At 36.4% G+C, this 72,089-nt stretch overlaps 5 protein-coding genes across 12 annotated transcripts in view; 4 read left to right on the forward strand and 1 right to left on the reverse strand.

Moving 5' to 3' along the window:
- Nucleotides 1-8,464: 8,464 nt before the first annotated feature.
- LOC112757742 (uncharacterized) lies at nucleotides 8,465-10,176 on the forward strand. The gene is made up of 2 exons (XM_025806300.1): nucleotides 8,465-8,968; nucleotides 10,171-10,176. Exons 1-2 carry the CDS (start codon nucleotides 8,465-8,467, stop codon nucleotides 10,174-10,176), a joined length of 510 nt encoding a protein of 169 aa, XP_025662085.1.
- Nucleotides 10,177-17,760: 7,584 nt separating this feature from the next.
- On the forward strand, nucleotides 17,761-18,186 carry LOC140180297 (uncharacterized). Its single transcript, XM_072220761.1, has one exon. The coding sequence runs from the start codon at nucleotides 17,761-17,763 to the stop codon at nucleotides 18,184-18,186; it is 426 nt and encodes a 141-aa protein (XP_072076862.1).
- A 4,771-nt stretch (nucleotides 18,187-22,957) lies between these two features.
- Nucleotides 22,958-23,557, forward strand: LOC112757744 (uncharacterized). The gene has a single exon (XM_025806302.1). It carries the CDS (start codon nucleotides 22,958-22,960, stop codon nucleotides 23,555-23,557), a length of 600 nt encoding a protein of 199 aa, XP_025662087.1.
- Nucleotides 23,558-27,166: 3,609 nt separating this feature from the next.
- Nucleotides 27,167-41,234, reverse strand: LOC112755471 (uncharacterized). Of its 8 annotated transcripts, none has more exons than XM_072221400.1 (9): nucleotides 40,991-41,234; nucleotides 40,596-40,746; nucleotides 39,301-40,068; nucleotides 31,536-39,116; nucleotides 29,677-30,481; nucleotides 28,805-29,490; nucleotides 28,082-28,223; nucleotides 27,902-27,983; nucleotides 27,167-27,819 (listed from the first exon to the last, which is right to left on the reverse strand). In XM_072221400.1, exons 2-9 carry the CDS (start codon nucleotides 40,644-40,646, stop codon nucleotides 27,717-27,719), a joined length of 10,218 nt encoding a protein of 3,405 aa, XP_072077501.1. In that variant the 5' UTR covers nucleotides 40,647-40,746; nucleotides 40,991-41,234; the 3' UTR covers nucleotides 27,167-27,716. The 8 variants fall into 8 exon arrangements, with proteins under 8 accessions (XP_072077501.1, XP_025659371.1, XP_072077502.1 ...); XM_025803586.3 differs by having other exon boundaries at nucleotides 29,677-30,484; XM_072221401.1 differs by having other exon boundaries at nucleotides 31,536-39,127.
- Nucleotides 41,235-70,979: 29,745 nt separating this feature from the next.
- Nucleotides 70,980-72,089, forward strand: part of LOC112755473 (exocyst complex component EXO70A1) — a 3,246-nt gene continuing 2,136 nt past the window's right edge. Inside the window, exon 1 of the mRNA XM_025803589.3 lies at nucleotides 70,980-72,089. This exon is cut by the window's right edge and continues 2,136 nt beyond it. Coding sequence (XP_025659374.1) covers nucleotides 71,869-72,089 — 221 coding nt within the window. The 5' untranslated portion in view covers nucleotides 70,980-71,868.

Here is a 72,089-nt window from a genome sequence, read left to right on the forward strand (position 1 = left end):
GTGCATTTGATGTAGCAAAGAATGCGAAGAACTACCGCATAGTAAGTAGTACGAGGAGCTGATAAGAACTGGCTAAGAACATGAACTGAATAGGCGATGTCTGGTCGAGTAACAGTCAAGTAGACGAGACCTCCAACTAACTGTCGATAAAGAGTAGAATTATCCAAAACAATGCCATCCATAGGTGTAAATCGAATATTAGGCTCAAGGGAAGTAGACTCAATGCGACTATCTGTAATCCCGATGCGAGCAAGAAGATCTAAAGCATACTTAGCTTGAGAGAGATAGATACCATCATTTATGAATATGACCTCGAGACCAAGAAAATAACTGAGAGAACCAAGATCTTTCATCTCAAAAGTATGGTGAAGGGAGGTTTTGAGATAAGAGATACCATCAACATCATCTCCCATAATGATCATGTCATCAACATACAAAAGCAGAAGAACAACTCCACGTTCACTTTTACAAATAAAGAGAGCATTCTCATGAGGACTGCAAGTGAAACTGAGATTGCATATAGTGGTGCTAAACTTGTCAAACCATTTACAAGGAGCTTGCTTAAGACCATAAAGGGCCTTGCGAAGGAGACATACTTTACTAGAAGGACAAGGATAACCCGGAGGTAGTTTCATATAGACCTTCTTTTTTAAATTCCCATTAAAAAATGCATCTTTACGTCCATCTGATTAAGAGACCATTTTTTTTACTGCAGCAATGGCAAGGAGAGCTCGAACAGATGTGAGACGAGTAACAAGAGCAAAAGTCTCTTCATAGTCAATGCCATACTCTTGCGTACAACCTTGAGCAACCAATCGTGTCTTATAATAGTCAATAGAACTATCAAAGCGAGTCTTTATCTTGTATACCCATCTACTACCCATAACTTCCTTATCAGAAGGAGGATCAACTAAATTCCAAGTGTGTACTTTTTCAGGTGTCTGGATTTCTTCCAGCATTGTTTGCTGCCAGTTTGGATTTGTGGAGGCTTCTCTGAATGACTTAAGTTCATATTGATGAAGAATAGTAGAAAAATAATGATAATCAAGAAGATGAGGAGGTAGATTTCTTGCCTTAGAGGAACGAGTAGAAGGAGGAGGCATGACGGCAGGAGTTGGAGTATCGTCCAGTCTGGAATCATTGAGAGATGGAGAAGACGGAAGAGTAGGAGGTTGTAGAGGTTGACTCAAGGTAAAACATGTAGAACCATCACTAGAAAAAAGATCAATATTGGGATTATTGAAAAAGGATGACTGAGTAGGAAGAATGGACTCAAAGGAGGAAAACCGAGAAAACATGTGATGCTCCCAAAATACAACATGAAGAGATATACAAATAAGTCTAGAGAGAGGATCCCAACAACGATAACCCTTTTTTTCAACGTCATAACCAAGGAAACAACATATGCGAGCTCGAGGTTCAAGTTTATTATATTCATGAGGTTGAAGAATGACAAAACAGACACAACCAAAAACTCAAAGAGAACTGTAATCTCGAGAGGTATGATAAAGATGCCCAAAGAGAGTAATGTTATCAAGGATAGAAGAAGAAAGTCTATTGATAACATGAACAGCAGTAAGAATAGCTTCACCACAAGTACGCTCAGAACTAAGGGTGTTCGCGGTGCAGTTTGGTTCGATTTTTTAGAGAAAAGTAATCCGATCCAATCGTTTAATTAAACTGCAGTTCGGTTTGGTTTGGTTTGTTAACTAAAACCATCTGAACCAAACCAATTAAAATCAGTTTGGTTTGGTTCGGTTTGTTCAGTTTTTCAGTCATTAGAAAAATGTAAAATTATAGCCATCCTTGCCTAACAAAATTAAGCCATAATACGAGAGCCATATGAATAATTGTATGCAAAACTTAAGCTGGTAAAGAAATTGACTAAATCATAGCAATAAGAATAAGGGTGGTGGAAAGCAACAACTATTATCAATCAATCACTACTTCTATATGTTGTACATGTATGAGGTGATTTAAAACTGTCTTTCAAAAAAATATTATAAAAATATGAATACTAAAGCAACATGGTATATGCTGATTATGTTTTACAGCTCAATCATTATTATCTCTAATGACTAAATTCAGCAAAGAAAGGGAACCATGACTAGATAATAATATATATACAAGAAAAATTAAATAAATAATTAGAAACATATCAAAATTACAACAACACTAAAATTAAAATAACATAAATTAGAACAGCAAATCATAAAATTCAAATTAGATAATTAAAACAAGAACACTCAGAACAATTTTTCAAAAAGAAATTATCTAATAGCCACAAATTTTTAAATTAGAGAACTACAAATTATCAAAGCTACAAGAACAAATTAGAAAGAATAGGACCAAGAATCCTAAACTAAAAGTCATAATAGCAAAATAAAATTAGAACTAAGAACAAATAACCAAATCCAAAAAAATTAGAACAAATAATTTACTTGAGAGGCATCCCTATTCTAGATGCAGAAAAATGCTACTGTAGCGCAAAAGACGATGGACGATGTCTTTGAAGTGTGACTGACGAGCGATGAGTGACGATGACGGCGGCTTCACCTGCGATGGAAGGAAAGGGAGAGGCTGCGACTGCGAGGGAGCGAGGGACGGAAAGGGAGAATTTGCGATGCGAGGGAGGGAAACAGCGACTGTGAACTGCGAAAGGAGGAAGGGAAAGAGAGAGGACCACGCCGAGGTGCTGTCTGCGAGGTGCTATTCGGTGAGTTGTTGACGGTGCTGTGGACGGTGAAAGAAGACTGTGATGGGAGGAAGGGGCTCGGCGGCTGGGGCTTGGGGATTGATGTTCCTTCGTTAGAGAAAGACTGTGAGAGACTAAGAGTGGTGCTCCTAGGTTTAGGCTATCTAGTGTTTGGGCCTTTTAGGGTTTTTTAAGTGACTGGTTCAGTTAGGGGCTTTAGAGTCAAAATCGAAAACCAAACTGAACCGCAAGAAAAATAGCAAAACATGATTTTTTCGATTTTTTGTTTTTGGTTTGTTTGGTTTTCGATTTTTCTGGTTTGGTTGATCAGTTTTGTTCGGCCTGTATCGGTTTTCAACACCCCCTACTCAGGACACGAAGAAGAAAGAAGCATTGCACGAACAGAGTCAAGAATGTGATAGTGTTTGCGTTCACCTCGTCCATTTTGTTGAGACGTACCAAGGCAAAAAAAAAACTCAGGAAAAGTACCCTGTCGTTCTACAAGAAAGGTTAAAAGTTTGGAATCACGGTATTCCATAGTATTATCACGTTGAAAAACCTTAATGACCTTGGAAAACTGAGTTTTAATCATAGTGGCAAAATTAATATAAACTTGAGGTAGCTCATGGCGATTAGTCATCAAATAAACTCAAGTAAAGCGTGAATAATCATTAATGAAAACGAAAAAGAAGTAAGAGAGGAATTATTCTGAAAAGACAAAGCAAGTTGTTTGGCAGTTTGACAAGAAATGCAATCAAAATACTCTTTTTTAACCTGACCCAAAATACCATGAGACACAAGAGGACGCAATTTTTCTAAGGAGCTGTGGGCAGGATGGTGATGCCACAAGTGAATGGTAGATGGAGAAGAAGCATCACAGAGATTTGGCACAAGAGGAATATGAAGATTCTCGAGTTCAAACAATCTTCTAACCTTACATCCAGTCCCGATGATTTGTCCCATCCGACAATCTTGAACACGACAATCGGAAATGAAAAAATTGACATCAAAATTGAGATCAACAAGTTGACCAACAGAAATAAGATTGAAGTTAAATTTTGGAATATAATAAGTATCATGGAGATTAAGAGTTGACTGGGAGATAGAACCCTTGTGTATTGCACGCAAGAGGGAACCATTAGCAGTATAGGCAGAAAGTACATTTGTAGTGGTTGACAAAGACGAGAAAAGATGATGCAAAGGAGACATGTGATTAAAGCAACCGGAGTCAAATTACCATTTAGAATTACCTAGAGGAGTCAAAAAAGCAACAGGACTATTACCAGAAAGGGAGAGAAGATGCTTAAGAAGAGATGCAATATCAGATAAAGAGACAGAAGACAGGTTGAGAGGAGCAGAGGTGGTAGATTCAGTAGTAGCAGCAACAGCAAGAGCAGACACATTCTTGGAGAAGTTGGGATGAGAATGATACTTGAGGTGATCAGGATGTGGTGGGCAAGTAGGACAGATAGTAATAAAATGTCCCGAGAGCTTTCAGTAATGGCAGAACAGTTGTGGACAATTGTAGCTAATGTGACATTTTTGTTGGCATTTACGATATTCAACAGAAGGACAGTTTGAGAAGAGGTGCCCAGAATGGTTACAGTTTTGATAAAATTTACCCTTTCTGTCTGTGACAGCAAAATCATTTGAGTTTTCCATAATAGTAGAGACAAAGATCAAAGAGAGGAGAGAAAACTGCAAATCTGAGGCTGAAAATGAGCAAATAGATGGCAAAATTGGAAAGAGCTCACCAAAAAATCTTAGGGAGGGTTTCACTGTCTGCCACGTTAGATGCCACGTAAGCAGCCACGTCAACAGGAAAAGGCGACATGTGGCAACACGTGATAGGAGAAGGGAAACGCGTCAGCGCTGAGGCGGACAGGGAGGTGGCACGCGGGTCGGAGAGGCGAGCCGGGTCGGGTTCGACGCGGGCTGGAGCAGATCCGCAGGTGTTTGCTAGCTTTGACATGTGGCGCTATCTGATGCCATTAATCCTGGGCGTTGATCCAACGGTGCTGGATGGCGTCTGGAGAGAGTCACCTAAAACAGACAGCGATATTCAAGTGGCGCGTGAGAGCATGTTCGGCGGTGGCAGGCGACGAGTCTGGAGGCGTTAGAATCTTGACGACGAGGCAAACACACTGGTGGCGGTGGTGACAAACCAAAGCGTCAGAAAAAGGTAAAAAAAAAACGAGGGTAAAAAGCATTGTCGAAAGAGAAAAACAAAAGGGCTATGAACGAATTTTCATGGGAAAAAAAGAAACTTATTCTCTTGATACCATGTTAGAAATAAGAGACTAAACTGGAGAAAGGATAATATATTATTGAGTATGTCACAAAGGTACAATACATATGGGTATATATAGGTGCTAGAAGAATCAAAGTAAGAAAAGCATACAATCCTACAATTAATATACAAATATTCTATATAAATATAAATGATACTAATTAATCTAAATTGTTAGTATGTATTTTTTTTAATTTTTATTCTCACAAAGATAATTTCAATATCTATAATAATTCTTTGTAGAAAATGACACTTTTTTTTATTAGATGTCTAAATAATATTTTTTTATTTCTGAAATATACACTTCTCTAATCTCCTTAGCAAAAGTTAAATGACATACATTTTAATTTATTTAACTAAAATACTCTTTCATAATTATTTTTGTATATAAATTAGTGATAAGTATTTGGCTATTCAAGAAAATAAATAATATATATTATAAATATAAACTTATTATTATTGTAATAGATATTAATTTTTAGTATTTTAATTTGTTACAAAAATATTTAATTTAAAATTTTTATATATTTAATGATTAAAAGTAAATAAATTAATTATACTAATAGTAATATATATATATATATTTATATTATTATTAACATTATTATAGTAGTAAAAATAATAATATAAAACATATTTTTTATTATTATAATATATTTTATTTATTTTGATATGTTATCATTAATCATGAAATTTATAAAGATTTTTAAATTGAATAGTTTTTTAAAAAAGGTAAAATATTTTATATTATGTAATAATAATAATAATAATAATAATAATAATAATAATATGAAATATATATTTATTGTTAAAGTAATAAAATTTATTTATTTTTAATATTTTATCATTAATCATAAAATATTAAAAATTTTTAAATTAAATATTTTTATAATAAGTTAAAATATTAAAAATAAATTAAATTTATTACATTAATAATATATTATTGAAGATTATTTTATTCAAATAGATTAAAAAATATATTATTTAATTCTTATAAAAAATTATATATTTTAAAAATAATAAAAAAATGTCATTTAAACATGCATAAGAAAGTGTCATGTTTTCTCCTTTATAAGCATTTTTGTTATCCCTCACTTTGAGCCTGTTCAAAATGGTATACAAGAACCTTTATACTTGTTAGATAAATATTCAAAATTTATTATTTTTTGTCATTACTTAATCGTTAATTTAATTTCTATAGTTTAATAATCTAACAATATACTTTATCCTATACTTTTAAATATTAGTAACTAGTTGATAACAAAAAATAATAAATTCTGATAGTCTTCTAACATTCTTTACTTGCCTATATATATATATGGTGAATTCTACCCAACCCCCTTTAAAATAACATGTAAGTTACCCTTCATTATGTGTCACATTGTAATTGGTCCTTATCTTAACCATAGTTGGGATACGAAGCGCCAACGTCATCGCCATCTACTGCCCTCCCACACAACCTCTTTTTTCAGTATAACCAGCGCCTCTTTTTGCCATGGATCACTTCTTACCCACATAATTAATGATTAATTTGGTTATTAAATTTTTTTATTAAAAAAATATATCTTTATTTAATTACGTGATGGAACATATATTTATATGTAAACTATAATATAATAAAATAAATCTATTCAAAGTATTTAAAAGTATAATTAAAATCATGAACATACAAATATAATAATAAAATTTGTACTCCAAACAAATAAACATATTTTTTTTATCATACATATATTATTTAAAAAATAAATATATTATTAAAATTAATAACAGAAATTTAAAATGATAAAATTCAATTTTTTTACCGTAATTTTTATAGTATTTTTATTTTTTTTATTTTTAATTTATTAGTACTTTATTATCTAATTAATAATTAAACAAATTATTTTTATGAAAATTTATTTTTTGTATTATATTAGAGAAGAGACCAATATAACAGTTTAAAAAATAAATTGTATAAATATTTAAGAGATAAATATGAAATACATACCTAAGTAATGTTTAGTTTGGTTATTAAATTTTTTTATTAAAACAAATCTTTATTTAATTACACGATAGAACATATATTCATATGTAAAATATAATATAATAACTCTATCTAGAGTACTTAAAAGCATAATTAAAATAAAAAAAAAACATATTTTTTATCGTACATAAATTATTTTTTAAAAAATAAATTGTTAAAATTAATAACACAAGTTTAAAATGATAAAATCTAACTTTCTTACAAGTATTTTTTTATAGTATTTTTATTCTTTTAATTTTTAATTTATTCGTATTTTATTATTTAATTAATAATTAAATAAATTATCTTCATAAGAAATTATTTTTTGTATTATCTTAAAGAAGATACCAATATAACAGTTTAAAAATTATGTAAAAATAATTTTTAAATAAAAAATAGATAATATTAAAATTTTTAAAATAAAAATAAATTATATAGATAGATATTTAAGAGATAAATATGAAATACATGTCTAAAATAAATAAAATAGACAAAAATAATTCTCTATTTTTCAAGAGTACTCCTATTTTGTCTGTTTTATTTATTTTAGGTATGTATTTCATATATATCTCTTAAATATTTATACAATTTATTTTTTAAATTGCTATATTGGTCTCTTCTCTAATATAATACAAAAAATAATTTTTTATAAAAATAATTTGTTTAATTATTAATTAAATAATAAAATACTAATAAATTAAAAATTAAAAAAATAAAAATATTATAAAAAATACCGTAAGAAAGTTGAATTTTATTATTTTAAATTTTTGTTATTAATTTTAATAATATTTTTATTTTTTAAATAATATATGTATGATAAAAAAATATGTTTATTTGTTTGGAGTACAAATTTTATTATTATATTTGTATGTTCATGATTTTAATTATACTTTTAAATACTTTGAATAAATTTATTTTATTATATTATATTTTACATATAAATATATGTTCCATCACGTAATTAAATAAAGATATGTTTTTTTAATAAAAAAATTTAATAACCAAAATTAACCATTAATTATGTGGATAAGCAGTGATCCATGGCAAAAAGAGACGTTGACTATACTGCGACGACGAAGTTATTGGCGACGGAATTCAACGACGTGACTAAGAGATGATGCACTAAAGAAAGAGAGGTTGTGTGGGAGGGCAGTAGATAGCGATGACATTGGCGCTTCTTGTCACGAATCGACGGTGCTTGGAAGGAGTGGAATGTGTTTCAAGGAGTGGAGCTTTGATAAATCTCAAATAATAAATTATAAAATAACCCAACTATGGTTAAGACAAGGACCAATTACAATGTGACACATAATGAAGAGTAACTTACATGTTATTTTAGAAGAGGTTGGGTAGCATTCACCTATATATATATATATATATATATATATATATATATATATATATATATATATATTTCGAAGTAGAATCCGTACAATTCATTCCAACTATGAAAGGCCATTACTTAACCCAAGAAATCATGGATGTTGTGCTTGATAAAGGTGCCACCCATGATGATGATCATAGCCTCCCAAAGGTCCGGACCTTAGTCGTGAAGTCCATGATGCCGGGCAAGGAAACTCAACCACGGCTAGTTCGCAAAGTCTTGATGGCCAGTAACGACCATGATACCATGCAGCCAAGGACCATTTTTGGAGGGTGCTACAAAGTAGTGCTCTATTATAATAACGATAATGGTGAGGAGAGTGGTTGGTCTTTTTATGGTTGGATTGTGGAGTCACTGTGCATGGCCCTAGTGGACTACCCTATACTCGCTGCCAGGCTCCTGGAAAGAGACACGGGACTGCAAATTGTGTCTATTGATTCTGGCTTTCGATTATTGTCGGCACAGTGTCAATGGAGCTTGTCACAGTTTCTTGATCTGAATGAGAGAGACAATAATAATAGTAATGAGACTGAGCTTGTCTACTGGAAGGAAATTGATGAAACATCTCCTCAGTTCTCACCCTTGTGCTATGTTCAGGCAAGTACTATTATTTCTTCTACATGTACTTTACTTTGGGTTTAACGAATGGAAAATACTCACATGATGACATCTTGATATGAAGATGATATTGTGAATCCTTGATGATTAATCAATGATGATTAATCAAACATATTTAGTTAACTTTATCAACTCATCTAATAATTCACAATGCTATTTTCATGTAAAGATATCATCATGAGAGTATCCACCTTAATGAATTACTAATGCATTTATTCAAAGGAAAAGTATATGGAACCAAGAGATGATCAGCCAAAAAGTAAACAACTTAACTAATTTATAATTATATTTAATTAATTTTATTTGTTTTTAATTTATAATATTTGATATTAATTGCTTCTCACCCCAAATTAAAATTTTGAATGATACGTTGAAGAAATAGGAACAGAAATCACGGAACTTTCAATAATTTCGATTTTTAGTATATAAAAAAATTTATAAAATATATAAAACAACATCAATTTAGTATGAAAAAGAAACATTCTGATATTTAGTAGAAAAAACATCTTAATGCTTAGCATAAATATCATTTATGTAGAGATTTCGAATTCACCCAAAAACATTTGACTGATTTTTGGTACCTCTTCATTCCCTAACATGATTGTTATCCAAATGCTAACAACAATTAAAAAGCTTCATAATTTAAAGCTTCATAATTTAAGCGAATGGAATTGAAGAAATAAATAAAAATCGAATTTTACATGCTCAAAGTATAACCTCCCACGTCAATAATAAGCTTTTAAGTGGACACCCTGATATCTTTTATAGTTAGTGGGGCATAGGATTCTCAAAATGGATTAAAATTCGTTCTCTATTTAAATGGGCAAATTTTTTCTTTTAAAATTACGTCCATTTAAATTTCAAGTTAAATAAGTATGTTAGTTAGTGAACTAAATAAGTTATCCATTTATTTTTATTTTGCAAAAAAATAGCACTTTTTTATTCATATTCTTCTTATTTAATTTGAAAATTTAATCTATCGACTAAAAAAATACTGTTTGTTTAATTTTTTTTTAACAAAAAGTGATATTTTTTAATAAATATTTTTTTTAAAAAAAATAAAAACTAAACAAGTTAATCCATTTAATTCGTTGATTGGATTGGCCATAAACGATATAGATTAAAAATTTATGGTTCGTAAAAAAACTATACTTATATGAGTCAATTTGTATAATCTGCAGATTTAGATGAGTCGAGTCTAGATAAATCGTCAGCTCTAATGATGCATACAAAATATATGATAAAGACACATGGAATGTGACTACTGGATAGCCCTTCATGCATATTTGCAAAGAAAGCCATATGAAAAAGTTGCTTGTTTGAGTTGTTCAAATAATATTGTTTTTTCAGCCGAATTAATCAATTTTTTTATTTTAATTTTTCATCTTAAATCCTAAATTCTTAAAAAATAAGATAAAAAAATAATGATTAATGTCAATTATTTAAAAATTATTTTTTATATTTTTTATTATTATAATTTTGTACAAGTTTGATTTACCATTTTTTTCACAACTAGAAAATGGATTAATACAGACAGATTTACATACAGATTTAGTCTTTATTACAGACAGATTTTTGGTTATTGACGAAATTATCGATGGAATTTGTCTCTCTGTAAAAGTTTCATCGGAAATTATTTACCGACGAATTTTTTTCCGTCGGAAAATTACAGACGGATTTTTACTAGTTACCGATGGATTTTTCCTCTGTAAATTCTCCATCCATTTTTCGAAGGCGACGAACTTTCGGACGGATTTTCTGTCTGTAATTACAGACGGATTTTCAGACAGATTTTCCATCTGTAATTACAGACGGATTTTCAGACGGATTTTCCGTCTGTAATCTGTAATTACAGACGGATTTTCCGACAGATTTTCTGTCTGTAATTTGAACTTTGGAAAATCATCTCACACTCTGATTACAGACAAAAAATTCATCTGTAAATCCGTCAGTAAGGTAAAATAGAATTTTTTTTATTTTTCTAATTACAAAATGAGGAATGCTAGGGGGCCAGCAATTTTGGTGTTTTGTAACCATCAATTGGTCATCAATAGTATTTTTAATGGTATGAGATTACATCTAATGGTGGAAAATCATTCACTTTTATTTTGATGGTTAAGTGCTGGCCAGAAAACACAAAAGTTGCTGGCCCCCTAGACTTTTCCTTACAAAATAAACTTGTTTTCATACAAAATAAATATAATTTAATACAAATTTTTATCTAATTTGTATTCGAATATTTATAATATTTCAAAAAATAAACAAATTCATCGTATTATCAAACTAAAAGAAAAGTACTATAAACAAGCAAGTCAATATAATTCAAAACATAAACAAAGTGTATTGATCATCAACTATAATTTCCAGTATATTGTTCAACCATATTAAAACTATCAGCTATAGTCTTCAGTGTCAGCTTCATCCTCATCATCATCATAGTCCTCATCCGAACCATACTAAAACTATACCAAGTCCATTTTTGCCCTTGCTAGCTCCCTCTCCAATGTTTTCTTCTCCTCCAGCCTTGGACTACTGGGAGTAAGTATGGGTCTAATTGCAAGAATAGGACCATACACTTATTAGTTAGTAATATAACAATAATAAGTACAGAATAAACATGGAAGAAATTGAACGGAAAATTTTTTCACAGATCCACCTTATTATTGATGAGCACTTCCAACATATAATTGTTCCAAAGAATTTGGTAACATAAGCATTTTAGCAAGATAAAACAAAAAGACAGCAGAAATAGTCACTTTAAGCAGGAAATCTTTGCCTAGACATAGAAAATCACTCAGTGCTCCTAATTAGCAGAGTAGTTGGCTAGAATGAAATAAATTACCTGTCACCAAAGAGGAAGCAATTTAGACTCATCACCTAGGGCATTTAAACGTTGTGCACTGTAGAACATTGATATGATATCAGTAAATGCAATTTCATATTTAATTTTGACACTCAATAAAAGTTAAAAGACAGGTTATTTCAATTAATCACTTTAAGTTTTCTAAAATATGTGACTCAGAATATTAATATAACAAATAAGAATTTCACATATGACATCAAAGTATAGTCATGACTCGACCAGGTTTCCAGAATGATTTCTCTGAAGGGTTGCAGAAGAGAAGCCTTGTTCGTCATAGTCAGATTCTGTGTCCATTTTACCATCCAAAAATAGGCAGATCACGGCGCAGTCGTCCATCTTTGAAGTTGGATACTTAAGTTTTCACTCCCGGGCTGCAGCATCTACCAGAATCTTTGCAGCTGATGACCGTGTTGGTGCCGAAGATACTATCTCAACCACCTCTTCATTGCTTAAAACATCCCAGACCTAGAAAGAATCAGAATCAGTTACATTCGGAGTGGAGGAGACATGGAAAGATTCCACTGCTAAGTGCTAACAAACTATTGAGTGGTTACCTCATCAAGGCATAAGGATGAATTCTGATACAAAAATCACACATGGAACAAAGAGATAGGATGAATTCTGATGCAAATAACAAACTTTGCAAATCGGGCTTCAAATCAATGGTCAACTGAATTGCCACCATGGAGTCATTACTGTCCTTGGATCCCATCACTGCTCGAGAATCCCCGATATATCCAATGAACAAATTTGAGCCCTGGTAAGAGAAGAAACTGAGAAAACCATAATGGAATCAGAAACCATAGCTAGATTCTCTTTTTATTTCTTTTTCCAATGTGTTACCTGCTTCACTATAGTGACAACCATGCTCCCACTACAAATTAGTTTTAAATAATTACATGTAGTGGAAAGAGGACCAATATGAATATCATCTACAAGAGAAAGTAAAAAGTTTCATAAATAAAATATAGATGGTAGCAGAAGAAGAAATTAAGGACATGCCTAAATCAAGCTCGAAATCATCAAGTGGATCAACTGTGTCTGATGAAGGCTTTAAGAAGGGAGGATTTGAGAATATTTGTTCTAGATTCTCCAAAATATTAGGATGAGCTGGTTGATTTGCATTTGGATCTGCTTTTCCCGTGGTGAAGTTCTTGACAAAATTAGCAAAGATAGAAGTTATTCCCTGTGGCAAGGAAAGTTGAATTAAAAATCCTAGAAACTGTAATGAAAGAACCAAAAGCACGAAAAACCTGAAAAATTTGGACCTGTCTTTCATTTTGGCTTGGAGATTGGCTCACAATAACATCAACAGCAGCTTGGAGAACTTTATCATGAAGACAAGGAAAAGACTCCAGAATCCTAAAAGTTTATGTTTTAAAATTGAGTGTACACATTATAGAGGCTAATCACATTTAGCAAATTTACATGATGAAAGAAAGATACCAGAACTCATTTTGCCATGTCAGAAGTGATATTGAAGCAATTTCATTCCCATTGACCTATATACAAAGTTGAAAACAAGATAACCATTAGTCTGATTACAATAAAGATATAGTCAAATAAATTACTGAGCTACCCATCTTTAGCTATTGGTAAAAAAGAAATTGGGAAATAACCTCAAAAAGGACATACCATCGTCGAGTTTGGGGCCTTCATGCTTCATCAAAAGTATTTGCTATAATTTTATTATATTGCAATCAAATTCAATACAAAAGGGAACTAGGACTACATGCGATCATATTATATGCCAGATATATCAACATGTTAGGTTTGGCATGCAATCTATTTTGAAATTCAAATAATGTAGTTTGAAAGATTAACTTATGCTCCGAGGGCACAAATTATACAATAGTGAAAACAAGAGGCACACATTAAGTAGAAGTATTTATGATACCTTCACTAAATTCCAAGGACCCCAGTAACTATTGGACATTGTTCGTTGTTCTTCCACCTTTCAAACACATAAACCCAACCGGTAACAGTTTCTTCCCAGCCATCCTCTGAATCATTGACATATTCCAAGAAATCATTGCACTCATCAAATGCCCCAGAATCAACATATCTAAAACCACCTTCCAAATTCATAGTCTCATGGTTTCCATTTACCTAGATCAGGCAGATCCAATTATGGAAAGTTAATTAAAAATTTAAATAGCAGAAGGTAATAACAAGATTCTTAAAATTTTACAAATAACTCCTTAATAATTCATCGAGGTTTAATAGGAATTATTTTCTATTCCTTTCTCCAAGCTTAAGGGATTATTCCAAGTTCTAACATACAAGTTATTTTTTAAAATTAATTTTAAAATACAAGAGAAGATCAATCTACGTTTCTAGTATTTCTATAAAATATCAATCCATAGAAAAGAAATCCAGCACATTATTGCTTTACCTATCAAATTCTAATTCTATACACATTGGCAAAAGACGAGTGACTCAAATTAAAATTAAATTTTAAAACTAAGAGCTATCGGTTTCTAAAAACAGGACACATACCGTTTTTCCACCAGTCCATAAGTCTTGATCATCAGAACTCAATACACCAGCCATTTCAAGTGCAGATCTAGCCAACTTAAGATCTCCATGTAGATTTCCAACTATTAAACGAAAATTGACTCCGGTGAGATATATAAGAGACAAAAAGCATGCATTGCTGAAAAACATTATGTCTAAAACTAATTAACAAGAAAAAAACCTATAAGCATATTAATAGAATCAATCAATGGAAAGCATCCCCATCCATTGAAACTTTCACTTTGACATTGAGAATTTCATACTAGAGTTCCACCATATAAGAGAATCAAATAAAATAAAGCATGTATGCAGTTCATCATATAGTCTGAAATTTTCAATAAAAGCAATTAGTAGTAAAATAAGTGCATTGCTGATCCTATAAGAATTCCATCATGAAATACTTGACAGTAGATGCACATAAAGATGTGCTTAAGAGATCAAAGATTTACACGTCATTTTCTAAGAGATTACTTCCACTTAGCTAACTCCAATTAGGTTACTCCAGTTCAACTTTAAACAAAAGAATTATTATTCTACATTTGCTAGGAAAAAAATTCATGAGGAAGACAGGATGAATATGATTCCCATTTTGAAAATGCAAATAAATATTATTTCAAGCATTCAACCAACAAGCTTAAGGGTCTTCCTAATAAGAGCAAGCCATTTCCTTGCAGGGCCATTGTCTTCTGTTCCCAAAATGTTACCAACAATAAGAGGTACAATTTCTTGAAACCTGAGGCCAAAAAGAAAATGCAAAAAATTTCTCAGCAAGAAATGTTGCAGAACAAAAGGTGACTTCCACATTATACAACCGGCATTAATAATTTACCCAAGAACATAGATATCAGCGGGTGGAGAGGTGTGAAGGCAATCTTCAAGGTTCAAATAACTTGGAGGTGACTTCCCTGCTACATTCCAAGTGGCAACAAAGATTCTGCATGCAGAAGGAATAAAGAACTCAATAAAATAGAAAATCCTTAGTTGTTGTTGTTAGAAGAAGATAGTTTAGTACCTATAATTATAAAACCTTTTCCAACTATTTTATTTAAAACCAAGGAAAGAGAAAGTAATGTGATTGACGACAAAATTTAAAATACCTCAAAAGATATTTAGCACAGCTTATTCTAGTATCCTTTGAAATTAGATAATCAAGAAGCACTTGGTGATTATAATGTATCTGCAGATCAACAAGTTAAAGACAACATAATCAATAGATAAGATTTTTTACTTCCTTTTAACTAAATAATAAAATGGATAGAATTGGGGAACCTATCTACGTGCTATGGCTACATTAATACTTGCCTCTGAAAGAAACAGGTGGAAAAGGTGCAGGTGGAAAAGTATATATAGCTGTGAAGACTTTACCTGAATCAGTGAACAATATATTCCTCTTTTATTAATTTAAAAAAATTCTGGAGTAGAAAGTAGAAAAAATACTTTAAAGCCTTCAAGGTCTTTACCTGAATCAGTGAACAATATATTTCTCTTTCAAAGCCTTCAAGGTCTTTACCTGAATCAGAAGAAAGTAGAAACCTACCTACTACCAGGTACCAACCCCAGCAAGAAAGGAAAGTGAAAACAGAAAACCTAATCTAATCCTATTTCTCAGCTATTCAGAATCAAAACCTAATCTAATCCTATTTTAACAACCTAAAAATCCAATAATCAGAAAACAAATCTAACTAAAGTAATTACTAAAATCAAACTAACTAAACAAAATTAATTGAACTCAACAGAAATTAAAAGAATTTTAAAACCAAAACCTGGTCTCTACGGTTCGAACAGGGGGAAAGAGAGAGGTGGAACCGCGGCTGACGGAGGAATCGATTTTGGTCGCCACGGAGCTAGGGCTTGCGCGTAGGTAGCCGCGGCATTGACTGGAGGAGATGATGGCTGTAGCGCTGAGAAGATATGCGAGCTTGAGGGGCAGTGGTGGTGGAGCTTGAGGTTGCTTTGTTTTGCGAACGAGAAAGAACGAGAGAGACAGGGGCTGTGTTCTACTGGTTCAGTGCTTAAAAAAGAGGAGAAGAAGGAGAAGGTGGCTGCGGCGGTTAGGGTGACCGGCGGTGGCGCTGTGGGTGAGGAAAGGAGAAGAAGAAGCTCGTCGACGGAGAGGGGAATGCTAGGTTTAGCTCCTTTGATTTGGTGCTGTGAATGAATGGAGCTCGGGCACAAAGGATCATAAACGCTAATATCAACATTTTTGACGGAAAAATTTTAAATTACAGACGGATTTTTCGTCTGTAATAATTTAATAAAACGCAGCGTTTTTATCTATTTAATTACAGACGGATTTTCCGTCTGTAACCATTTTCCACGAAAAAAATTAATTTTTTCGATAGAATTATCGATGGATTCTCTTTTTCGTCTGTAATTTATGCTAATTCATTTTTTTTGTTCTCCGACAAAAAATCCTTCTGAAATTCTGTCTATATTTCCGTGGGATAAAATTCGTCAGAAATATTCGTTTGTAATAACTAGTTTTCTAGTAGTGTTTTCTCTTATTTTTCAGCCAAACTAAAATTCAAAGTTAATTTTTTCGGTTTGCTTTATGAATAGTGCACTTTGAGGATAAATTGCTATTAACTATTTTTGTTTTGGTAGTTATTATATATAATTTAGATTATTCTAGCATTGTTTTTTATTTGAGTTATGCTTTTTATTATAATTGGATACATAATTAGTTAAATAATTATGTAACATCTCAAATTAAAAGATAGAAAAATGGTGATCGTGCTTTGAAATAAAAATAAAAAAACTAACTAAATAAAAAGCGAAAATAAAAAATTTAGCGGCGGTTACTATTAACCGTCGTAAAATCAACTAGTTTAACGACAGATATAGCGGCAGTTATCTAACTACCGTAAGATGGGAATCAATTAGTTTCGGCCAATAGTAGCAATCCTTAACCACCGAAAATATTTTTGCCGCTAAATTTCATTTAGCAGCGATTATTCCAACCGTCAACAAAAACCGCCGCTAAAAATTTACCCGTGCCTTTTCTTGGAGGGGTCAACCAACCGCTGGTATACGTCTAGCGGCGGTTTTTTAACCGCCACAATCTGTCGTTATTGTCGTAGTGATCTCATATCATGAAATTCAAATGTTTTGAACATTTTAATGAAAGTGATATGTTTTTCCCCACTCACTGTCTTAGGTGACTAAGTTTGAATGTGGAGGGTACTCAATTGGCATTAGCTGCAGCCTCTTATTGACAGAGGTTTTGGCAGTTGACAACTTCCTCAAGAAATGGACAGAGATATACCAAGAAATGTTACCCCAAAATGGAGAAATTAAGAAATCCATATTTATCCACCCTTTGGTGAAAGATCATGAGGTTCTCCCCAGCCATGTAATCAGCCCCACATTCAGCAGAAAGCGAGCAGAAAGCATGATTTTCAAGATCACTTCCACCACTGATGTGATGATCATGAGTATCAATCAAGAAACATGGAGGGAGTTAGCCATGCTTTGTGTTAAAGACTTGGAACATAAACATAACATACAAATGGGTTCAAAATTTTCTTTTCTTGTGAAGAAACACTCGTCCTCATCATCAAGTGGGGTCATCACAATTGAAAGCTGCTCAAATAATGGTGGAAACAATGTTAAGAGTTTGGGTCTCAAATATCAAATCACCCTAGCAACGTGGAACGAGTTTGGATTGTACGATGTAGCATTTTGTGAAGGAAACAAACCTGTCCATGTTTCATGTTGGGTTGCATCATCAGTTCCTGAAGGACATGTTATGGCAATGCCACACCCAAGGGATAATTTATCTGCAGTGATTATAGTCACACCTCCAACTCCAAATTGACACGAGGATAATATCCATTTAAGCTTAGCTTGCAATAAATAAATCAAGTTAGCTTATGAGCTACTTGTACTGTGGATAGATTATTAACAAAAGCTTATGGATCGACCTTATATATAAGTATGGTTTAAATTAAGGGTTTGAACTTAATTATTTATATTAAATAAACCGAATGGAAGTGCTGTTGTATTTGATTTAATATATATAGGTTGTGATTTGAGTCGATAAATATAATAATACATTATTATATATCTAAGTTAATATACTTTTTGGCGTTCTTTGAAAAAGTTTAAAAATATTTATAGCTTATAATTTGTATTAATTTTTCTTCCGAAACTTTAGCTCCATCTATTAATAATAGTTTAATTAGGAACAACATAAATATAAGATATATTAATCTGCTGGAACCTCCAGCTAGCAAATTATATAAAAATAAAATAAAATCGAAAGATAATATTTTTTCAAAAGTTGTACATATATATCTGGTTCTATTTAATTTAATTATGTAATTTGACCTAAATTAAATAATTGAAATATATTTTTAAACTCTGTTACAAACATATATTATTTGGTGGTTGTTGTGGTGCTTTTTAAATAATATATTTTATTCCTATATATTATTTGGTGATTGTTATAGTACCTTATATAAGTATTTAACTTGTCAAAATAGATGATTAGTTAATATTTAAAAAAAAATTAGATATTCAATTTAAAAAATATTAAAAATCATTAGAATTTATTGTTTTTGGTAATCACTTAACTATTAATTCAATTTCTTTAATTTAATTTTTTTAATTTAGTAATCTAATAATATATTTTATCTTTATATTTTTAAACATTTATAATTAACTAATAACTAAAAATAATAAATTTTAATAATCATCAAACATTCTTTTTTACTTTAAAAGATAATTAAATAATTTAGATACCAAAACAAAAAGCAGCATATATAGATTCCATCGTATTATATATGTCTATGACTCATGTGTGGCATGCAGTAGTCAAAAGTAGGTTGAGTTGGGTGATGAGCTAAAAGGCTAAAGTAACATTTTAGTTGGTTGATAAAGCCACAAAATAAGTTGGTAATACAAATTGATTTTGCTCTGAAAATCCAATTTTGCAATCATATTCATGTAAACTTTCAGCTTTGTTAGTTATCAAATGAGTCATTATATATAAAAGAAATTCATAAAATAAAAAATGAAAAAAGTTGTATTTATTGCGTGACAGTTGCAAAGCTCGCTTCGCTGTCCGTGAATGGCTTCACCAGCTGCAATGGATCTTCAATGATGGTCAAGACTTGATGGATGAGATTGAATGCTGCGATTCGAAAGCAAGTTGCCAATGTTCATGGAAGCTGTACTATCATTACGAAGATAGGTAGCTTCTTCTCAAGATCTAATCCACTTATCTTCCGTTTTAAGATGGCTCAAAGAATCAAACAAGTTAAGGGGAAGTTAGATAAGATTGCTGCTGATAACCGCGTTGTGCATAGGAGGGAATGCATCCGATGTACAAAGAAAGAATCATTGAGCTTTTGATGGAAAATGGTAGCAAAAGTGTTCTTTCCATTGTGGGAAAAACTAGAGTTGCCAAACTTGTGTTCAATGATGTGAGGATAGCCCAGCTTTCACATCAAGAAATATGGGTATGTGTTGATCAGCTTCAAACATTAAGCATGTGATTAGTAAAATCATTGATTTTCTGAATTATTCAACTTCTAGTTTTGCTAATGCTCTTGGCAATCTAGACATGGAGATACTGAAGAATCAGTTGAAAGATAAACTTGCCAATAACAAGTTCCTCCTGGTCTTGGATGATGTATCGAATTCAATGGACTTGATTTGGTTAGGTGCAGCCGAAGGAACTGGTTCTACTTTCAAACTACATGGTCTTGTGCATGATTATGCAAAGTCTGTTGCAAGAACATACTCTCAAATCATAATAAGTTCTAGCTTTGGATCCCGCCAACGCTGGAATGTTCGAAATGCCTCTTTCCTAAGTAATGATGTCACCACCATATCCGCAACGGCTAGAACCATACTATTTCCCATTGCCGGAGTGGGAGCTGCTAGTATGGATTTCTTGAATGCATTGGCATCAAGGTGCAAATACTTGCAATTTTTGGATTTAAGTGACTCTACCTATGAGACCTTACCTCAATCCATTGGTAACCTGAAGCATTTAAGATATCTAAGTCTTGAAAATAACAAAAGCTTCAAGAAACTTCCTGATTCTATTTGCAGGCTACACAACTTGGAAGTTTTGATACTTAGTGGATGTGCCAAGCTTGAGGCATTGCCTAAAGGTCTAGGAAACTTGATCAGTCTTAGGCATTTGGAGATAACCACAAATCTACATTGTTTGCCAGAGGATGATATTGCAAGGTTGAGTTCACTTCAAACTCTAAGAGTTGAATCATGCAAAAATCTGAAGTCTTTGTTTGCAAAAACAAGACTTCCAAGTCTTAGAGTATTGGTTGTTTCTGGTTGTAGTAGTCTAAGGTCCCTGCCACTTGATATTGAACATTTTTCTCTGTTAGATACTTTGGTAGTTGATAATTGTGACAAGCTAGAATTATCAGAGGGACATAATGATCAAAATTCCAATTTGAGGTTAAAGGTTCTACATTTTGTATCTATGCCAAATTTGGTGATCTTGCCACAGTGGCTTCAAGGATGTACGAAGACATTACAGTATTTGTTGGTTTCAAGCTGCATCAATCTTGTGGTGCTTCCTGAGTGGCTACCAACTATGGATTGTATAAAAACATTGTACATCACAAATTGTCCTAATTTATTGTCTCTCCCAAATGCCATGCATCGCTTCGCCACCATTGAGAGATTTGTAATTGATGGTTATCCTGAATTATTCAGAAACACTCAGCTGCAAGTTGGAGAGTGTTCACACCAGCAAACAACCATTGATGAAACAGCAGAAATAGAAGAAGTGGTAGAAGTAGAATTGAAGTAAGATCATAAGTTGGAGGTAAGATTCTAACATTAACTGATATTTTTTTATTTATATATAATGTTTCTAATGCTTATTATCCACTTTTTTCATGGAAACCAAGTTATAGATTGAAAGATACAACAATATATAGTTTGTTATTGCTTTATTATTTGATTTATTTTGGAGGGTAAAATGTCAAGCAGAAATGAAATTATTGACCAAGATTGTATAACAAACTGTTGGTGTATTTGATAATGCATGCTTGTTAGATTAAATAAAAAATAATAGATACTTTTTTATTTCTTTTTTGAATATCATCTTAAACAATAAATCTTTTTCTTATGAATGTAGGTTGCAATTAAGTCATCTATTCCATATACCTTGTTGACAATTGAACACTCAATCTGGTTTGTCATCTTGGAGAGACTCAAACACAGAAGAAACTCTAGACTGTAAATCATCAAGTGGCTTGTGACATTTCAAAAGGACAAAGAAACCATGAAACATCAAATTTTTACTTTATCATTTGGATGTAACAGAACAATTGTGCCTTTATAATTTATGTTTTCAATGGTCTCTAAGTATCAAAGAATATTCTTGCTTTCTTCCACTACAAGAAAAATGTTCATAATTAATAATTTCAGGCAAATGCTTATTTTGTAATATATTCACCACTCTGGATTGCAAATAATCAAATGCTTGCTTTGTAATATATTTCAGACAATTGTGCAAAATAACATATATAATATATACAAATTCATATTGATAAAAACAGGAGGACCTGGGAGCTGGGAAAAGAATCAGGTGCTGTGTTGCAAGATGAGGATGTGGATATTATGGCAATCTTTCAAGCACAAAATGAAGAAATAGCTCGTAAAAGAAAAGTGGCAAAGCAGAAGGCGAAGATGAGACGATGCAGACCAAAAAATAACAAACAGGTGTGTAAAAACATTTTTAAATGATCTTTAGCTCTTGGAATGTTAAGGGGTTACGTGGTGATGGAAAGGTGCGAATGGTGAAGGACCTAAAGAATAAGTTTAAATTAGATATGGTTGGATTGATTGAGACTAAAAAGCAGGTAGTGACAAGGTTTGAGGTTACAAAAATATGGGGACAAGATGGTTTAGGCTGGGAATATGTAGGTTCTAATGGTGCCTCCGGAGGTCTGTTACTAATATGGAACGATTTAGTGTTTAAAATGAATAATTGCTATAAGGGGGAAAGGTGGCTGTGTGTTGAAGGAGTAATTTTAAAGCGTATGTTCAACTGTGCCTTTATCCTGGTATATGGTGCACATGACAGAGATTGTAAGAATCATATTTGGGAGGAGTTGAGCTATATAGCAGGGTTATGCCAAGTTCTGTGTTGCTTTCTGGGAGACTTTAACGAAATAGTACGGGAGGAGGAACGGAAGGGTGCTACTGGTTTATCTCGGACTGCGGAAGAATTCAAGAATTGGATTCAAGATATGAGCTTAGTGGATTTGCCGCTCACTGATCGTAAGTTTACATGGTTCTGGGGAAGTTCTTGTAGTCGTATAGATAGAGCCCTGCTTAGCTTAGAATGGGTAGAAGAATTTCCTGAGACTCGGCTTCGAGGTGGGCCGAGGGGCTTGTCAGATCATTGCCCTATCATAGTTGAGGACAGGAAGTTCAAGGATGGTCCAAGGCCGTTCAGAAGCCTAGACTCGTGGTTCACACATGAGGGTTTTCTCAGATTCGTAAAGGAGGAATGGAGAAGTCTGGGGGACAAACAGTTTACAGATAAATTGAAGGATTTGACAGTTCCGTTGGAGAGATGACATAAGGACAATTTTGGTGAGATGGACAAGAAGATTGCAAAGTTTGAGGAAGAAATCAAGAGAATTGATGATTTGGTAAGCAATGGAGTGTATGATGGTACGATGGAGGCTAGAAGAAAGGCGCTGGTTACTTGCTGTGAGAGATGGTATGTGAGAAAAGAAGTACATTGGAAACAGTTGTCCCGGTCTGGGCACACGAAGGATATGGACAAAAATACAAGGTACTTCCACAATATAGCATCAGCAAGGAGGCGGAATAATAGGATTGATACACTGATAATTAACGGCAGACGGGTCAGGAATCTAGCCAGAATAAAGATTACTATCAGAGATTTCTACAAAGATTTATATCATCAAGAACGGTCTCCTATAATGGGTTTTAGAGATGGGTTGGTGGAGAAGATAGATGAGCAAGACGCTGTGAATTTAGAAGTTCTGCCATCGGCTGAAGAGATCCAAGACGCTGTAGGGGACTGTGAGTCTTCTAAGGCACCAGGATCTGATGGGTACAATATGAATTTCATTAAGAGGTGCTGGGAGGATATTGGGACAGAATTCACGGCAGCAGTGATGGGGTTCTTCCAGACGTCCAAGCTACCGGCGGATTCAAATATCACTTAGGTGGCGCTGGCGCCTAAGTTTGTTGGTGCGGAGGAAATCAAAGACTTGCGGTCTATCAGTATGGTAGGATGTGTTTACAAGGTCATCTCCAAAGTCTTAGTAAGGAGGATGAGATCAGTGATGCCAGCGTTAGTAGGGGAGACTCAGAGTGCTTTTGTTAAGGGTAGAAAAATACATGATGGAGCACTTATCGCATGTGAAACGGTACATTAGCTTAAACTAAGGAAAAGGGAGGCAGCAATAATCAAGCTCGATTTTCAAAAAGTCTATGATAGAGTCAAATGGAACTTCCTGGACACTGTGCTACAAAAGATGGGATTCAGACAGAAATAGAGAGCTTGGGTTATGGAATGTGTGACCACTGCTTCTATGTCGCTTCTGATAAATGGGTTGCCTTCTAAGGTGTTCAAAATGGAAAGAGGATTGAGACAAGGTGACCCCCTTTCACCCTTCTTGTTTGTTTTAGTTGTGGATGTCCTGCATCGAATGATTAGAGAGGCAGTTAGGAACAGACGGATATCACCATTGTTGGATGGCAGAGACAGTATAGAACTGTCACACATTCAGTTTGCTGACGATACCATTCTATTCTGCCCACCAGAAGAGGAGACTATAAGGAATTACAAGCGGATACTGAGATGCTTTGAGTTAATGTCAGGGCTTAGCATCAACTTTGATAAGTCCAGCTTGATCCCAATCAACTGTGATGAGCAGTGGGCCCGGCGTATGTGCAAGTTGTTGGGTTGCAAGGGGGACACTCTTCCAGTCAAATACCTTGGAATCTCCTTAGGTGCAAATCCGAGGTTGGTGAAGACCTGGAAGCCTATCATAGACAGAGTAGAGGAAAAACTCAGTTTGTGGAAAGCTAAGGTGTTAAATAAAGCTGGAAAATTGGTGCTTATCAAATCAGTTTTAAATAGCTTGCCAGTGTATTATTTGAGTCTGTTCAAGATGCCAAAAGCTGTTGCTGAGAAGTTGATTTCATTACAGAGAAGATTCTTGTGGTGTAAGGAGGATGGTCGAAATGGTATGGCAGTAGTCAGATGGGAAGTGGTGCAGGCTCCTAAGAAGCTAGGCGGGTTGGGAGTTGGGGGTGCTTTGATTCGAAATACTGCTCTGTTGTTTAAGTGGTGGTGGCAGTTCTCAAAGGAAGAAGGTAGTGTGTTCCTGTCATAATCTGAACCCAACTGAGCTACTATCAACGCAAGTACTACCATCTAGAGGAGGCCCATGGAAGGATATATGCCAAGTACATATCACGAATCAACATATTAGAGATAAGATGGTTACAGGCTTGTCAATGGAGGTGGGTGATGGGCAACGGACACGATTTTGGGAGGATGTTTGGCTTCTTGGTGGAGCTTTAAAGGATCGGTTTTCGAGGCTCTTCTCTGTTTCAAACCAAGGGGGATCTGTCATACGGGACTGTGGGTTTTGGGATGGGTTAGAGTGGATTTGGAACTTCCAATGGAGACGAGAGCTCTTTCAATGGGAGTTGGAACTTCTAAGTCATTTGCATGAGGCCCTGAGACCTGTAAAACTAGTACATAACAGAGAGGATAGAGTGGTGTGGAAATATGATAGGCAAGGTATTTTTTCAACTAACTCATTTGTGCAGGTGTTGCAGGAGGAATTGCTCCCAGAGGAGGTCACTAGCTTCAGCTTTACTAGGACTATTTGGAAAGGCTTGGTTCCACCAAGAGTGGAGCTGTTTACTTGGTTTGTGCTAATAGGCCGAGTGAATACAAAGGAGAGGCTAAGCCGGTTTGGTATTATCTCTCAGGAAGATAATGTATGTGTGTTATGTAATACTGATGTGGAGCATGTACATCACTTGTTTCTAGGCTGTACTTTTACTTGGCAGGTGTGGAGTTCTTGGATTTCAGCTTTTGGCCGACAATGGTCCTGTCCGGGTTCGATGAAAGAGCACTTTCTAAGTTGGACAGAAGAACCGAGGAGTAAGGAGACTAAAAAACAGCGGTTGAGGTGCTTCTGTGCGATTCTCTGGAACATTTGGATGGAGAGGAATAGGAGGATATTCCAGAATACAAGTAAAGGCGTTGAAGAAATTATCAACATGACCTTCATTAGCGCTAACGAGTGGAGTAGTGTGAATCCCTTTTGTTGTTGATGGCTATGCCGGAGATGACTTAGGGATCGTATTCGTGTTGTAATTTTATTTAGTTTTCTCGGATTGTTGACTAGCTCTGACTGCTCCACCTTGTTGTGTTGAGCTCTTGTTTTCAAAAAAGAAAAAACAAATTCATATTGATTGATGTTAAGAGATTAACAAATATGATTGAGGCACTTTAGATCAATCGAGTTTACAACTTTACATGCTCAAAGTGATCGTTTTATTTACTTTTCTTTTTCCTTGTTTTCCATGCTTAGTAACTACTCTTTGAAATTCAAAGGAGAAAATTCATGACATAGTACTGCATTTGGTTCTGAGAACAAGACAAGGTTCTGAAAACAAGACAAGATAAAACATAAAAAACAAGATACAAAGGACAGAGACACAAAAATTAATGTTTTTGTATTTTATTTGATAATAAATTAAAATAAATTATGAAAGTTCTATTTATTCTATTTTTTTTTCATTCAAAAATTTTGAGAAGAAAAATATAATAATAAAAAATATATTTATAAAAAATTAATAAAAATAATAAAAGAAAAAATAAAAAATAAATTGTGTATTTTGTGTTTTTGTATCTTTTCTATCAAAATGGACATAAAATACACTAATTTAGTGTCTTTGAATACAATGTTTCTGTCCATATCCAAGTCTCATCTAGTATTTCTGAATTTGAATAAGCATCCATTTCGAGAAATTTAATTACATGATCATATTCTTTAAAAAAAATCACTACAGTTTATCAAATTTTAGTTTTTTGAAAATATGAAAGGATTACTCTACCTATGTCAAACTGGATTCTTGTATATATGAACCCGTCATTCTTAATTCTATTTACAACACGTGCTTAAGATTATTTTCCATTTGAAAACACTGCTTTTACCTATGAAGCAGGAAACTTTATTGAGTTGTCGTGTCTGCGTGTCGAACACATTTCAGACACGACACTCATCGATATTCGTCCGACACGCGTGTCTACCGTATCCAACCATATCTTAATAAAAAATAAAAAATTCTTCTTCGAACACATTTAAATATCATCACGTGTTAGCGTGTCCAACTTTATTTTTAACATGTATTATTAAAACAAAATATTTTAAATATTTTTATATAATTAAAAGAAGACACTAAAAACAGTTAAAAATTTATTTTATATTTTAATAGCAATAAAATATAAAAATTTATTAAAATTTATCTAAAAAATGCTTTATATTGTATATATATCATGTTTCCGTAAGATTTTAAAATTCGTGTGTCCGCGTATCCTGTGTCCCGTGTCCGTACACCATTAGCTTTTACTAAAAGAACTATTTGTATGAATTAATCCATTATTTTTAGTTTTTTACACATTCATTTGATAACCCACACAATATAAAAGAAAATTCATGAGCATGAACGCAAATTAACAGGATACAAAACAAGCTTATGCTCTTTGTATCTATTTCAAGTATGATCTAATCGTGGGTCACGTGAGATTTTTAGTAAAAGCAACTTGCTTAAGATTAGGCACGACTATTCCTCTAAATACAGAAGCAAAAGCATGTTATGGTTGACCGAGTCATCACAAAATGCAAGATATAAAAAATCAAGGTACAAAAGAATTATGTTTCTCTATAACTATCTGTTCATGTATCCTACTTTCTAAAAATGTTCAATATTTAAGGTACAGTAGCAACCCCTCCAGAAAAGTGTTGTGATCTTGCTAAAGGTAAAATGGCATCAGGATCTGGTAAAACCACCAAGGTTTTATTGTAACAGGCTCTTCAAATATTTGAGCAATCTGCTATCATTTTCTTCTAAAGCTGCATGTTCTTTCTGGCAGTAGCATCTTTCACTTTATTATTATATCAAGAATAAGGTGAAAGGAAGACACTGTACAACTAAAGTAATTTGTTTCAAACTATAATTTCAATCAATCAACCAGCCCCACTATCAGCACTTCCGGTGCTCCTCAGGATTTGGGAGTGCCACAACTAATTCTACAAAGCCAACACCTGACTCGGTGCCAAATGAAGGCCTCTCACCTCAAACTACGAAGAAGGCAAGAAGTGCGTGCACTATGGCCCAATAAATTATAATGCCGAGCCGCAATATTGGCCGTCTCATAAGAGTTCGATCACATGAAACCCTGCAAGAAACGAGCACGACATTCATTAAATTCATCAAACTAAAAAGCAAATAAAACAAGGTGAAAGAATCACGTTGCCTACCACAAGCCATCGATCAAGTCTGTCACAGGTCTAGTAAATCTCGGGACTATTTTTGAAGAACTAAGTGATTTGAAACCATGGACTGCAACAAGATAAGGGGAAACAAGAGTAAGTAAAAGAGACCATAATGTTTTGTTGAGATTGCAGAAGCCAGTTCAACGTAAGGTCACAGAAAAATACCTTTGTCGTCCTCTTCATCTTCTATCCTACTAGTACTAACAGGGTCTTCATCTACAGCAATGGCAACATAATCATTATTGCCCTTGCGCAAACTGCGGACTTGAGGTGTTACAAAAGACCCTGTTGTTCTCCACTCGTTCACCTATTCACGGAAAAAATTAAAATAAAAAGGTCAAACAAACACAACCCCTCCAAATTCAAATTGAACCGACAACTGTGTGGATGTATTTCAACCAGAAAAGAACTATAACCAGTTTCAATCACCACATCAAATAAAGTTAATTTCATAATATCAAAAACGAAATGCAAGTGTTATCATTTTCTATCAGAGTGAGATGTCAGAAGAGAGAAGGAACACATTCTACAGAATATAACTACTGTACTTTTAAAACTGCTAGCAGATATTTGCTTGCAAAAATATAATGAGCAAGCAATATCACAAGATAAACACAGAGATTTCATGTTTTATTCTAATTTAAGATCAACTTTGAAGAGGTTTTTTATTTGATCTGAATTTATGATAAGATTCTTGCGCTAGTTGCATTTGGCAGCAGAGTAAAGGATGCAAGAAAACCAAGGAAACTACAATTTTATTCATGTTGTGCTTCTTTAATTCCTAGTGTAGAGATGTCAATGAAGTACCTAAGTAAATAGTAACAATCTCCAAACACTTTCAGTTAAGAGACTAACAATGAATAAGTAGATAAATAATGAGTTCCTTACCACTGGTTCAACTTCCAAAATTTCTGAGCTCGTGCTAGCTCCCTTCCCATTTTCTTCAACACCTTCGAGCAAATTCAACTGCATTTCTTTCTCATGCAAGGACTTCTCAAGAGTTTCTGCTTTGTGGTTCAACTTTTCTACCTTACTCTTTTCTTCTTGCAACATTGCATCCTTATTTTCAGCAACAGCCTTTAGATTCTCCAATTCCGATAATACAGACATCAGTTTCTTCTGAAGTATTTCTTTGTATTCATGAACTTGACTATTGCTTTTGAGGTCGGGAAGTATATCATCCATCCCCTCTTGAGATATCATTGTGTCAACCCACATCAAAAGCTCAAAGATCTCGTCTGAACCTGCCTTGTTACTCATTTGTGTTGCAAGAAGAACATCATTCGTGCATCTTGTAACCTCTTGTCTTAAGAAAGAAATTTCACTGTCTCTTTCTTGCAATTGGGACTGAAGCCTTTCAACCTCCGAAAGGAGACTTGCAGACAGGTGGTGAAGCTCATCAAACTTACCTACAGTTACAGCAAGCTTTTTCATAACCTTACCACGAGAGGAGTCAAGACTTTCAATCTCCTGAGTCTTCTGCTGAACAACCTTCTCAAGTTCCACAATCTTATTTGTCAGCTCTTCCATTTGCATCTCTTCCTCATCAAGTGCATGCATGAGTGATTCGATTTCTACAACAAACCATCAGGTCCAAGATATTAAGTTCTCATTCATACAACAACAATAACGAAGCCTTGTCCCACTAGGTGGGGTCGGCAAGTTCTCATTCATAACCAAAAATAAATAAAATAAATAAAATACATGTTTAATAAAAAAAAACAAAAAAAAAAAAAAACAAGAAACCACATAAAGCTCACCTTGGTCTTTGGCGGCCAGCAAATCAGTCTGAGATTTGGTTTTCTCCTCCAATTCAGCTGCAATTCGTTGCTTTTCCTGCAGCTCATTTACTCTCTCTTCCAGTATCTTCCTTTCTGCCTCAATTACTTCCACCTGTTTCTTAAGATTGTGCTCTTGAATCTTAAGAGATTGAAGATCTTGAGAGTAACTGTTTGCAGAAGCTTCAGCATCCTTGATCTGCTTTACCAGCTCTGAGCAAATCCTCTCTCTTTGGACATCCTTCTCCTGAAGCTCTAGCTGTAAATTTGTTATAGTAGCCTTCATTTCATTATGATTAGCATCTGCAAAACCAGTTCTTATAGTAGCAACACTTTTTGCAGCCATCAGCAATCTATCTACGAGGGTTCTGATGCGTTCTTCAGATGTTCCATCGCCAAATGATGTCAGCATCAAGTTAATCCCTGGATCTGATTCAACCTTATTTCCAACCAGTTCAGCTTTTCCATTTTCAATTTCATTGACTGAGCTGATACATGCTTCACAAAGGTAGTCAATGCTCCCGCGTAATGCAACTAGTTCCCCATCTTGATTAGTAACTTTTTGCTTCATGGCTTCACATGACTCTCTTTGGATAGTCATTTCTTTTTCAATACTCGCCATTAGTTCAGACAGATTTTTGTCTTGCTCCAGCATCAAACTTGAGTGCATAGTTATTCTTTCCTTAAGAGAACCAATCTCTACCAATACCTCTTGCAGTTGACTCCGAAGAAGATGGAAATTTCCAACTGTGTCAAAATCAGATCGAGAATCTGAAGACAAGGAGCTCTGCTGGAGAGAAATGTCATAATATTAGGAAGAACAAATTCAACAAAATAATAACAAGAATTGCAAGTAAGCCTTATCAGAAAAATTAACTAAGAGATAAACCAGAAATATGCAAGGAATATAAATGAGTCATAAAGAGAGAAGAGAACTGAGTTTCAAGTTGCAACTGCATCAATCCATTTCTATTCTATTTACAATTATAATAAAGATAAAAATCTCTACCTCCATCACGGACTGAGATCTCAAAGGGGAAATATTTTTGTACCTGAATTTCTAACTGGTTATAGAAATTTCTGAAATCTTGAGGAAATAGGTTAACAAAACCACATGCAATAAAGAAGTTATTCAAAGTAATGCCTACAAGTTAACAATAAAATGTATGCAGCAAGCCAGTGTCTACTGAATACAAACTTCTATCCTTTTCTGGGATAGAACAAAATAATCTTTCTGGCTCTGAAAAATGTCACCAGTGCTGAGTTTATTCTAGTTTGAGAAGTCACAACTCAGAAAAAATCTAAATCAATTAAATGATAAGCATTAAAATGGTTTGAGATAACAAAAACAGAGAGAATAGAAATCTCAAACATGCAGCCAAGTTGTAATATCCCTATGCGTCGTATATCAGACCAAGAAGCTCTTTCAAATAACCATTCACAGAACAACAGAGGCTAGGAACACATCCATAGCATTACATGCTTATGGACAAAAGCATGCAGTTGGGGAGAGAGAAAAAAAGAAAAGGAAAAAAAAACATTGCATCTGAATGGTAACACATATATCAAAGTATGGAAATGAACCTAACAGCCCATTCAAATAGCATTAGATGGAATGGCAAGCAGGGAGAGGGGGAAAAAAAACAAAACAAAACATACAAAAAAAAGTACAAGAAATCAAATCTACACAGCTTCACCCATCCAATAACTGCTTTCTAATTTAAATTTCTAATTGCTTTAGCATTTAAAGAAGTTGCTTTAGAAAACCAAATGTAATCAAAACTAAGTGCTAAAAAAATATTTTCTAATGACTGGTTTGAGTACCCATATGATAATAATACCTTAGTAATAGATGAACAAGGTGACATGCCATTATGTGTTTTGGCAACAGATGAATCCAACATATTTGTAGCATTGCTTCCTTTTATGCATGACTTGAGACCAGCCTCCAGATTTTGAAAAGATTCCAAATCCATGGAGAACGCACTAACCAGTAAATGCTGTATCTCACCAAATCCTGTGCAGAGTTCATTCATGCTAGATTTTAATGCCGTCATCTCGGAAGAATGGTTCTTTTTTCCCTCCTCATGCAAGGCTGACAACTTTTGAAGATGTGAAAGAGCTTCCAGTTTGGCAGCCTCAAATGAATCCCTCTCTTTCCTGAGATCCACAAGCTCAGCATCTGCCTTTGCGAGCTCCTCCTGAAAAGCATCATTTCTTTCCTGAACCTCATTCAACTCTGCCAACAGGAGCTCTGCTGCTCTTTTAGATTTCCTGGATTCTTGTTCTAAAGAGGCAACAGTACCATGCAGATCAGAGCAAAGTTTCTCAATGCATTCCAACTTCTTGATTGGATCACTTATATAACCCTCACCACCAATCTCAATCTCACCTAACTTGTTCAAAATCAGGTTCAAAGAATATTCTTTCTCCTGCAAGTGGTGCTCAGATTCTGCCAAGTGGTTCTTCAGATGTATCATCTCAGATTCAAGAGCTTCCAATCTATTTGGGTAAGTTGACAAATGACTTAACTTCTGAGCATGCTCAGCCAGAGTATCTTCCCTATTACTGATCTCAGATTTCAACTGCGTAATCTCAGTAGTCATCTCTTCAATTGTTTGTTTAAGACTGTCTCGGTGTTGGACCAAAGACTTCCCTTTCCTGACAGCAACGTTTAATTTTTCTCTAACAGATGCTGACTTCTGCTCCTCCTGATTAAGAAGCAATTGCAACTCCTCAATTCTCTTGCTCAAAGCTTCAACTTCAGTGGATAAAGACATTTGCTTTTCCAAAGTTTTCTCTCTCTCCTCCTTTGCATGCGCCAATTCACTCAAAGCCTCCTCCAGATCTTTCTTATATCTATCAATATCTGCCTCCTCCTTATCATGCATATCTGTACTTCTTGCCTCCAGAATAGTGGCACCATCTTGTTGTGAACTGTCACTAGCAAGTTCAACCACATGCATCAGTTTGTTTGATTGAAGACTTGCTTGATTTTCTATAAGCTTTCTCAGCAGTTCTTCCAAGGAATCAATATTTGCACTTCCCGAAACCAGATTTTCTGTTTCAGATTCTGGCAATACATCACCAACTAAATCATGCAGTTTCCTGAGTTTGACATCAATGGTGAAAATTTGTTCTTCAATTGTATCTTTCTTTGATTGAAGGCTGGCTTGATTTTCTACAAGCTTCCTCAGCAATTCTTCCAAGGTATCAATATTTGCACTTCCGGAAACCAGATTTTCTGTTTCATATTCTGGCAAGACGTCAAAAACTAAGTCATGCAGTTTCCTGAGCTTGCCATCAGTGGTGAAAATTTGTTCTTCAATTGCACCTTTCTCTGATTGAATACTTGCTTGATTTTCTATAAGCTTTCTCAGCAGTTCTTCCAAGGAATCAATATTTGCACTTCTGGAAACAAGATTTTCAGTTTCGGATTCTGGCAGCGCATCACCTACTAATTCATGCAGTTTTCTGAGCTTCCCATCAATGATGAAAATTTGTTCTTCAGTTGCATCCTTCTTTGTTTGAAGACTAGCTTGATTTTCTATAAGCTTTCTCAGCAGTTCTTCCAAGGAATCAATATTTGCACTTCCAGAAACCAGATTTTCAGTTTCAGATTCTGGCAGCACATCACCAACTAAGTCATGCAGTTTTTTGAGCTTCCTATCAATGGTGAAAATTTGTTCTTCAATTGCATCTTTCTTTGATTGAAGGCTTGCTTGATTTTCTACAAGCTTTCTCAGCAATTCTTCCAAGGAATCAATATTTGCACTTCCAGAAACCAGATTTTGTGTTTCAGATTCTGGCAAGACATCACGAACTAAGTCATGCAGTTTTTGGAGCTTACCATCAATGGTGAAAATTTGTTCTTCAATTGCATCTTTCTTTGATCGAAAACTTGCTTGATTTTCTATAAGCTTTCTCAGCAGTTCTTCCAAGGAATCAATATTTGCACTTCCAGAAACCAGATTTCCAGTTTCAGATTCTGGCAGCACATCACCAACTAAGTCATGCAGTTTTTTTAGCTTCCCATCAATGGTGAAAATTTGTTCTTCAATTGCATCTTTCTTTGATTGAAGGCTTGCTTGATTTTCTACAAGCTTTCTCAGCAATTCTTCCAAGGAATCAATATTTGCACTTCCAGAAACCAGATTTTGTGTTTCAGATTCTGGCAAGACATCACGAACTAAGTCATGCAGTTTTTGGAGCTTACCATCAATGGTGAAAATTTGTTCTTCAATTGCATCTTTCTTTGATCGAAAACTTGCTTGATTTTCTATAAGCTTTCTCAGCAGTTCTTCCAAGGAATCAATATTTGCACTTCCAGAAACCAGATTTTCAGTTTCAGATTGTGGCAGCACATCACCAACTAAGTCATGCAGTTTTTTTAGCTTCCCATCAACGGTGAAAATTTGTTCTTCAATTGCATCTTTCTTTGATTGAAGGCTTGCTTGATTTTCTACAAGCTTTCTCAGCAATTCTTCCAAGGAATCAATATTTGAACTTCCAGAAACCAGATTTTGTGTTTCAGATTCTGGCAAGACATCACGAATTAAGTCATACAGTTTCCTGAGCTTGCCATCAGTGGTGAAAATTTGTTCTTCAATTGCACCTTTCTCTGATTGAATACTTGCTTGATTTTCTATAAGCTTTCTCAGCAGTTCTTCCAAGGAATCAATATTTGCACTTCCAGAAACAAGATTTTCAGTTTCGGATTCTGGCAGCGCATCACCAACTAAGTCATGCAGTCTCCTGAGCTTCCCATCAATGATGAAAATTTGTTCTTCAATTGCATCCTTCTTTGATTGAAGACTAGCTTGATTTTCTATAAGCCTTCTCAGCAGTTCTTCCAAGGAATCAATATTTAAACTTCCGGAAACAAGATTTTCAGTTTCGGATTCTGGCAGCGCATCACCAACTAAGTCATGCAGTTTCCTGAGCTTCCCATCAATGATGAAAATTTGTTCTTCAATTGCATCCTTCTTTGATTGAAGACCAACTTGATTTTCTATAAGCTTTCTCAGCAGTGCTTCCAAGGAATCAATACTTAAACTTCCGGAAACAAGATTTTCAGTTTCGGATTCTGGCAGCACATCACCAACTAAGTCATGCAGTTTTCTGAGCTTCCCATCAATGGTGAAAATTTGTTCTTCAATTGCATCTTTCTTTGATTTAAGACTTGCTTGATTTTCTACAAGCCTTCTCAGCAATTCTTCCAAGGAATCAATATTTGCACTTCCAGAAACCAGATTTTGTGTTTCAGATTCTGGCAAGACGTCACAAACTAAGTCATGCAGTTTTTGGAGCTTACTATCAATGGTGAAAATTTGTTCTTCAATTGCATCCTTCTTTGATTGAAGACTAGCTTGATTTTCTATAAGCTTTCTCAGCAGTTCTTCCAAGGAATCAATATTTGCAGTTACAGAAACCAGATTTTCCATTTCAGATTCTGGCAACGCATCACCAAGTAAGTCATGCAGTTTTCTGAGCTTGCTATCAATGGCAAATACTTGTTCTTCAATTGAATCTTTCTTTTCCAATATATCCTTCAAACTAGCTAGTTCAGTATGCAACTTTTCATTCTCAAGTTCTTTCTTTTCCAGTATATCCTTCAAACTAGATATTTCATTATGCATCACTTCATTCTGATATTCAGCTTGCCCAACCTCCATAGATAGTTTCTCACATTCAAACATCAGTACTTCCAGTTTTTCAGAAAGGTGCTCTCTCTCAGTTGTAAGAGATCTAAGGTCTGTCTGAAGAGCAGAGACTGTCCTTTGAGACCCTTCAAGATCAGAATTTAGCAATCCACAATAGCTTTCGTATTTTTCAATCTTAAGCTGCAGAGAATCAACATGATGATTAGCCTCAGCAAGTGCTCGTCCTACCCATTCAATTCTATCCTCCATTTCCACAGACCGTAAATGTGAAGGCATATCAATCCTGTCTACAAGCTCTTCCCATCTCTGAACTATGCTGTTTCTTTCCATCAATGACTGCTCCAGCATTTCATTTTGCTCAGCCAGACCAAAATACTTCTTGTGTAACTCCTCAAATTTCTTTCTCAGATCATCTCCATCTAGTGGGACAAGACTGGCTTGTAGCTCTTCTTGTTGCTGCCGTACATCCCCTGGATCTGATTGCAGCTGACTATCATCTTTCCGGGAATCATCCCCTGAATCTGGTGGCAGCTGACTATCATCTTCCAAGGACTCTCTGGCAACATAACCAGCATCAGCGTATGAAACTCCTCCTGCAGATTCCTTCTGCTCCCAATCATTCATAGGCAATGAGTTACTAGCAACTGACCTAGCCAACCAATCAATCTTTTCAATTATATCTCCTGAATGAAACTGCTCTGGGAGATCTAGTTCTTCCAAAACCTCTTCTATCCTCTGAAGCATTGAATCTTTAAGAAGAAATGACTCTCTCAAGGAATTAGATGAATTACGAATATATGAAAGCTCGGATTCCATAGCTTCCATGCGCTCACCAGCCTCTGCGTAGGTCTTAAGCTTTGTTTCAACCTCATGAAGTCTAGCATCTTTCAATTGCAACTCCTGCATGCATCTCTCCAGTTCACTAGATGTCTCAGCCAGAGACTGCTTGAGGCCATCCCGCTGGACAACCAAGCCTTTTCCCTTGGCAACTGCAATGCTAAGTTTCTCCCGCACGGAGGACACCTTTTGCTCTGAATATTCAAGTTCATTTGTTTTCTCATGCAATTCAGAACGAGCAGCAGTAAGAGCTTCCTCAGCTTGGTGTAAGATTTCCTTAAGAACAAGGATTTCATTTTCTTTCTCAAGACGCAGTGTGTCTAGATAATGCATTTTGTCCTCCAATTCAGCCAATTCAGTCTCGCTATATCCATAGCCTTCTTTAGTCATGTGTAACTGGATTTCAGCATCTCTGGTTTTCTGTAGAAGGCTAGACACTAATGAATCCAAGCATGAAAGAGGAGTTTTATTTCTTTCAATCTGCGAATGCTCTATATTCAGAGCGCCGGCAAGATCTTCAATTAACTTGCTAACAGAGTCTAGATCAAGACACTTGATCTTCAGTTCCTCCATTTCTGACTTCATCTCATTGTTAACAGACTCAAGCTCCCGCTTTTCAGTCAATAAATCCACAAGACATCTCATGATATTCTGATAGCTATCATAGTTAAGGAGATCAGGCAGTGCTTCGCTTTGTACATCTATCTTCTCTTCACCCATAGATCCACTATGACTGAGCAGAAGTTTCCGCAGGTCATTGTATATCTTGTGCAATACACCAACAGCCAATTCATTCCGTCCAAGCAGATCCTCACATTTCATATTCACCTCTTTAAATGATGAGCAGATTGTTTCATGTTCCGAACAAGTAGCTTCAAGTTTCTTCCGAAGATCAAAAATCATTTTAGTGGCTGCATTAACAGAAACTGCTAACAGATTATTGATATCCAAGTTATCATGAGCATCAAACGAGACGGCTGAGGATGTTTCCCCAACTGATTCATTCAGCTTGCTAACTAATTTAAATATATCAGCCATAATAGTATTCCAGCCTTGCTCGAGCACCATAGTTCTTTGAGTCAACTCCTTCTGCAAATTTTCCAGTTGATCACCAATAATAGAAGACATCTCATTTGAACTTTGTTTCACATCGCAGATTTCAGTATACAATTCACTAACTTTTGACTGAAACTGCCCAAGTTTTTCATAAAGTTCGTTATTTTTGGCTTTGAGTTGGATATCTTCTTGTTTTAAAGCTTCGCAGAGTTCCTCAAGATGACATTTCTTTTCTTGAAAGTCAGCCAGAAGTTGTTTTGCAGCTTCACATTGAACTGTAAGTTCAACATTGGATGCTTCCAAATTTGAACAATGTTGTTTCAATTCTTCGAACTGATCTTTGAGATCACGGTTCTTTGCATCACCAATTTTCCTACCATCACGCTCCCCCTTGAACAACGCATCTGCACTCTGAACATGCCCCTTCCACTCTGAAAGCAATTTTCTCATGTTTCCAGTTTCCTCTTTGGCAAACATAATAAATGATTCTGATGACGAATGAACTTCATTTGAATCCCTTACCTCCACCTCATGTTCATCTTCATGTGTTTTTGATACTGCAGCTGGAGAAACTTGTTCACCAGACCTGCCGACTGATTGAAAATGGAACTCATTAGTTGCCTGTTCAAGCTTCGCCAAAATTTTCTCCATCTCATTCAAGCAAGTCTTCAACGAAACAAAACCAAGAGAATCATCAAAAACTTCGTTTCCAACTTCTATAACTTCCATGGAACTCTTTAAGTCAGATAATTCAGTTGACAGCCTCTTACTTTCACCTAGATGAACCTCCTTCTCATTTGCAAGTCTGACTTTCTCAGAAGACACCAACTCAAGATTTTCATTCATACCCTTCTTTTCAGATTGTAAGCATGAGATCAAGCTTCTACAGTCGGACAAATCTGCTGACAGATTCAATGAATCTTCTTGGGAGACTTCACAACTAATCTGCAGCTCAACTACTCTGGCAGAAAGAGTATCAACCACACCCTTGGCAGCATTAAATTGGTTTTGCAGTTCAACACACTTTTGGGAAACATCTTGCAGTTCAGCACGGCAATTAGAAAGCTCTTCAATAAGGAGTTGATTCTTCTCATTAACTTCGAGATGAGAAGCTCGGAGCTCAGATACTTCATCAACGAACTGGGGATGTTCATTGTCAGCCTGCAGCTGTAGCTCCAAGTGTTCACTTAACTGCATGTCAGATATACTTTTCATTAAAGTTGAAAGGAACAATTCTTCTTTAAGTCTCTGAAATGCTTCTGAAAAGTCACCATCAGGTAGAGTTGAACTAGTGGCTAGAGGATCTGCATCGGAAACTTCCCTTCTTGACTTGAGCAAAAAGTAAAACTCGTCTTCATTAAGCCCCCTTATAATTTCAGCCAGCACATCTTCATTAAGATCTTTTATAATTCCAGCCAGCTTCATGAAATCAACTGTTTTTGCATCAAAACTATGAGAGACATCCACTGGCCTGGCCAAATTAACCGCGTCATCTCCCATTGACAACTCATAATTTGGATCCAGAGCTATAGATCCAACAGGAGTGCTTTGCTGATAAGGCTCCTCCTGAAGTCCTCTGCCATGTCCACTATGAACCTGTTCAACAATCTGTTCTTGAATAGGCTGAAGATGCATTTCTTCATGGGATGAACCTGATAATATTTCTCCCTCCGGATTCTTCACAGAAGGACCACCAGTTGCAATATCATCTCCCTGCCCTTGATTAGAAGTCAAATGCTTATCTGGCATAATGTCTTTAGGAGAGGAAACAACTTCAACTGACTTGCCCAGTTGTTCTGTTTTATGAAATGCCTCCTCCACATCAGTGCTTTGACCAGATTTCTTTGTATCCAAACCATCAGCATCCTGCATTGCCCCTACCCAGCAACAAATGAGAATATAAATTATAAAACAAATACACAAATCAATATTCCAGCCTGCGCAACTAATAGCTTAATGCCTAAAAGTAAACGTATAACATTGTATTAAAAGGGAGAGTGAAAGCCCACAAGAGAGAGAAAGAGAAGGAGCACAAACCTAAGTTGGTTACCTTATCTTCCCTTGTTTGCATCAAGGATGTAATGGTCGTATCTTCAGATAAAAGCAAGGATACTTCCCTGCTATCACCCTCTGCTGTGACTGGAACAGGCTCGCCGACTGCAGTTGCAACAATGGCAGGTGCAGACTCATGATCATAAGTTGGTCCACCTTCAGGACCCAGGCTATCTGTAGTTTTCAAAGATATATCATCAGCCACAGCAGCACCAACATTCTGAGCATTTTTCCCTTGATCGTGGAAAGACAACTCAGAATCTTCCTTACCGACCTCCTGAGCCTCGGCACCTGGCCTTCTATCCGATTCCAGATCTTTCTGGTCGTCTGAAGTTCGCAAAGAAACATCCTCAGCCACATCAGCACCAACATACTCAGCACGTTTCCCTTGATCTTGGGAAGACAGCTCAGAATCAACCTCATGGCCCTCCTGAACTGCAAGGGATGACTTTCTACCAGAATCCAATTCTGTTTCCTCATCTATAGTATTTATAATAGCCAGTGGTGATGAATCAGCAGATGGATCAAGATTGTCAAGAGTTAATGAGTTTGGTGAAGACTGGGACTCTAATAATTCCGCGCTAACGGCATTAGACTCATTGTCAGTTTCAACATTTCCATCTGTAACCTGAGATGATGTTGTTGACATAGAAGGACTACTTTGTCCATCAGTGTCGTCCTCAGGTATTAGATTTTTATCAGATTTTTTTGATTTCCCACGGCTACTACCACCTTTACCGTCCTTCTTCTGACGGAATTGTTGAAGCTGGAAATAAAAACACAATAATAAAATTAAGAAACTGCAACCACTCAACTCCATTCATTAATGCCACAAGGTCATGTACTATTATTCACTTTTCTTATGTTGATTGTAGGCATCTAAAGGGAATGGTGAACTTTACAGAGTAAGGTGCAGGTGGTAACTGCCAATGAGAAAATCAAGGCACTTAAATTCCTGCATATCCATGATACATTATGCAAAGAGCTCGTATATTATGAAATCTTAAACTATTGGTTTTTTCATCCACGTTTATCAATTCTGCACATTACTCTTCGAAGCAAACCCTCTTACTTTGCAGGATCACAATGTAAAATGATTTTCTACTATTATAATTCCAACTATGCAATCATCCAACACCAATTTGAACAACCTAAGTGGCCAATAACAATAAAAGCAAACAATGCAGCTCAATCTTATTCAAAACTAAACAAGCATATAAACTTATCCGAGCAAAAATTGAGATTCTTGATGATGCATATATACAAAATAAATTTAGAAATAAAAATCCGTACCCTCTTCTTTCCGGCTGCGAGTAGATCGGTACGGCTCTTACTTCTGTCCATTCTCCGATCCACTCTGCGATCCACTCCGTTATTGCTCCCCACTGTAACAGCAACAATCACCGCACCCAAGCCTTGGAAACCATTTCTATACCTTATTATCCTGCTCCCGCAATAAATAAATAAGTAAATAAACAAATAAATAAAATATTCATACAATTAAGAACCTGGAATTCTCAAACACTCGCGTTGTATTTTGAAGATTCGTTGTTTAAATGATTGTATTCTCAAAATTAATATGAATAACAATCTGATTCGAAAGAAAACGTTTCAATAAATTGGAAATTAGATAGTAGAAGAAAGAAAAAAAATAATAAAGAAATGAAATAAGGCAAAGAAGAAGGGACCTGGATTAAGGGTTGGCCAAAGGTATGAGACGACGTCGTATCGGCCAAAGGAATGTAAAGGAGTGCGTGCGTTCTTTTTTCTTCTTCGTCTTCTCTCTTTCTGTTTGCGTTTGTGAGAAGGGGGTGAGAGAGGGTTGCTGGTGGTGGGAGCGTAGCGTCTCTCTTCTGAGATCTAAAGCACAAACGTAAGCGTTATTTTCTCCATTGGTCAAGTGTCAGAATCACACAAAACACAAGCAACATCATTTTTTTTTTTTCATTGAATTAATGATAAATAGAAAAGGAAAATAATATATCATATTTACAAAGGAAAATATTTAATTGGTAAACCGTAAAATATTTATATAACTAACAAAAAAATTTTCAGAAATTATTTTTAATATGGAAAGAGAGATGGTGTTTTGGTTGAATATTGATATTTGAAGTGTATTACAGTAGTATGAAAATCATTCAACACGCCCCCCACGTGTTGGCTAAGAGGTTGCCACGTGTCCAACACGCCCCCCACGTGTTGGCCAGAATGCTGCCACGTGTCCACCACGCCCCCCACGTGTTGGCTTCCCACCCAAAAAATCCACCCATCTGTAATTACACCAAATACTCCCATTTTCAACAAAAACACCAATATTTTTTCCATATTAAAAAAAATTAGCCAAAAATTTTTGTCTATTCTTGCCCAACTCTAAATTTTAAATATTAAATTTTAAAAATACTATTTATACATTAAAATCAACTATTAAAAGCAATTATTAATGTATTTATGTATAAATATATGTGTGATTTAAGGTGAAAACTTAGGTGAAGTTGACTTCACGTAAAGTTGATATTTGAGAATTGTTAGATAAAAATTTAGTCAAGTCAGTCAAATTATCTAACGACTCTCAAATATCAACTTCACGTGAAGTCGACTGCATGAGTTTTCACCGTGATTTAATTTATTTTTATTGTATATTTTGTATTTTATATTAGTAATTGAATTTAGTAATTAATTTTATTGTATACATAACATAATTGATTAAATTTTAAATTCTAATAATATAAAAATAAAATATTAACTCAAAATATTAACTAATATTTATAAAAAGTATTAGTCGCTTAATTTTTCTCATATTATATTTATATACTGTTGTATGAATAGACATTTTGCCTATTAATCCAAATTTTTATATGTAAATATGGTAACAATAACAAATTTAAAATTAGCTAAATTGGTAAGTAATAAAGTATTTTATTTTTAAATTTTATAATTATACAATAAATAATATTTTTGAAAGAAAAAAATTTGAACATCAAACTATTAAAGTATTCATATATCCTTTTATATAGTAGAAGAAATAGATTTAATAATAATAATAAATATACAATTACTTTAAAATATAAATATTTTATTATTTATTATATATTATCTACTGTATATAATCTATTGTATATCTATTTATAATATATATAATGAGAACTTGGAAAGAGTTTGGTCTACAAATTTTATTTTTAAAATATTCTTTATTATGTATATTGAGATATCTTTTGTTATTTATAAGATTTGAACCTAAATTTTTTTGTTTAAAATAATTGGTTATCATCTTGACTAATTTTACATATATTATAATTTTATATATTTATAAATAAAATGGTGGTACGTAATACACTATTACTAATAAAGTGTATAATTCTACTGAAATGAAACAAAAATACCTTTTTATAAAGTTTTAAAATTCAGTAATGGACATGTGACACATTTTTTGTGAAACAAGGAAAATCAAATTTTATCAAATACTAAAATCACAGTTCAATTATATTTGGTTCGTTGTTTTCTCTTTAACAAATAAAATTATATTTTACTAAATAGTTACACTTTATTTTTAATATTGGGTTGAATACAATGTTCTTTTAGATTATCAACAGTTGGAGTATTAATCTTAAATGTGACACAATTTAATTTGGAATAAAGAAATCGAATCATCCGATTTAAATTGATTGAATTATGGCAAAATTATATATTTAAATTGAATAAAATTAAATATATAATAAATTATAAATGAGTTTTTTTTATCCTTTTAAATATGAATTGACATAGATATCAAACAAGTAACAATACCTAATGTTCATACCCTGGCCCAATAAATAGGGCCCAGGATCCAAGCAAAGACGCCCCACCCAAAGGGTTGGCCCTCCATCCAGTATCAGCCTTCATCCCAGAAGTCGGTACTGAATACAACCTGTTCCAAAGAAGTCGGATACGAGGGTTAGCTGGCAGATAACACTCATTCGAATGAGTAACTGCCCCTAGAAACTCTCTAACCACTTCATAGAGCCATATCTTAACCTCCCTAAGATATGGGAACGGTTATCCACCTAAAAAGGTGGCACTACTTCAGCGGTGGTTATTGGTTCACCACTATAAATACACTGACACCATTCAGGTATCACTAAGGCCCCAATATTCTCTAATTTGCTCACACTCTTGCTAACTTAGGCATCGGAGTGTCTTTGCAGGTACCACCCCCCATTCTTTCACACGTACAAGTCGGACGGAGGAACACCGAGGAACAGATCTACTCGAAAGCCACCTCCTTCATACGTTTGGGCCAACCAACGCCATCCGACCCATTAATCTCCGGTTACCCACCGTAACATTGGCGCCGTTGCCGGGGACCCGAGAGATCAACCAGTGATGGCGGAAAGATCCCCTGAAGAGGGTCATGTGGAGACAGATTCCGAACAAGAGAATTTGAACACTGGAAACAATGAGGCAGATCAGACCCTCCACCAGGAAGCCAATGATCAACATAGGGAAGGCACCTCCGGAATCAAAAATCCGAAGGTGAACTCCTCGGAGGGGCGCGAATCAGAAAAAGAAGGACCCTCCCACGCTAGTGAGCTTATGGGATTAATCCATAGCCGCCTCGAGCAGCTAGAACAGGAGCGGGAACGACAAAGGGAAGCTGAAAAGAACCTAAAAGAGGAGATGGAGCGACGAAAAGAGTTAGAAAGAAAACTCTTAAAGTTAGAATCCTCCCTCAAAGGTCGGAATTCCCACGACGATAAAGAACATTCTCCCTTAGGAGAGAAAGATCCGTTTAGCGAGGACATAATGAGGGCAAAAGTTCCGAGAAACTTTAGAAGCCCCGATATGGACCTCTACGATGGAACCACCGATCCCAAGCATCATCTGAGCAACTTTAAAAGTCGGATGTATCTGACCGACGCTTCTGACGCTACGCGATGCAAAGCTTTCCCGACAACCTTGTCAAAAGCAGCGATGAAGTGGTTCGACAGCCTCCCTCCGAGGTCAATTACCAGTTTTGAAGACCTCTCAAGAAAATTCTTGATGAGGTTCTCCATCCAGGAGGACAAAGTAAAGCATGCACCAAGTCTCCTGGGAATAAAACAGGAGGTCGGGGAGTCCTTACGGGCCTATATGGAAAGATTCAACAAAGCATGTTTGGAGATTCAAGACCTGCCCACCGAAGCAGTCATCATGGGGCTAGTCAATGGTCTTAGAGAAGGTCCCTTCTCACAATTCATATCAAAAAGACACCCCGCCTCTTTAAATGATGTACAGGAAAGAGCTGAAAAGTACATCAATATGGAAGAAAACGCTAGGCTAAGAGACCCGAGTTTGCGACTCGGGCACCCTCCCTCAATGAAAGAGAGGGAGAGGGAAGCGAAGAAGAAGGAAGAGCTCGGCCTCGATAGGCCAAGGAAATATCACTCTTATACTCCATTGAAAGTTCCTGTAGTGGACGTATACAGAGAAATTTGCAATACTGAAAGGCTGCCTTCCCCCAGATCCATTAAAAATAAAAAAGGGGGGAGCCGCGGTGATTACTGTGAGTACCACAAGATATATGGGCACTCTACAAACGACTGTTACGACCTTAAAAATGTGATAGAAAAGCTGGCCAGAGAAGGTCGGCTTGACAGATATCTCATAGAAAGGTCGGACAGTCATGGAAAAAGAAAGCGAGAAGATACGGATGGAAGAGACCCACCACCACAAACTCCGGAGAGACATATCCATATGATCTCAGGAGGGTTTGCGGGAGGGGGACTCACAAAATCCTCTCGTAAAAGACATCTCAAGAGAGTTTATCAGGTCGAAGAGGGGTCCTCCGACCTTCCGACCATTTCATTCACAAAGGAAGACGGGCTAGGAGTAATCCCTGGGCACGATGACCCAGTGGTAATTACCATGATCCTGGCAAATGCCCATCTACACAGAACACTAGTAGACCAAGGAAGCTCAGCAGACATCCTCTTTAAGCCCGCTTTCGACAAACTAGGTTTAGATGAGAAAGAGTTAAGAGCCTACCCCGACACCTTGTACGGATTAGGTGACACGCCAATAAAGCCACTAGGATTTTTGCCCCTCCACACCACCTTCGGAAAGGGGGAAAAATCAAAGACTCTGAGTATAGACTTCATAGTCATCGACGTGGGATCGGCCTATAATGCTTTAATCGGCAGAGCTACCCTTAACCGACTCGGAGCGGTGGTATCGACACCCCACCTCTGCATGAAGTTCCCGACCTCGTCGGGGATAGCAACGGTGAGGGGAGATCAGAAGTTGGCAAGGAAGTGCTACAACGAAAGCCTAAACCTGAGAGGAAAAGGCAAAGAAGTTCACACAATAGAACTCGGGGGAGCAAGGGTTAAAGAAGAACTGCGACCACAGCCCGGGGGAAAAACTGAGGAGATTCAGGTCGGCGAAGAGGAAGGAAAAAACACTCACATAGGAGCCAACCTAGGGGAAACCCTAAGACAAGGGTTGATTAAGCTCCTAAGAGATAACTCAGATCTCTTCGCCTGGAAGGCCTCCGACATGCCTGGGATAGATCCCGAGCTCATGTCTCACAAGCTCTCGGTCTACTCAGGGTCCCGACCTGTGCAACAAAGAAGACGCAAGCTCGGCCCAGAGCGAGCCCTAGTAGTAGAGGAGCAAGTGCAGGCGCTCCTAGAAGCCGGCTTCATCAGAGAAGTCAAATATCCAACATGGCTAGCCAATATAGTGCTAGTCAAAAAACAAAATGGTAAATGGAGAATGTGCGTCGACTACACCGACTTAAATAAGGCATGTCCCAAGGACCCTTATCCACTACCAAGTATTGACGCCCTAGTGGACTCTAGCTCGGGGTATCAATACCTATCATTCATGGACGCCTACTCAGGATATAACCAAATCCCGATGTATGAACCAGACCAGGAAAAAACATCATTCATCACGCCCAGAGCCAACTATTGCTACGTGGTCATGCCATTTGGGTTGAAAAATGCAGGGGCCATATATCAGAGGCTGATGAATAAGGTGTTTGCCCCCCACTTAGGGAGCTTAATGGAAGCATATGTCGACGATATGTTGGTAAAAACCAAGGAGGAAGTCGACCTCCTATCCGACCTCTCGCAAGTCTTTGACACCATAAGGTTGCACGGGATGAGACTAAATCCTGCAAAGTGCGCCTTCGCAGTGGAGGCAGGAAAATTTCTAGGATTCATGCTAACACAAAGAGGGATCGAAGCCAATCCCGACAAGTGTAGAGCTATCCTAGAGATGAAAAGCCCGACTTGTTTGAGAGAGGTCCAACAGCTGAACGGCCGACTAGCAGCTCTCTCCAGATTTTTGGCAGGATCAGCATTAAGATCCCTTCTACTGTTCTCCCTACTGAAAAAGGGGCACCAGTTTGAGTGGACTCTCGAATGCGAGGAGGCGTTCCAGGAGTTCAAAAAGTTCTTAAGCCAACCTCCTATCTTGACCCGACCTATAGCTGGAAAAGACCTCGTCCTATACCTATCCGTGGCAGACAAGGCCGTCTCAGCAGCCTTGATAAGAGAAGACGAGGTCAGTCAGCACCCAATCTACTTCATCAGTAAAGTTCTACAGGGCCCTGAGCTAAGGTATCACAAATTAGAAAAGTTTGCTTACTCCTTAGTAATAGCCTCTCGAAGGCTACGACCTTACTTTCAAGCTCACACAATAAGAGTCCGCACAAACCAACCCATGAAGCAAATCCTCCAAAAGACGGATGTTGCAGGAAGAATGGTCCAATGGGCAATAGAGCTCTCCGAGTTCGACTTGAAGTACGAGACTCGGACGGCGATTAAAGCCCAGTGCCTCGCCGACTTCATTGCAGAATATGCAGGGGATCAAGAGGACAAACCGACTACCTGGGAACTCTATGTGGATGGATCCTCCAATAAAACAGGAAGCGGCGCAGGCATAATGTTGGTAGATGAAAGGGGAACCCAGATAGAGGTTTCCCTCAAGTTTGAATTCCCAGCTTCAAATAATCAGGCAGAATACGAAGCCTTGATCGCAGGATTGAAGCTGGCTGAAGAGGTCGGTGCTATGAAGGTGATGGTATACAGCGACTCCCAAGTGGTAACCTCCCAAATAAGTGGGGAATATCAGGCAAAGGACCCAAATATGAAAAGGTACTTGGAAAAAGCTTCGGAGCTCCTGGGGCGCTTTGCAGAAACCGAGGTGAAACACATAACTCGGGATCTAAACAGCAGAGCAGACGCCCTATCCAAGCTAGCAAGTTCCAAGCCGGGAGGAAATAACAGAAGCCTGATTCAAGAGACTCTCCAGGAACCTTCAGTGGTAAAAACGGAAGACACACTAGAAGTCTTTGAAGTGGTCGGATTAAACCTCGGATGGATGAACCCCTTAGTCGAATACCTAAAATTCGACATCCTCCCTAAGGAGGAAAAAGAAGCCCAGAAAATCCGAAGGGAAGCACAACACTATACCTTGGTGAAAAATGTTCTCTATAGAAGGGGGATATCAACACCATTGTTAAAGTGTGTACCGACCTCAAAAGCCACCGAGGTGTTGGAGGAGGTACATAGTGGAATCTGCGGGAACCATCTCGGAGCCAGGTCATTAGCCAGGAAAGTGATCCGAGCTGGATTCTACTGGCCAACCTTACAGAAAGATGCCACAGAATTTGTGAAAAGGTGCCAGCCATGTCAGATGCATGCAAATTTCCACGTGGCTCCCCCAGAGGAACTCATTAGTATCACTGCTCCATGGCCCTTTGCAAAATGGGGAATGGATTTGTTAGGTCCTTTTCCCCAGGCGCCAGGACAAGTTAAATACCTAATAGTGGGAATAGATTATTTCACAAAGTGGATAGAGGCAGAACCACTAGCCACCATCACTGCACAAAGAAGTCGGAGGTTCCTCTACAAAAACATAATCACAAGGTACGGGATACCTTATTCCATTACCACAGATAACGGAACCCAGTTCACCGACTCCACCTTTAGAAGCCTAGTAGCCAGTATGAACATCAAACACCAGTTCACCTCAGTCGAACACCCACAAGCCAATGGGCAAGCCGAAGCAGCCAACAAAGTCATACTAGCAGGGTTGAAGAAAAGGCTGCAAGACGCGAAAGGAGCTTGGGCTGAAGAGCTCCAACAAGTACTATGGGCTTACAGAACAACCCCCCAATCCGCCACTGGAGAAACACCCTTCCGGCTAGTCTATGGCGTAGAAGCCATGATCCCAATAGAGGTCAATGAGCAAAGCCCAAGAGTGATTTTCCACGACGAGATCAGGAATATACAGGGGCACAAAGAAGAGCTCGACTTGCTCCCTGAAGTCCGAGAAGAAGCTCAAATAAGAGAAGCAGCGTTGAAACAAAGGATGACTACAAGGTACAACAAAAAAGTCATTCGAAGGAATTTCACCCCTGACGACTTAGTCTTGATCAGAAACGACATTGGAGTCAACAAATCGGGGGAGGGAAAGCTCGCTGCTAATTGGAAAGGACCATACAAGGTCAAGGAGGTCTTAGGAAAGGGCTATTATAAGGTGACCGACTTAGGCGGCACCGAGTTACCAAGGTCATGGCATGCTTGTAATATGAAAAGGTACTACAGTTAAAAGAAAACTCTACTCCCTGATGTACTCTTTTCCCAGCTTCATGATTTTTTCCCAGAATCAAAGGGTTTTTTCTGGAGAAGGGTTTTTAACGAGGCATCATAGTAGGGGCTAAGGGAAATAAATTATCAAAAGCCCTTAGTAGCAATAAGGTACCTCCTCAACTAATAAAGATCTCTTTTATTTTAAAATATCTCTTTTAAAGTTCCCTTTTTTATTCTCCTTCTACGAAACGCGCCGATTTAAGCTCGACAAAACGTAAAAATCCCATGAACCGACCTAGATGGTCGTCAGGATAAAACGACGAGGTACAAGTCGGTGTAAAGAGGCCATAGAAGTCGATCATGATAAACTCAGAAGCAGTCCGACTCATGAGTCAGAATGCGAAACCGAGTAAAATTAAAATGAATCGCAAAAGTAGCCTAAGTCACGAAAGGCTCAATAAAACGAAATTGAGTACTAGGAATAACAAAAAGAGATAGGAAAAACTAAGGAAAATTGCAAAGCTACCTTGAAGATCAAGGAGATTCAGAAAAGCAGGCAAGCCCCAAAGAAAAGGTTTTTCTAGAAAAGAATCAAAAGAACCACGAACAGAAAAAGCATGCGCGCATAAGGTAACTCAAAACCCTTATCCAGAAAGGGCATTTATTTAACGCTAAATTAAACCCTTATTAAAAAAGGGCACCATAAATTGTTTTGTTTACGGCCTTAAAAGGCCAAAAAATTGTTCAAAACACCAAATAAATATAAAGAGTGTAAAAAGAGGGGCCCACAGGCCGGGCCCCAATAGCCAAAATCACTTTTTAAGAGGATCACCACCAGCAGAGTCAGGGGGAACGCCAGGAGCAGGAGTCGAAGAGGAAGTCGGAAGAATGGTAGAGGAACTCGGAGCGTCCTTAGAGCGAGGAGGGGACTCTACGATCCTCTGCCCCCGAGTCTTTAAATCAGACTCAGACTCCACTATGGGGACAGGAGGATCCACGATGGCACCATCAATAACAATCTTATCAGGGTCCAAAGGAGAAAGGTCCAAGTCAGGAGCAATAACTCCGACCTGTTCCTTGAAAATCCTCCAGGCCTCATCAGCACCATCCGCAATAGAGTCCTCCAACTCGGTGTAGGCCTTCCGAGCATTCAGCAAGTCGTTCTTTACAGACACAAGATCAGCAAATAAACTATTGTAGCTGGCTTGCGCTGCCTTCCTCAAATCTACCTCCATGTTGCATTGGGCTTGCAACTTCTGCCCCTTCTCTCGGAGGCTGTCCCTCTCCTCCTTCAGTTTGGCGACTTTCCCCTCTAACTCCCCCTCATGCTCCTGATATATGCGAAGCCTACCCTCCAGCTCCTCGACCCTCGAGGTCGTCCCTAAAGAGCTGATATGAGTCTTCTCAAATATATCCAAGAGTTTGCCACAAACCCCCGCCGTCTTGAGACTCTCCTCAACCACAGTGGTGAGGTAGTGCCGAACAGAAACATCATCCATACTCATACGAGCATGAGGATAGATGTTCTTTCGGACGAACGCAAGAGCGTCCGCCTCACCAGAAGCGCCGGACTCCAAGGTCTTGCGCTTCTTTAGCTCTGGTTCGGGAGTAGGTCGGGCGGAAGGGGGTGGCAGAGAGGAGGCAGAGGAAGAAATCACAATAGGTTGGGAGGAAGTCCCAACATTCCGAGGAGGAGGAGAAGGAGAGACAGCCACCCTAGCACCACCAGATCTGGCGCGAGACTTCGCCTTGGCTTCCTGAACCCTCTGGAAAGACTCTTGAGCATTTTTCTTTGCCATCTCTGCAAAAACAAATTGGCAGCTAAAAATCAGACAAGTCGGTAAAAGAAATTGCAAGTCGGAAATAAATGAAAAACGCAAAAAGCTACCTAGTTGTGACTGGACAAAGGTCGGCGACCCCTGGAGAAACTTTTTAGTATCCAAATATGGGGCCCTCCCCCACACTTCTCGGAGGAACCCCACAATGGCCGCCTCCACCTCATCCAGGTCGTCCAGACCATATTTCTCGCAGGGAGAGGCCTCTAGCCAATATAAAGGAAACCGGGGAGAAGAATCATCATCCAGGAAAAAGGGGTGGTGACCCTCTACTGCTTGAACTTTGAAAAAATAGTTTTTGAAATCATGAAAGGTTTCGTCAAAAAGGGTAAAAAGCCTCCGACCTTGAATGGCACGAAAGGACACCCACTGTTGCTTATTATTTAACCCACTGAAGGGCTTGGTCATATGGAAGAGATAGAAGAAAATCCTCAGAGAAGTCGGGAACTCTAAGGCCTGGCTGATAAATTGGTAAATTCTCAAAAAACCCCAAGAGTTGGGGTGAAGCTGGGTGGGGGCAACCCGGCAATGACGCAACACAGACATTTCAAACTCTGAAAAGGGGAGAAAAACGCCCAAACGAGTAACCATACTCTCATACATAAAAAAGAAATGAGGGGCCGTCTCGTCGGCCCTCCCGAAACAAACCCGGTCTTCTGGACCCGGGACTATCAACTCGTACTTCGGCTCATCTTCTTCAGAAGTACAAATTCTATAGTGAGTACGTAGGTGGGTGATAAATTCAGTATCAACTGAGGGCTCCTCCCCTAGGACCGTAACATCAACCCACTGGGAGAGAGCATCTACGGAAGCCATTTCTTTTCTTAAAAAAGGGTGACAAGAAACCTACAAAAGAAAAGGAAAATCAACACACGGTCTCTAAGGGAAGGGGTACGGAACTAAAGCCTACAAACCAAATCTACCTACAAGATAAAAGCACGCAAATAGAACGCATATTACAGAAGGGGAAAAAGCTAACCTTTAAGTCTGAAATCAAGACTGGAGGAAGTAAAAGCCTTCGAAACGCAAGAACGCAGCACGAACAAATTCAAGGGAAATTTGAAAGATTGCAGAAACGAAACAACGAAAGAGAGGGAAAGTATTTATAAAGACGTTAGGGGCATAATGGTAAAACTGGGGCAACTCTTAATAAAGGTGCACCGTTACCAAGGCCATTAAAATCCCTACGCATACCCAACGGACACGACGCTTGATTAGACGTAACCGTCAGAACCGAAAGGTCAAAGAAAAATCACGTCGGTTCTCAATCATCACGTCGATCCTCTCGCAAGTCGGCCAAGACCCCGAGTTGAATACTCGAACCCAACTCTTAAAAGAATTGGGCTCGAGTAGGGGCACTGTTCATACCCTGGCCCAATAAATAGGGCCCAGGATCCAAGCAAAGACGCCCCACCCAAAGGGTTGGCCCTCCATCCAGTATCAGCCTTCATCCCAGAAGTCGGTACTGAATACGACCTGTTCCAAAGAAGTCGGATACGAGGGTTAGCTGGCAGATAACACTCATTCGAATGAGTAACTGCCCCTAGAAACTCTCTAACCACTTCATAGAGCCATATCTTAACCTCCCTAAGATATGGGAACGGTTATCCACCTAAAAAGGTGGCACTACTTCAGCGGTGGTTATTGGTTCACCACTATAAATACACTGACACCATTCAGGTATCACTAAGGCCCCAATATTCTCTAACTTGCTCACACTCTTGCTAACTTAGGCATCGGAGTGTCTTTGCAGGTACCACCCCCCATTCTTTCACACGTACAAGTCGGACGGAGGAACACCGAGGAACAGATCTACTCGAAAGTCACCTCCTTCATACGTTTGGGCCAACCAACGCCATCCGGCCCATTAATCTCCGGTTACCCACCGTAACACCTAATATACAAACATATTAATATATTAATATTGATTATGTTATCTTTTGTTTTCTCTTCGTTCATTTAAATTGAAAAAATATTTTGTGCTAGTGACTAATTTATTATCTGTTTTTACACCATAAATTATATTTAAAAATTGATATTTGATTAATCATTAATATATTTTTTGAAAACATGCATTTAATTTTTTATTTTTATAATTTTATATTTTTATTTAATTATGACAGGATCAATCGGATAAATTAGTAATTCATCGGTTGAACCAGTGATCTAGTCGCATAACCGAGTCTAGGGGTGCACATGGCCCGGCCCGGCCCGGCCCGGCCCGAAGACTCGGCCCGCCCCCGAACACTTTAGGGGCTAATTTGGTGTGATTTCACCGGGTTTATGGTCGGGTAAGGGTCGCAAAAATAGACCCAGTAATTATTTCGGGTCGGGTCCGGGCCATAGTTCGGGTTACCCGAAGTCGGCCCGGTGGCCCGGTTATCATGCACAATTAATATTTTGTGTTATTAGTGATGGATCATGGCTATTCTTATGTGGAATTTAAGTATTGTAAACTTTAATATTTTGTGTTATTAGTCATTATAAGACTATAAGTTAATATTTTATGTTTAGAATGCATAAGATTTTAGACTAATGCATAATATTGTATTATTTGTATTGATTTAAATATTTGGTGTTATTAGACAATTATTAGTATTGATTGTGGTTATGCTTTAATTTTGAAGAAGGGTTGGTTCTTATTATATTTTTCTAAGTGAATTTTACCATGTCAATTAATGGTTGGAGTCTTGAAAATTTAGATATTTTTACATGCTAGCTTACAAGAAGGTATATCAACGTAATGTAATGTTAATGGCCCGGTTTTTACCCGGTTTTCACCCGGTATAATTGTGGCCCGAAAGTGTGTTGGTTTCATCGGGTTTAATAAATAGACCCGGTATATATTTCGGGTCGGGTCTGGGTCACATCAAACCCGACTTCACCCGGCCCATGTGCACCCCTAACCGAGTCGATTACCGGTTCAATTTTAATAACTATGATGTCAATTTTTGAATAAAATCAATTAAAAATCAAATTTAATCTCTAACTGTATTAGATATCATCCTTCGGTTAAGTAAGAGAATAACTTGAACATCATATATTGCTTGATTTGCTTCATTATTATGTCTCATATTCAGATTCAATTTTACAACAATGTGTGAGTAAAATATTTTGTGACCAATCCTCAATGTCTTAAAAAAAAACCTAATAGAGTTAAAAATTAATTATTCATTCCATCCGACGAATAAACCTAAAAAGAAGTAAAGAACTACATAATCCGGGTTTGGTAACTAGCTCTTCGTTGAAGAAACCTTATTGCATTGTATGTGACTGAGGTAAGTGTTGTGCGTTGATGTGCCATAATGAGCAGTTCAGCCCATTTTCTACTCTCTTTTAATTTTCATTCCTATGATCTAGGTTATGAAGAATAAATTCTTTGAAGTTCTAGTAAAAAATTTTTTCTAGTGATCTAAGTTACTAAGAACAAATTTCTCTTCGAGGTATAGTAAGAGAACTCCTTATCTATTCTTTTATGTCATTCTTTTTCTTATCTCCTTTCTATATCTTTCGTTGGAACTTTAATGCTTCAAATTTATTAAACTCCATAATCCTCCGTAACTTCTTATCAATAACAGTTGTTGATTCTCGTGCCAACAAGAGAGCTACGGTGGAAAAGAGTGAAGAAAATTCTAGGATGAAGAAGGGAACTACTACTGATGCCATAAAGAAACGTGAAGAGAAGAAGAAACAAAGTTCTTCGGGTATGGATGGATTCAAGAATACGCAGTGTTCAGTAACACTGAGAAGGTTATTGGTTCATCCAGATGGAGTGTATTTCAAGAAAGGAAAGGCTTTGATGGATTTGGAGAGGGTTCAGCGGAAGCTACGGAACAATTTGTACAACAAAACTGATCAATTTGCTGCTGATATCAGAACGGTGTTTCGCAATGTCATGTCCCAGTATCCCTCGGGGCATGAAGTTCATCGAGCCGCCGCGAAGTTAAGCGATCTTTTCGAGACAAAGTGGAAGGATTTGGAGGGAAGATGGCTAGCTAAAGAAAATAAGTTAGAGAAAGAAGAGGCAAAGCCAAATTCACAGCCTTTGAAATCGAATGCAGGGCAGAAAAGGAAACAATTTTCTGGTTCAGATTTGTCGATTGCTACTGCCGAAGCTAAATTGATAGTGAAGAAGAAGAAAACCATTGAAGCTGCACAACAGAACAGAGTTTGCTTGCAAAGGAAGAAACAAAGGGAGATGATGCAAAAAATGGAGAGAACAATTTTCTTTGATGATGCTTTCAAGTCTTTTCAGGATTTGGAAAACTTGTGTGGCCATTCACCGACACATTATTGCACAAAGGAAAATCCATTGTTAAAGAACCTTACAGGTTTGGTCCTTAGGGAAGAGGATTTTGAAGACAACAACTTTCTTAGTGAAGATTTGGAAGAAGGAGAAGTTTTCTGATATTATTTGATTGTAGTTAATTTGGAATTGAGTTAAAATAATTGTAAATATTATTATGTTAGCATCAATGACATTGTTTATATGTTTACATTAATGTTACTCTCATAAGTGCTACCTCCTTTACTGCGTTGCCATTAAGCACATGACTTTTGGTTTGGTTTCTGTTTTTTAGAAATTTTATGGTCATGGTTCTTTTTTAGAAGATTCATGTTGCTACATTCTGTTACAGACATGTATTTGAATTTTCGGGTTTATTGAATTCGATTTGAATGTGTCATATGCTACTATATCAGTGAATTACCTTGGCGTTTATTTATTGCAGCAGTGTCATAAATTGTTTTGCACTATTAAGCTTAAATGCCTCTAGTTAAGAACATTAATTTTCTCATTAGTGCTGAACATGGTTTGATTAACCTAAACGCTAAACTTTTTTGGTTAATCAAAAATTTAATTTAATTAATTAATTAAATTAATTTTATATGCTAAAACTAGTTATTAACCGATTAGAAAATTTAAAAATCGATCTTTAACTGGTTATAAAAATAAAAGCCGAATTTAAAAAACAGCCAATTTTTTCTAAAGAAAACCAGTTTTTAATTTTTTATATAGAAAAATTGGATTTTCAAAAAAAAAAATTAAAAACTGACTTTTACAGAAAAAAATCAGTTAACCAATTTGAAACAAGAATGGCATAAAATTTAACTTTGATATTAGTTAATCGATTAAAACCCAGTTTTTAAAATTTAATTTTTGTTAACTAATTTTTAATAATATGAATATGGTTTTTAAAAACCGATTTTAACAAAAATCAAATTTTAACCAGTATTTAACAAAAATTGGTTAACAAAAATTGCTTAGAGTTTCAGAAAATTTGTTTAACAAGTTGTATATATCAAAACGATTAGAAGAAATGAAGAATGATTAAACTCTCTTATGGATGGAAGCTTTAATAAGAGTTCTTATTTTAAATTAGAATTGTCATTCTTATATTATGAATTATACATTTTTTTTAATTTTCTTCTGAGAATTTGCAGCGTCAGATCATATAAAAACTGAAAATTTTGCGAAGACATCCTATCAATGATAATAATACCCAATAAAAAGTAGTTAATTCGGATGGGAAGGTTTCAAGTTGACACATGTGAGTTTGATGAGATTAGAGAGTGGATACGAATTGCTATTGGGGAGAAGCAGATTGCAGTTTTTGTGAAAGAGACGGGATGGGAGGCGGGTGAGAATGGGAATTCGGTGGAGCAGAAGCAGGTCTATAAAGGGGGAGCCGTCGATGGGTCTTGTGAACATAGCCGGAGGAAGGGGGAGCTAACGTGGGATCCGGCGGCGGACCTGATCGCCGGAAATGAACAGGGGAGGGACCAGGACAAGGGCAACATAGTCAATTCTGAGGTTCTATTGAATGATATGAACGTTGAATTTTCAAAAAGATTGGAGAAGCAGCAAAGTCGGAGAGTAGTACCCGAAATAATGGGAAGGAGGTTGTGCAGAGATTTAGTGGGAGTGAGGAAGAGGATTCTGACAAAACGGTTACACAGGAGTTTAGTACTGGGATAGGGAGGGTTATTGGTTCTATAGGTATACTTACTGGGCCTTTCCACATGGGGAAGCCAATAAAGGCTAAGTCTGGACGTTGCTTAGAGGGATGGGAGTTGGGCCATGATAACTTAAGCCCAATATTAGCTAAACAGGGAATGGGGGCATGGGAGTATGAGGATATGAATGTAGGGTGGGGGAAGCCGGGTGGGCCTCTGGTGGGCTGGAAAGAAGCGAACCGGGTTGCCATGACCCGTGGATTACTGAAGCGGGCAGAGGGTAGGGGAAGATTGAAGGGTTCAGCTGGTGTGCCTGGGTGCGATGTGACCAATTTCGTCAGTGGGGAGGGAGACGCCGGACAAGCCAGGAGGACAGAACAGAGACGGTCGCTGGCTGGCCTCGAGGATGCTGTGACTGGTGGGTAGGGGTACGTTCAGGGGAGGAGCGAAGGGGTGGAGGATAGGAGGGCTGCGTGGGCTCCTCATGCTGCGCCTGGGGGCGATGGTGTGGAGATGGACCTGGTGAGCGCGGAGGGGGACGCCGGACGGGCCAGTCCGACTGAGCAGGGACGGTTGTTGGCAGTACCGAATGGAGGCGCGACTGGCTGCCAGGGGTATGAACAGGTGCCGATTGTGGGTGTGGACGTTAGAGATGAGACTTGCGACGTTCATGAGGGTATGTTGCAGATGCGGGAGGCTCGAGAACAGTTTGTTGACGGAGGGAGGGCTGACCAGGGTACACAGATACACATGGATGGGTTTGGAGGATTGGCGACATCCTTGGGGCCGACCCAAGGAGAAGAGGAGGACGTACAAGGATTGGGTAGGAATGATGAAACCTGTGTGGAAGGGGCTGGATCTGGAACAGGCAGCGGAGGAATCACTGAGGGAGAGGATAACCGCATGTCCATGGAAGCACAAGCCAAGGAAAATGAGGTTACCTGGGCACTGGCGGTAAAATCTGGCGCTGTGCTGTATGATGAGGAAGTGGATATCATGAGTATATTGAAAGCTCAGAATGAAAAAATAGAGAAAAAGCGAAAGTTGGCAAAACAAAAAGAAAAGGCAAGAAGGAGTCGTCCAAAGAACAAACATAAGGTGAGCAATACGTTGATTAAATGATTGTGAGCTGTTGGAATATAAGGGGTTTAAGGGGGGACAAGAAGTTGAGCATGGTCAAAATGTTGAAGAAAAAGTATAATCTAAATATGTTAGGCTTGCTTGAAACAAAAAGGGAGGATATTTCGAAATATGATGTTGGTAGGATTTGGGGTAACAGTACTGTAGATTGAGAGTTTGTGGAATTTGTTGGGGCAGCCGGGGGGCTCCTGTTGTTGTGGGATGATAATATGTTTCAGAAAAGGAATTGTTATAAAGGAGAGAGATGGTTGTGCATTGAGGGAGTGTTAACTAAGAATAACTTTCAGTGTGCTTACTGTTTGGTTTACGGGGCGCATGGTAGGGAGGCAAAGCGAGTGGTGTGGGAGGAGTTGAGCTATATAGCAGGTTTGTGTCAGGTTCCTTTTTGTTTGATGGGAGACTTCAATGAGATTTTGCAAGTTGAAGATCGAAAAGGGTTGCAGAGTTTGCCGGGTTCAGCGGAAGAATTTAAGAATTGGGTGCAAGACATGCAGTTGGTGGATCTTCCCCTTACTGATAGGAAGTTCACTTGGTTCAGGGGTCAATCTTGTAGCAGAATTAACAGGGTGCTGGTTAATATAGAATGGGTGGAGGAGTTTCCTGATATTAGGCTGAAAGGCGGTCCAAGGGGATTGTCAGATCACTGCCCGTTGATTGTGGAGGATACAAGAGGAAGATGGGGGCCTATACCATTCAGGAGTCTGGATTCTTGGTTTACCCATGAAGGTTTTCTGAGGACGGTAAAAAATGAATGGCGGTCATTGGGCGAAGGTCCGTTTCTTGGTAAACTGAAGGCTTTGACATTACCGTTGAGGCAATGGCACAAGGCTAACTTTAGTGATATGGAAAACAGACTCACAAAGTTTGAGGAAGAGATCAGGAAGTTGGACGAGAAGGTTAGTGATGGATCTATGATGGTACAATGGAGGCTAGAAGGAAGGCGCTGGTGAGATTTTGTGAAAAATGGTACATTAGGAAGGAAATCCATTGGAAGTAGATGTCTCGGTCTAAACATGCGAGGGACATGGACAGAAATACTCAGTACTTCCATAATATTGCATCGGCTAGAAGGCGGAATAACAGGATTGATGCTCTGATGATTCAAGGACGGCTTGTGAGGAATCAGGCAAGAATAAAGCATGCAATAAGGGGATTCTACAAGGAACTGTACCGGCAAGAGTATGTACCAAGGATCGGTGTTCGGGATGGGTTGTTACCGCAAATTGATACAGATGAGACAGAAGCCTTGGAGGTTTTACCGTCTGCAGAGGAAATTAAGGAGACAGTATGGGATTGTGAATCGTCGAAGGCCCCAGGTAGTGATGGCTATAATATGAATTTCATCAAGAAATGTTGGGAAGAGATTGGTCAGGAGTTCACAGCGGCGGTGATGGATTTCTTTCAAAGGGCAACGCTCCCATCAGATGTAAATATAACATGGGTGACGCTGGCCCCAAAATTCTTGGGTGCTAAGGAGATTAAGGATTTTAGGCCGATTAGTTTGGTGGGATGTGTGTATAAGGTGATTTCAAAGGTGCTGGTGAGAAGAATGAGGTCAGTTATGCCGGGCTTGGTGGGTGAGACTCAGACTGCATTTGTGAAAGGTAGAAAAATACATGATGGTGCTCTCATAGCATGTGAGACAGTTCATTGGCTCAAGGCAAGGAGAAGGAAAGCGGCAATTATTAAGCTGGATTTTCATAAAGCATATGATAGAGTCAGATGGAGCTTTGTGGATATAGTGCTACAGAAAATGGGATTTGGACAGCGTTGGAGGAATTGGGTGAAGAAGTGTGTCAGCACGGCCACTATGTTTGTTCTGGTGAATGGGTCACCATCCAAGCCGTTCAACATGGAAAGAGGCCTCAGACAAAGGGATCCCCTTTCTCCGTTTCTGTTCGTATTGGTTGTCGACATGTTGAATCGGATGGTGGGAGAAGCGGTCAGGAACGGGCGCATTGAACTGCTGCTGGTAGGAGGTGAGCAGATCGAATTGTCGCACTTATAATTTGCAGATGATACGATTCTGTTTTGTCCCCCGGTGACAGAGACAATTGTCAATTATAGGAGACTGTTGCGGTGTTTTGAGTTGATGTCGGGACTGAGTATTAATTTTGAGAAGTCAAGTTTGATATCGGTGAATTGTGAGCAGGAATGGGTAGATAGTGCTTGTGGTTTGCTGGGATGCAAGCAAGCGGTTTTACCTGTAAGGTATCTCGGGATTTCTTTGGGTGCGAATCCTCAGTTGATGAAGACTTGGAAACCGGTAATTGATAAGGTGGAAGTGAAACACAGCCTCTGGAAAGCAAAGGTTTTAACCAAAGTGGGCAAGCTTGTTCTTATTAGATCAGTATTGAATAGCCTACCTATCTACTACCTCAGTCTATACAAGATGCCAAAGGCGGTTGCGGATAAGCTGATTGCATTGCAAAGGAGATTTATGTGGTGTAAGGGGGATGGTAATGACGGTATTTCGCTAGTTAAGTGGGAGTTGGTTCAGGCACCAAGAAAGGCTGGGAGTCTGGGGGTTGAGGATGCGGTGTTCCGGAACACAGCGCTCTTATTTAAGTGGTGGTGGAGATTTTCTAAAGAGGAGTGTCCCTTATGGAAGAGGATTGTATGCTCGTGCAACAACCTGAATCCTGATGTAATGCTAGTAAGCCAGCAGCTACCAGATAAAGGAGGGCCCTGGAAAGACATATGTAATCTTAATATAAAAGAGCAGAGGATAAAAGACAAAATGCTTACTGGCCTGGCGATGGAGATAGGGAATGGGAGGAGTACCCTATTTTGGGAAGATAACTGGCTGCAAGGTGGCCCCTTGAAGGTGGCTTTTCCAAGAATATTTTCTGTTTCGAATCAGCAGGGATCGATGATAGGGGATTGTGGATTTTGGGATGGGTTTGAGTGGATATGGAACTTCCAGTTGCGGAGAGAGTTGTTCCAATAGGAGCTGGAACTTGTCCATCAACTTCATGAGCGGCTAAGGCCGGTGAAGCTGTCAGAAGGTAAAGATGACAATATGGTTTGGAAGTTTGATAGTAAAGGGGTATTTTCTACCAAGTCTGTTATGTAGGTCCTACAATCGGAGACTCTGTCGGATGAGATAACGAGTTACAGTTACACAAGTTCAGTTTGGCGAGGGATGGTACCGCCAAGAATTGAGCTGTTTGGGTGGTTTGTGCTCATTGGTAGAGTGAATACTAAGGAGAGATTGAGTAGACTAGGCGTTATTAGACTCAGTGATACTCTTTGTGTACTATGTAAGAAGGAGATAGAGTCGGTGGAGCATTTATTTCTCCTATGTGAGTTCACATGGCAGGTGTGGTGCAGGTGGTTGAGGTCTATTGGGGAGGTATGGTCTATTCCTGGAACAGTAAGGAAACTGTTTGAGAGGTGGACCGGTAGACATAAGCGGAAACAATAGTAGAAGAAATGGTTGCCGGGGTTCTTTGCAGTTATTTGGAACATTTGAGTGGAGCGCAATGCTAGGATTTTTCAGAATCAGGAAACAGGTGTGGACTTCGTAATAAGAAAGACAATGCGGAGCTACAACGAATGGACTGAGAGTGAATCTTTTGGTAGTTGATGGCGTTGTCGGAAGCTACAGGAATTTTATGTTTTTACGAAGTTCTTGTTGTCTCTTTTGTTGCTCCACATTAGTATGTTGAGCTTATTTTGATTAAAAAAAATTAATTAAATGTAATAATAAATATCGTTTGCCACAATTTTCACAATGCTTTTCTTTCATTATATTTGGTCTTGAAACTCCTTACTTTAAATTAAAACAAAAATTAAACCTTTTTTATGAATCCAAAATTTTCTACAAAATTGTGCTCTAAGGCTAAAACTCTCAAGATGAATGTATCATGTTCACACGTGAACTTAATATTTCTCCCAGTCTGGGAAGATTGAATATGAAGGACCAAAAAGTTGAAGTCAGCGATCATTAATTAACTCAACATCAAACACAAGCCACGAATTTGGTGGTGTACTTCCAACCCGTTTGTCACCATATCTATAAAAACATAAAACAAGACACTTAGCAATAAGAGTGAAGAAGAAGGAAACGAAGTTACTGAACAGAAGTTCATACCCATAGATGGTGGAACTGTGATTCTTCTTTTGTCCCCAACCCTCATCCCTGAGCCAAAAAAAAAATACAACAAGAATTTAAGATATTAATTATCAATTAACTACATAAATCTATATTATAACTTACCATTGACACCAATATCCCATTTTTTAGTCTGCATTTGTTTTTGAGAAAAAAATAAGATAAGATGGGTTATGCTAGGTAATCAAATATTTTTTTGAACAACATGAACAACCACCAATCAAATAAAAACATACAACACCTCCAAAATCATCCGTACACCTAGTGAAATGAATATTCAATATATCTATTGTTCACATTGTTTAATATTTTCAATGTCTACTTATACTTTTCCTTGAAAATAAGACACAAAAAATAGATACATAAAAAATATAAAAATTCAATTTATTCTTTTTTTTTATTTAAAAATTTTGAAAAAAAATATAATAATAAAAAAATATGATTATAAAAAATTAACAAAAATAATAAAAGAAAAAATAAAAAATAAGTCCCGTCACTTGTTAGTGTCACTGTGTCTTTTTTGCCAAAATAGACATAAAATACATTAATTTAGTGTCTTTAAATACAATATCTCTATCCATATTTCATCTGTCAAACATAATTTATGTTTCTATATTACTATCTGTCGTGTCTCTGTAAATCAACTAAACCTTAGTTACTTGTCCAATTGCCCTACACTTACAATCACAGGATAAAATAGGTAAATGCATATGTAGAAAGGAAATTCATGCAAATTAAAACAACTGACTTTGCAAATACCAAGGTGAAATTTAAAGGGTACCCTTCCAAGATTCGAAATTTCGAGTCAAATATTTTCCCATTTCTGCAGCTTGCCAATACATTTAACACTGACCTCGAATCAAACAATTGATTCTCATTAAAAGAGATTGCATTAGAAAATAGGTTCAATAATATTAGTTTACAATAGTAATTTGTACAAGTTCAACTAATTCAATAAATAGAAAATGTTAACCTTCTTTTTAGGAGTTGCTCTTTTGCCATCTGACTTATCCATAGATATTTAGCATCCTAAGTACTCAAACATTGAAAACAATACTGAATAAGTTATTATCCTATTGAATTCCAATTTACAGAAAATAAGGACATCAAATGAAAATGAAAACTCAATTTACAAAATATTATATGCAATAAAAATAGTTACCGGATGTCATGAGGGTTTAGCCCAAAAAAACATCATATTGTAGATTAAATATTTCAATGATATATCTTCAACATGAAAAACTGTGTAGTATGATTGATATACAGTGATACTGTAGTTATTCATATAAAAATTCTTCTTGCTCATTGGCTGATTTTTCATCATGCACTTCTATAGTCTTAACTTCCTCCTCCTCTGGATATTTTTTATCCGATGTAGCAGTCATTATGCTTTTGCTAGGTGCCTTAGCACTTTTTTCTTTATCAGGTTCTTTCAACTTGTAATAAGTAAAAAGATGCATAATAAATTAATAGAGTATATATTTAAATTGGTTCATAACAAATTTTAGATAAAATATTTTGGTCTCAAATAAATTTTTATTATTTTGGTCGTCTTGAGAGTTATTTATATTAGACAGTTTGATTCCTCTATTACTTATAATAAAATGTTTAATATGTGTTTTGGATAAATACATTCTTAACAATTTTTTATATGGCAAATTGATCTCCAACAAATAACAAAAGACAAATTTGTTGAGAGGCCAATCCATCTTGAAAGCTTTCAAAGTAATAAAAATTCGTTGAGAATCAAAGTGTTTAATTTTAAATTTTTTAAGGATTAATTTGGCTGTTTATGCAAATTAATATTAACTTATTTAATTGGAGAATAAGAAATTTAAGATAGTTTATAAAAAATTAAGAACAAAATATGCAATATTAAGTATTAACACAAACCGATTTCGTATCAAATTAGAAAAGAATGATGAGCTCGTTCATATATATTGTTGGAAGTACACCATTTTTTACGTGCATAAATAATTAAGATTAATAAAGATAGAAAAAGCAAAACAATCCGGAATTGAGAGAATAAATAAAATTGCAAATACAACTCAATAATATGATATATGAAATGGTTTTTTTAATTAATGAAATGAGCTTTTTTTTATCGAAATAAATTTTAAAAATAATTAATTTTTTAAATGCGCATAGCTCAAGAATGGCCTAGAAATAGAATAGGTATAAAATTAATTTGCCTCATTCTTTTGTAAAATGGATTTAGTTTTCGTTTTATGAAAGGCACCTATAAAATGGGCTGATGCCCAAATCTCTTTAGATTCATACAAAATGACAGTAAAAAAGTTTGTGTCATTCTACTTGTATCGGTTGTTTTTTTTTTTAGGAGATTTGAACCCGCAACCTCTTAATTGAGTATAGAGAGATTATGTCATTTGAGCTATAACTCATTGGCATTCTACTTGTATCGTTTACGAATTGAAGGAACTATATTTTCAATTTTATCACTCACAAATTAGGTTATTCATATTGACATAAATTTCCTACTATTATTTCGCATAAACTGATATTGAGTTAGTATTCAAAATCGTCCCTGAAAGATACCTCGATCTCCATATGAGTCCTCGAAAGATAAAGTTAATCAAAATCATCCCCGAAAGATGACGGACATGACCACGTTAGTCCTTCCGTCATCTCGTCTGTTGAGCTGGCTAACGTGGGTGACGTGTTCCGTTAACTGCCTAGGTGGATGACGCCTACGTGTACGCTGGAGTTGCTGACAAGGTAAGTACGTTAAAAGAAATCAAATCAGTCCCTTAAATGATGAACCCTAATCCTAAATTCAATGATAAATAAATTGCGGTCTACAATCAAGCAGCTCCAAGAAGAGAGCTTGTCTTTCACAAATGATTGGCACCATAACACTCAAAATCCAATGTCAAAGGCCATCCTCGCTTGAATCAAACCACGTAACCGCCCCAAAGTCACCACCTTTATGCCGACCCGCTTCAGTCCCACTCGTTATTGATGCCGTTCGAATACTGGCAACCCACGCCCATTGGCGGGACTCCCTCGAGTCTCGCTTTGCAGAATCTGAGGTTCTAGTTTCGGACGTTGCCCATTTCGTTCTAGACCGAATACATGACCCCGAGCTGGGTTTGAAGTTCTTCGACTGGGCTAACTCGAGACCCTTTTTTTGTTCCCTCGATGGCTTTGCTTATTCCTCTCTTCTTAAGCTCTTGGCAAGATTCAGAGTGTTCTCCAAGATTGAGCTGGTTCTGAACAGCATGAAAGTTGGGAACTTGAAGCCTACCCATGAGTCTTTGAACTCTCTGATTCAAGCCTACGGAGATTCTGGGATGGTTGATGCTGCCCTACGGTTATTCTATACAGTGCGGGAAGTGCATGGTTGTTTCCCTAGTGTTGTCGCTTCTAATTCGTTGCTGAATTGTTTGGTCAAAAGGGGGAAGGTTGAGGTTGCAAGGAAGCTGTATGATGAAATGCTTGTGACAGATGGTGGTGAGTGCTAAACAATGACTGTCCCCACAAGCAATTTGCTTTACCTATTGAGACCATATAATGCTGTAATTGGATGAGGAATTAGTAAATCGCTGTGATCGCCATGATCCAACCTTCCAAAGTCACTCCTGCACATAAATCGGGGCTCAATTTGTGAGAAAAAAGACACAAGGAAAGAATTGGTTAGAGTTAAAGATGAGGAATAAATGCTTGTGACAGATGGTGGCACTGGTAAAGTTGTGGATAACTATAGCACCGGGATAATGGTTATTGGTTAAGGATCTATGCGACTTTGGGAAGGTTGAGGAAGATAGAAGGTTGACTGTATCAAGACCTGGACACTAAACGACATCGTATCAAGACCTGGAGGCTATTGAATCAAAACGGTGTTGTTTTGTTACTGTGTCACGTGGGCACTTAATGGAATACGTCACATAACGTTAGCCATCTCAACGGATGAGATGACGGAAGGACTAACGTGGTCATGTCTGTCATCTTTCGGGGACGATTTTGATTAACTTTATCTTTCGGGGACTCATATGGAGATCGAGGTATCTTTCAGGGACGATTTTGACTATTAACTCAATTGATATTTGGGCATCAGTCTATTTTGCGAATATCTTTCCATAAAATAAGGGGTTAAAACCATTTCACAGCAAGAGACAAATTGATTGATAAATATTTTTTTTGACATTTTTAAAATTTTTTAATTATAAAATAAATAAATTATTTTTCAAAAAAAATTATTAAAATTTTAATTTCTAAAATCCATTTTTTTTAGGTGGGGCAAGTTCACTATACCCCCGCAAACTTTATAAAATTCATAAAATTCGCCATATTGCCTGCCCAACTTCAATTTCCTATGCTTTGCAATTGCCTTCTAGGAGGAATTTCCAGAAATAAGTCGTATTTAAAATGACTTGAAATTTTTGTATTTTTACATTAGTTTTTTAAGAATATGTACTCTTGAAGACTCATAGAAAAAATGAAATGAAACTATATGCATACAGACAATAATTCTGTAGTAGAAATGGTGCTTCCCAACACGTAGAAAAACTTAAGAATTTGAATTTTGTTGGGGGAGCGGCGAACTTGCCCCTCACCTGAAAAAAAAAAGTTGAATATCAAAAATTAAAGTTTTAATATTTTTTTAAAAAAATATTTTTTTATCAGATCTGCTACACATCCAAGTAATATTAGCATCCAAATCTAACTAAGTAGACTCAACACCAACAAAAATTACTGTAATTAAAAAGAGTGTGATTACATGCGCACACATCATTCTTCCAACTAAGTCATTTATGTTCATGTACGGGGCTTTACATTATCGTCATCATCATCATCTTCACATGTTTTCTCCTTGTCGTTATTTTTGGATTCCACTAAAGCTAGTATTTCCTTAGGAGTTGACTAAGAATTGAGGAATCAAACTGATTCGTACACTTAACTTTCCTTTATTTAGTAAGGGTTAACTAAGTGGTTGCAACCAACAATTCTCATCACTATTGAGGGCGATAATAAGGATAGAACTTCCAATTTTCATTCCTTGCCAAGAGCCTTTTATAATTATTAGTTAGATTCCTTCGCAATTCTCTTTTCTTATCTCTTAATCCAAAACCCCAATTTACACAACTCATAACCAATAATAAGAACACCTCCCTGTAATTCCTTGAGAGACGACCTAATGTTTAAATACTTCGGTTATCAATTTTATTAGGGGTTTGTTACCTGTGACAAACAAACTTAGTAGAAGGTGAGGAGAAAGAGTTTTGAATTGTGCAGGACAACGAGTCCAAATGCACCTTAATTCACTCAGAAATAAACTGAAATTACATAATGGATTGCGACACAATTAACTCAGAAATGAACCGAAATTACATAATGATTGCAACACATAAACTCAGTTCGAAAACAAGCACACAGACAAGATTGAATCATGAACAAAAACACATCCAAAATTAATTTTGGATCAGACAATGTCATTAATATGTTTGTTCTTTTTTTTTCGTTTGATATTTTCTTCTTTTTACTTGGTTTTATTCCTTTCAAAATAGTAAATCAAGAAGAATTTTGAGAAAATAAAATAAGAAGAAGATGAAGAAGAAAAAGATGAAAAAGAAAAAGAAGAAGCAGTAGAAGATGAGGAGGAAGAGGAGAAAGAGTTTTGAAATGTGCAGGACAACGAATCCAAATGCACCTTAATTCACTTAGGTAGCGTTTGTTTTCGGAGGCATGACACAGAGACATAGACAACACTTGTTTAAAAAGTGTTTGGAAGTAGAGAAATGGACACTGGACATATTGTCTCTGAGACAGTTTTTTATACTTTTGTGTCCACTCTTTTACGAAGGACAATGATGGACACGGAATTTAGAAGAGTAGACACGGACTTTTTTATAAATTTTGTTTTCTTTTTTATCTATAGATATTTTTTATTATTCCACTATTACCCCTTCTTATTTTTTCTATTGCGTTGTTCTCAAAGAGGTACTTTCTTCTTCCTGCTCTTTCTCTATCTCTCTTTCTTTTCTAGGTACACTCTCCTTTTTGTAGAATTTTTTATTGGGGTAGATAATTCTTTTCTTTTCATCATTTTTACTTCAATACTATTTTAACCTTATGTTATATTATTTGATTTGTAATAAAAATAATAACAAAAATAATTAATCTTTAAACTTTTGAAAGATAAATATTATCAAAAGTAAAATTGATCTTTTAAAATATTAAAAAATAATTTATAAATTATAATTAATTTTATATAATTTAAAGAAAAATCAAATTTTTTTTTAAAAAAATCAGTTTTTAGATTAAAAAAAATAAATTTCTAAATAAAAAAATATTTTTATGTGCAAAAACTAATTTTTTTCATGTAAAAAATGGATTTTTTTTCAAAACTAATTTTTTATTTAAAATTAATTTGGCTTATTAATCTAAACAAAATTTTTTATTAATCAAACTCAGATTTATTTTTTTTGTTAATCTTAACCATATGTATTCCTACATATTAATAATAAATTTAAAAATAAAATAATTATATTTATAAATTTTATTTTAATATAAATATTAATATATTTTTTATTAAAATTTTTTGCCTCTTCAAATATTTTTTTCAAGTTCTGTCTGTACTCCTACGTACTCTCATTTTTTATTAATTAATTTGTATTTGATGTAGAAAATTTGGAATCACAGGGCTATTTTAGTCATTTCATATAATATTTTAGTCTTGTTCATGTGTATCCAAACATAATACTAGACATTACATTAGTGTCTTGTCCATCGTATCCAAACACAATACACAAATGATAATTTTAAGTGTCTCCGTCCTATTATCTCCGTCTCAGTGTCATGTTCTGTCATGTCTCTAAAAACAAACGCAGCCTTAGAAATGAACCGAAATTATATAATGATTGCGACAATAATTAACTTAGAAATGAATCAAAATTACATAATGATTATGACACATAAACTTAGTTCGAAAACAAGCACACAAACAAGACTGAATCATGAACAAAAATACATCCAAAATTAATTTTAGATCAAACAACGTCATTAATATTGTTAGAATATAATTAGAATTAATTAGGATAAATTAGCATTATTTAACATATCTGAATATTTATTATATGATATTACGTCTTTATTATTTCGATTCTCTTAGCACATATAAATACCCTTCTATATTGTATCATTCTAGACAACTTGAATACACTCAATAATACATAAATTCTTTCTCCAGTTTAGTCTCTTGTTTCTAATATGATATCAGAACCATAGTATCCTCCTTGAAGAAGATATGTTGTTTTTCTTTTGGTGAAATCACCGTATTTTTCACACTTTTCCTCTATTCCATTTTTCTTTTCTTTTATCACTTTTTTGATACTTTTTCACCTCACCGACTATCCTATTCTCTCCATCTGGTGTCTTTCCGAGTCGAATGATCAAACACAAATATCATCCGCTGTTTACCTATTCTCATGGAGAAATCATATAGTTTTCGCTCTCTTTCGGCAGTTTCGTCTGCGTTCTCTTGTGGCAGTTCCGTTTGCATTTTTTTGTGGCAGTTTCGTCTGCGCTTCCTTCAGACAAGCGGCAGTTCCGTCTGCACTTCCTTCAGACAAGCGGCAGTTCCTTCTGCGCTTCCTTCAGACAAGCGGCTGTTCCATCTGCGCTTCCTTACGGCAGTTCTGTCTGCACCCGTTCTATTCATTATTTTTAATAAGTTTCAAACTCAAGTTGTCACTTGAGTTTAGGGGGATGTTAGAATATAATTAGGATCAATTTTGATCAATTAACATTATTTAGCATATCTGAATATTTATTATTTCGATTCTCTTATCACCTATAATTCTATAAATATCCTTCTATATCGTATCATTCTAGACAACTTGAATGCTCATAAACCTTTTTCCTATTGCTCCCTCTCCCCTCTCTAACAAATATGTTTCTTCTTATTTTTTGTGACATTTTTTTTTATCTTTTTCTTTGTTTTATTCCTCTTAAAAGAGTGAAACAAGAAAAACTTTAAGAAAATGAAAAAAGGAGAAGACGAAGAAAAAAATATGAAAAAGAAGAAGAAGCAGTAGAAGACAAGGAAGAAGAAGAGAAAGAGTTTTGAATTGTGCAGAACAACGAGTCCAAATGCACTTTAATTCACACAATTAACTAAAAAATGAATCGAAATTATATAGTGATTGCAACACATAAACTCAATTCGAAAATAAGCACACAAACAAGATTAAATCGTGAACAAAAATATATCGAAAATTAATTTTGGATTAGACAACATTATCAATATGGCAAAAATTCAACAATAACAATAACGACGATATGTATAAGAAGAAGATGATGATAACGATAATGATGATGATCATGATAATGATGATGATGGAGGAGGAGAAAAGAAATGAAAGAGAAGAAGAAATTCAAATGAAAAAAGAAGGATGATGAGGTGGTGATGTTGTTGATGATAACGAAAGAAAAAGATAACGAAGAAGAAGAAAAAAATAACGACAGACGTGCATAAATTTAAAATATTTGATTAGACTTGATTAAGAGTATAACTTTAATGTAGTGTTTTATTATTTTGTTATTTTATAATAAAAAATCGCCAATTTTTAGGTCATGTGCATTTAAGAAATTAATTTATTTATTTATTTCAATAAAAAAAAAAACAATGAAATGAACAAATAACTAGATACATCAAACACAACTTTCATCTAAACAAAAATAATGTACATATTTATACACTATTGAATGCCCTTTTAGAAAAGAAATTAAAGCAGAGAATATATGATGGCCAAAATTTTTCCTTGATATTTGTCTTACATTTGTATTAATACTAATTAGTTTTTCAATTTTTTCTATTAAAAGTATTAGCTTCTAGTATTTTCCTTTAAAAAAGTTGACCTTAATATATTAAGTGGACAGATAGATAAATAGATAATAATATCTACCACCAACTAACGTTTTATATAAATAAAAAATACATATATGTAATCAAAATTTATTTAGGAGAATTATAATTTGGAATCAATTTCATTTTATTTATGAAAAGAAGCCAAAAGTTTATAAAGTTGGCAAAGATTAGTGCCGATCTAGTGATCTCACTGATCTAATTAAGAAAGTGTAACCAAAAAAAAAAAGGCAACGCAAAAAGAGAAGTAGAGGAAAATTCAAAGACGTTGAAACTTGATTACTTGAAAGAAAGAAGAGAGAGAAGAATGATTAAACTAATGAAGACCCAAAAAGGAAGTAACAGTTGTGTGAGCATATTTGCCTTCTGTCATGCACTTTGGGGCGGTAGTAGTAAGACTAGTTGGACATTGCAATTTGCACCCCCCAAACACACCACATTAAAACTCTCTTTCTCTCTCTTTCTTCTCCCAATTCACATTCCTTTTTTCTTCTCTTTAGGGTTTGGTTTTCTCTCTCATCCCTCATCATAGCTCCAGATTCAGAATCTCCCCATCTTCCCCTTCTTAAAACAGTTAAAACTCCCATTTCCCTTTTATTTCTCAACAACTCAGCTAACTCAGTTCCAACTCGCCGGGTTGACTCACCCCCTTTTCGTCTCCGTCAAACTCATTTTCTCCGTGTGAGTTCCACCTCTCTCTCTCTCTCTCACCATTAAACCCTTTCGTTTTATTTATTTTCTTCTCTTCTTTCTACCTCTTTGTTCCTATTTCGTTTCTTTCTAGTGTTTTCGGTTGGTGTTGTTCGCTGAACTTCGAAATGCACAATTTCCAATGTTGGGTTCCGGGTTGATTTTGAACACCGTTTCTCGATGATTCCGATGGAAAATAAAAATATTCATAAATTAAGCAAACCAAGGAAAACCCTGATCTGGTTCACTTAGCAGGAAAAGAAAATTGTTATTCTCCCATTCGATTCAGCTATTTTTTTTTTTTTTTTGAGCTCCAAGGGAAAAAATTGATTACTGTGTTTGGCTTTGGATTGTTGAGGGGTTTCTTTATTTATTTTTGCAAATTTGAATGGCTGGTTCTGCGAACCTCAATGGTGATAGTAGAATTGAGAATCTGATTTCTGCTAGGAAGTCATTGAAGCTTAGCTTAGAGAAATCAAGGTCTTTAGGGTTAGCATTGGAGAAAGCAGGGCCTAGATTGGAGGAGATTGGGCAAAGATTGCCCTCGCTTGAAGCTGCGGTTCGCCCAATTCGCGCCGATAAGGATGCTCTGGTGGCCGTCGGCGGCCA

This window comes from Arachis hypogaea, chromosome 16 (assembly GCF_003086295.3).
Source record: "Arachis hypogaea cultivar Tifrunner chromosome 16, arahy.Tifrunner.gnm2.J5K5, whole genome shotgun sequence".
Lineage (NCBI taxonomy): Eukaryota > Viridiplantae > Streptophyta > Magnoliopsida > Fabales > Fabaceae > Arachis > Arachis hypogaea.

Bases quoted from the DNA above. Each gene is read 5' to 3' on its own strand.
- LOC112757742 (XM_025806300.1), top strand. From the start codon at position 8,465: ATGGATGTTGTGCTTGATAAAGGTGCCACCCATGATGATGATCATAGC.
- LOC140180297 (XM_072220761.1), top strand. From the start codon at position 17,761: ATGATTTTCAAGATCACTTCCACCACTGATGTGATGATCATGAGTATC.
- LOC112755471 (XM_025803584.3), bottom strand. From the start codon at position 40,646: ATGGACAGAAGTAAGAGCCGTACCGATCTACTCGCAGCCGGAAAGAAG. The intron at 29,491-29,676 runs GTGAGCTTTATG...GGTTTGTTGTAG, and splicing joins GCTGGCCGCCAAAGACCAAG to AAATCGAATCACTCATGCAT. The intron at 27,984-28,081 runs GTATTTTTCTGT...ATCTTGTTGCAG, and splicing joins AGATGAAGAGGACGACAAAG to TCCATGGTTTCAAATCACTT.
- LOC112757744 (XM_025806302.1), top strand. From the start codon at position 22,958: ATGGACAAGAAGATTGCAAAGTTTGAGGAAGAAATCAAGAGAATTGAT.